The sequence below is a fragment of the Urocitellus parryii genome, chromosome X (assembly GCF_045843805.1).
Source record: "Urocitellus parryii isolate mUroPar1 chromosome X, mUroPar1.hap1, whole genome shotgun sequence".
NCBI lineage: Eukaryota > Metazoa > Chordata > Mammalia > Rodentia > Sciuridae > Urocitellus > Urocitellus parryii.
In genome coordinates this window covers 77,072,890-77,144,978 of record NC_135547.1, presented here as the reverse complement: position 1 = coordinate 77,144,978, position 72,089 = coordinate 77,072,890, and the positions used below count along the sequence as shown (strand labels likewise).

General features: G+C 41.9%; 2 protein-coding genes and 1 long non-coding RNA gene across 4 annotated transcripts in view; 2 read left to right on the top strand and 1 right to left on the bottom strand.

Annotated features, from left to right (window-relative positions):
• Positions 1–3,821, top strand: part of Cited1 (Cbp/p300 interacting transactivator with Glu/Asp rich carboxy-terminal domain 1) — a 5,449-nt gene extending 1,628 nt beyond the window's left edge. For both annotated transcript variants that reach the window (XM_026414024.2, XM_026414025.2), the window contains exons 2-3: positions 2,538–2,662; positions 3,217–3,821. In XM_026414024.2, coding sequence (XP_026269809.1) covers positions 2,603–2,662; positions 3,217–3,744 — 588 coding nt within the window. In that variant the 5' untranslated portion in view covers positions 2,538–2,602 and the 3' untranslated portion in view covers positions 3,745–3,821. The remainder of the gene's footprint in view (positions 1–2,537; positions 2,663–3,216) is intronic.
• A 20,232-nt stretch (positions 3,822–24,053) lies between these two features.
• Rps4x (ribosomal protein S4 X-linked) lies at positions 24,054–29,032 on the top strand. The gene is made up of 7 exons (XM_077793588.1): positions 24,054–24,091; positions 25,078–25,155; positions 25,520–25,700; positions 26,560–26,657; positions 27,522–27,693; positions 28,194–28,351; positions 28,855–29,032. Exons 1-7 carry the CDS (start codon positions 24,089–24,091, stop codon positions 28,954–28,956), a joined length of 792 nt encoding a protein of 263 aa, XP_077649714.1. The 5' UTR covers positions 24,054–24,088; the 3' UTR covers positions 28,957–29,032.
• A 15,389-nt stretch (positions 29,033–44,421) lies between these two features.
• LOC113200545 (uncharacterized) lies at positions 44,422–71,782 on the bottom strand. The gene is made up of 3 exons (XR_003303067.1): positions 71,566–71,782; positions 67,247–67,348; positions 44,422–44,508 (listed from the first exon to the last, which is right to left on the bottom strand). It is a non-coding gene; the product is annotated as an uncharacterized LOC113200545 (long non-coding RNA).
• Between the last annotated feature and the right edge of the window lie 307 nt (positions 71,783–72,089).

The following is a 72,089-nucleotide window of genomic DNA, read 5'->3' as shown; positions in this document are numbered from 1 at the left end:
TGAGGCTGAGACCCCGCTCCTCTCCCCGCCGGTCCATGCTGTCTCTAGGATCAATTCCTGATACAGCACTTTGGGGAGTAGACGCTCCAAGCCCTAGTGGTCTAGCTGCTCGCGCCCACCGGGGCAGGTACGCGCCTGGCCGCCCAGAGTTCGGGCGGCTCCATCTGGGATACGGTGAGCCGAGCAGCCGCGCTGTCCACAAACATCCGGCCTTTAGTTTTCAGGTGGCGAAACTGACCGGTCTTGTTAGAACGCGTCCAAGTCAAGCCGCAGTGCTCTTTGGATTTTTAAATTTCTCCTGAGTGAGAAAATAGCAATCGAGATGGAGCCATCCGGTTGGTGCCATTTTAACTTTTGGGCCCCCAACAGGTTAAAGGCGACGCCCCCCTACCTTCCTTTCCCTTCTCTCTTTCTCTGCTCCCTTTCCACCTCATCTAAGCGGGAGGGGATTGCTCTCTCAAGGGACTGTCTGAACCTGTGGGCGGACGGCGGGACCGGGAACGGTGGTCGGGGTCCGTGAGGCTCCAGCGGGCGAGGAGGCACTTGTTGCTCTGGGTTTCCCAGCCGCCTCTAGCAGCCGTTTCGCCGTGGTCTGCTCGCGGCTTTGGGAAGCGGAATGGAACATTTCCACGCTGCCAGGTTTTGCCTTCCAATGGGCTGAGGAGTGAAGGGGTAGGACAGAAAAGCGGGGAAGCAGGACCAGGTTGAAATGCAACTGCCTCTTGCTTGAGACGATTCAGAAAAGCTTGCTGAGCGTTTACGGAGTACAGACACAAGCCGGGGGGGCGCTGGAGCGGGTGGCCGGGTGAGCTGAAGCGACAGATCTGAATACAGACAGGGTCCCCGCCTAGGGGAGCTCCCAGCCTGAAGGGGGAGACATGGCAAAGTGGTCTTCCCGGAGAACTGATACCAGAACAGATTTACTTTTTTTCTTGTTTTCTTCCCCACCCCACCCCCCATCTCTCTCCCTCTTTTTGTGTTATTGTCGCTGCTGTTTTTTTCATCCAGGTATCGGGCGGGCGGCATAGGAGTGGGAAGGGGAAAATAGGGGCAGGGATCCCCAGAATTTTTTTTTTCGACATGAAAATTGCCTAATAATGAAGGAGTCTTGAAGACCGCACGCGTTAAAGTCTCGTTGTCTTGTGGTCACTGGTTTGAAATCTTCTAGGGCTGCCTCAGAGAAGGAGCAAAGCAGTGGTATGGGACCCAGCAACTGATTTTTTTTCCCTCGTATTTTGTTTTTATTTTTCCCCTTTCTCTATTTTCTTCTCACACCCCCCTCCTCGCACGCCTCACCCGGCGCTGTTAGTGCGAAGATGATACCGTGAGGCAGTAAACGCCACTTTAGTTTAAAGTGTCGGAACAGATTTCCTGATGATTATTCAGATCCAGGGTGGGAAGGGTTAGTGTGGGGGGAATTCTAGCCTCTTTAGAAAGATTAGAACTCTTTTCCAAAGGTCCTCAAGATTTTTTGGACTATTTTTTATACATATGAAATTCTATATCTCTGATTGATCATGAAGAGTAGAATACATGGGATTTTTTTTTCTTAAAACTAAGGGTCTAGGAAAACAACTTAAATTTTCCCAAGTTTTAAAATTTTCTGGTTTGATGATATTCTTTTGCCCTCATCCTCTTATCTTTTTGGCATTTGAGCCAGAGAGACAATTTTTCTGAAGCCATCTGAGTCATTCCAGGTATGAGGACTTAGCCAGTGGTCAAGTGAGCCATGTGGACATAGATAGGAGTGCTAGATCCTGATCCCAGAACCACTGCTTCCTGACTGCAAAGTCACTGGATCTCCGTGCCTCAGTTTCCCTTCAGGATGAATTATTCTCACATATAGATTGTATGGCTGAGTTCAGGGTTTGGGGACAGGCATCCTGGGAAAGCCCATTGCTGTCTTGGAAGGAACTTGAAACATGGAGAAAACAGAGATTTCTAGGCTTTCAGCTTTCTAAGCTCCAGCTGCCTCTGAGACTCCACAGACCACCCTCATGGGCTGGGTTTCTCACAGACATGCAGAGCTTTGGAGCCCTGTGACACTTGCTTTGGGAATTTGTTCTTACTTGTGCTGCAGCCTCCACAACTTTCAAGATTGTCCTTGCCCTGAATTCTTCCCACATTCTTCCAGACTCAGTGGAGACCTAAGCTCTCCAGCCTGGATGCTGTTGGTCTATTGTCACAACATGCTACTTACTCAGGGACATTCCTGCTCCTCAGAACCAGGGACAGTGACATTCCTAACCCATAGCCCCAACTTGGGACTCTGAAATTACTTGCATGAGAAAACGTGTTACATCTTGGTGATGCGGGTAGTTGGCCTCCTGGGCAGTACCTGGCTTAGTCAAGCACCTTTCCAGCCTCAGGCAAAAATTCTAGCGTGGTCTCCTCTCTGCCTAGGCAGTCTCTGGTCTTGGGTTTAAACCTGTCACCATAACCTTGTAGCTATGTAGAGTTACGCTGTTTAGGTTTTGCTAGTGCTTTCTTAGTCAGCAAAGCTTCTTGTACTTATCATTTTCTTCTCTCACTTACAGCACAACAGCTCCAGCTGGCATCACCGCCTCCCACCGATCAATCCCACTTCTGCCAAGACACTGAAATGCCAACTATGTCGAGGCCTGCACTTGATGTCAAGGGTGGCACCTCCCCTGCAAAGGAGGTAAGTTTTGCCATTTTACAGGTAGAGACACTGAGGCATGAAAAAAATGAATTGTTTCTGAGGTCATATGCCAGGCCTTCCTAGGTATAGTATCTAGTGTCCTTGAGCAGCAGGACTTCTCTGGGGAGAATGAGAATTGCTTTTGCCTAAATATCAACTTGAACCCATGGGGTGTGTTAAAAGATGGCAAGGAAGGAACAGAAAAGAAGAATTGGAACAAGACCACTGGTTTAAAGAGACTAAAGTGAAGCAGAGAAGAGGGACAAGGTAATGACTTAAATTGGGAGGTGGAGCATCCTGGGAAGGAGATGAAAACATTCAACCCACTTAGGATGGTGGGTGGGTGCTAGAACTGAGATCTGAGCTCAATGCTCCAGAGCCATGAAAACAAAAGGATACTTGAGCTCAGAGCCTAACTTACCAAAGAGTCCTCTTGATACCTCCTCATTTCTAGCCCCATATGAAGTGCATGTGGGAGCCTTCTGGGTCTGACGAATAATGAGGAACAAGCCAGGAGCATGGGGTACTATGGTGTGCCTTTCTCTGTCTTCTAGGATACCAACCAGGAGGTGAACTCTCTGGCCTACTCTAACCTGGGGGTGAAAGATCGCAAAGCAGTGGCCATTCTGCACTACCCTGGGGTAGCCTCAAATGGAACCAAGGCCAGTGGGGCTCCCACTAGCTCCTCTGGATCTACATCACCAATAGGGTCTCCTACTGCTAGCCCTCCCACTAAGCCCCCACCCTTCAACCTGCACCCTGCCCCTCACCTGCTGGCTAGTATGCAGCTGCAGAAACTTAATAGCCAGTATCATGGGATGGCTGCCGCCACTCCAGGCCAACCCGGGGAGGCAGGGTCTCTGCAAAACTGGGGCTTTGGGGCTCAGGGAGGAGGGACAGGATCAGTTTCTCCTTCTGCTGGTTCCCAGAGCCCTACTATCATTGATTCTGACCCAGTGGATGAGGAGGTGCTGATGTCACTGGTGGTGGAACTGGGACTGGACCGGGCCAATGAGCTTCCTGAGCTGTGGCTGGGGCAGAACGAGTTTGACTTCACTGCGGACTTTCCCTCCGGCTGCTGATGTCAATTATCTCAAATGATGGAGGAATAAAGCCACCAATTGTGATGTAAATAAAAATAAACTTACTTGCAAAGAGATAGGCTGACTGAATGTGTACTTCTTAGAGGTCTAAGGGTGTGCCACATATTCTGATGTGCTTTCAGCAATTCTGAGGGCCAAGGTGGGGTATACAACTGGGATGGAGCTGGATGAGATGGGAGGAGCAGGAAGGGCTGGAGGGGACAGTTAGCATTACCTATTGCTGCCACCACTATCACCCTTCTCTCCTTGGGATTAAGACCTCAGGAACTCTGTCCTATTCCAAATGGAATATTGGGACTGGTTAAGGGAATTCAAACATGACTGCAGACTCCTCACCTCCAGCACATCTGTGGCCACATGGCACTAATTTCAACTCTAAAAGCCACCAATCCAATCAGACCATTAAGACCATTCCTTTGCCCTTTTGCCTATGTGTAACAGATAGGTCCAAAGAAGAATTGTTTGACCTGGGGGCTCAGATTTATCTGGAAAATTGCGAAAGTTGCGTTAAGATGGGATTCCAGGTTATACTTCTCAGAGCACAGATAAACCCTTCCCTCTAAGCCTGGAATATTCTTGAGTGTCCTCTCTAGTCTACTGTGTATGGGACAGCCTGTTTGTTTAGGCTGGCCTCTCCATTTAAAAAATACAGATCAGGCCAAAGTGGTGCTCGCCTATAATCCCAGATACTGAGGCAGGACAATTGTAAGTTTGAGGTCAGCCTCAGAAACTTAGCAAGACTCCATTTAAAAAGTTAAAAACATAATAAAAGGGCTGAGGATGTAGATCAGGGGTAGATAACCCTTGGATTCAAACCCCAGTACTACAAAAAGAAAATAAAGAAATACAGGACTGGGGTTGTGGCTCAGTGGTAGACTGCTCACCTAGCATGTGCAAGGCCCTGGGTTCGATCCTCAGCACCACATATAAATAAATAAAGATATTGTGTCCAACTACAACTAAAAAATAAATTTTTTTTAAAAAAAGAAAGAAATACAGATCAGGACTGAACTTGACAGGTTCAATGTTTGGGGATATATCCCTTGCCCTTTGATTTACTGCTGAGAGCAGTACCTTCAGAAGCATGCCAAATGGCAAGTCTGGCACTGAACTGGATCCTTACTTGTAGGGCTCCAATGCAGCCCTGACCTCATTGGACACAACCAAAAAAGTCTAGAGACTCCACTGACCACATTTCAGATTCCCAAAGATATTTTTTATTGAACATTGTGAAAAGGAATCTAATCAGCCTTTGAGGACCAGCAACAGGGTTGCCCCATAGTGAGGTTTTTTGAAGGAGCCCACTAGCAAAGGCACTTCATTAGATTTGGCACTCCCTGAGCACCTGCTTCAGATCACACACTTTGCTAGACACTGGAACCATGCATTAGAAAAGTTTCTATCTTTGAGGGGTTCCCCCATCTCAGAAAGAGAGGCAGGCACAAACAAATTCATTAAATCAGTATTTCCCAAAATATAGCAAATGGTGCTATTCAATCTCAGAAAAGGAAATAGCTCCATCTGCCTGGGAACTCTAAGGAAGACTTTCTCGTACTCAACTAGTTTATTTGCTTTTATATTTCACAAGTAATAAATACATGATAAGATCTCCTTGTAAAAATCAAAGGGGCTGGGGGTGTTGCTCAGTGGTCGGTAGAGTACTTGCCTAGCATATGTGCAGCCCTGGGTTCCATCCACAACACCTCAAAAAAAAAAAAAAAAGGAAAAAAAAGTAGAAAATTTCACAGGTGAGTTTAAAGTACACTTTGACCAACTCTTTCTCAATCCTGATTGTCTTTGGTCCTTCACAGAGATAGCAACTGTTAATCTGTTCATGGTGCATCCTTCTTGGCCTTGCTCTGTGCCTTGATATGAAGATATATTTACCCAGAGAAAGAGCTGGGTTTTAAAGTAAGACTTGAGTCAGCCAAGGAGGGTATGTGGGGAGGGACAGCTGTTACACAGGTGCAGGTTTGTGAAAGGGGCATCAATGGCTAAAATCCACAAGTTTTACACAAAGGCTCATTGGCCTGCTGGAGGGCACTCAAGGGAATGAGACTGGTTGAAGCTTGTACAAGGCAGAACACACAGGGCCTTCTGGAGCAGGCCTTGATCTTTTTTTCCTTGTTTTTCTTTTTCTTTTTTTAATTGGATCTTTAAGGTAGTTGGGTTTATCCTGACAAACTCATACATGCATGGAAATTAATTTCACTTCAAGATTCCTCCCGCCCCACTCCCTTTTCCTTCCCGCCCCCACTTCCTCACTTTCTCTTTCTTCTACTCTACTAGAAGGCCTTGATCTTTTTTAAAATTTATTAAATTTAAATTTTTTATTTAATTTTTTTTTAGTTGTAGATGGACACAATGTCTTTATTTATTTATTTTTATGTGGTGCTGAGGATCGAACCCAGGGCCTCACACATGCTAGGCTCTACCACTGAGCCACAACCTCAGCCCGAGAAGAGCTTGATCTTTAATACCATCAGTCCTATGGGTCATGGAGAATTTCTGAAGTATGTAGGAAAAGCAATTATTTGACCAAGTTCCATTTTTAGGATGATCCCACTGAAGATGAATGATTAGATTAAACTAAGGCTGGGAAGAGAGACCTGAAGGAGCTGGTGAGGCAGGGGCAGGAAAATGGGGAGAGAAGAAAGGAAATCTGGGAGAAGATGGGAAGTGCAGGGCAGGCTCAAGGACCTAGAGTCTATGGGGAGAACAAAAGAACAGGAAGGTGAAGGAGGGATGCTGTGGTCAGCAGGTGAGACTCATAATTGGCACAATTTAACTAGGCATGGTGGTACAAGCCTATAATCCCAAGGCTGAGGCAGGACGATCACAAATTCTAGGCCAGCCTCAGCAATTTAATGAGACCCTGTCTCAAAGTTTAAAAAAAGGGGGGGGGATGAAGGATTGACACAGCTTGCACTGAAACAAGGATGGGATCTTAAGCAAAGTAGCAAGATATAAAAAGAACCAAGACCCTAAAAGACTGGAGGGTCCCAGGGTCCCTCCTCTGCTACAGCCTTCATAAAACATAATTCTGGCCAAACAACACAGGCCTCCAACTTGTTACCCCTGATTTCTGTGAGCTTTGGAACCCCCAGGATGGCAGCCACACACGGGGTGGAAAGAGGCCTGAGTCAGGGGACAGACTGTCTATGAAGGCAAGGGGGTGGCCGGGAATCATGGAATTGTAGAGGTGTCAGGGGTGCAACTGGAAGGCAGGTAGTCATGAGAAATAGCCTGGGCATCCCTAGTATATTAGTCAGGGATCTCCAGAGAAAAAGAACTAATAAGATATAGACAAAGATACGTGATGGCTCATGAGATTATGAAGACCAAGGAGCCCTACAACCTATCATCTGAAATCTGGAGACCCAGGAAAGCCAGTGGTGTAATTCAGTCTGCGTTTGAAGTCCCAAGGAGGGCAGAGAATAGTAATAGTACAAGTTCTAGTCTGAGTCTGGAGTCCCAAGATCCAGAAGCATCAAAGTTCAAGGGTAGGAGATGAAGGATGTACTAGCTCAGAAACAAATTCACCTTTTCACTTCCTTTTTGTTCTATTTCAGATTAGATAATGCCAATCATCCAACTGGATGATGGTGAGGGCTGGTCTTCTTTGCTTAGTCCATGGATTCAAATGACAATCTCTTCTAGACACACCCTCCAAGACACACCCAGAAATAGTATTCTACCAGCTGTTTGGGTATCCCTTAGCTCATCTAAAATTAACCATCACACCTAGAGAAGGTGTATCTGAATGAAGAGGAGAGCAACGCTGCCTCCTAGTGCTGGTGGCCAAAAATATAACCAGCTGAACAGCCTCCTCTCTAGAGGCTTTAAAGGGAGAGGGAAGCAGGGGCATCCCTCAGGGAGAGTTGGGTTCTGCTCAGGGGAGGACGGAGACAGCATGGAACAGTAATTGATTACTGCTGGGGAAGGAGAGGGAGCTGGGAACTCCCAGTGGGGGAAAGGCAAGCAAGTCTCAGCCGTTTCCCGTTCACGCCTCCAATAACACAACTGGACATTTACTCACTGAATTACCAGCAAATTCATTAAGGTAAGTCCAAGTGTCATCTTGGCATAGGACCTGGGAACTAGGAGGCAGGGTCCCAGGTACCTACTGGCAAGGAGCACTGCCTACTCTCTAGGAGGTTGCAGGTGACGATGGAACAGGTGACGATGTCTAACCAAGAGCGCCTCCTAGAGTCCAAAGGCTGTACTGCTCCCAGGGACAAATTGGAGAGTTTCTGCTCTCAAAGAGCCAGGAAGACAGGTATAGCCTTGAATTGGACTTTGATGAGGCAGAGGAAGCAACTGAAGCACAAATGAAAAGATAAAATCAGGACACGGTGTAAACCAGAACAAAATTATCAGAAAATCCATGGTTTTCTCAGGGAAGTGTGAAATGCCTAGCCCCTTGACTTCCTAGAAGGCAGAAGACTGAGAGAAGGTAAGCTGGAATCAGATCCTGCAGTTATTTCTACTTTATTCCAACAGGTGAGGGATAGCCCTATCATTCCATAAACACCTACTGTGCCAGGCACAACCCTAAGCACAAAGAATATGTAGGGAGTAATTGTCTTAGCTCTCATAGGCTTTTAGTTTATTTAGCAAGGAGCTAGACAATAGTCAAATAATCATGCAGATAATTTACATTGCAAATAATGAGCTGGACACAGGGGCACATGCCTGTAATCCCAGCAACTCGTGAGGCTGATGCTGGAGGATCACAAGTTTGAGGCTAGCTTCAGCAACTTAGCAAGACCCTCAGTAACTTAGGGAGATTGTCTCAAAATAAAATTTTTAAAAGAGCTGGGACATAGCTCAATGGTAGAGCACTTGCCTAGCATGTATAAGGTCCTGGGTTGGATCCCAAACACCACACACACACACACACACACACACACACACACACACAGTCTGACTGCTAGCATCATACCTAATAGAGAAAAATTAAATTAGTTCCCTCTAAGATTGAGAACAAGGCAGAGACATATAGTCTCCTCATCACTCTTATTCAACACAGCACTGAAGTTCTAGCCCCTGCAGTAACACAAGAAAAACAAGCAAGTTGATTAGAAAAATGAGACAAAAGAAAACTTATTTATACAGACAGCATGATGGTCTATGTAGTAAATCCCAATCAATCTATAAAAACACTTTTATAACTAATAAATGAGTTCAGCAAGGTCAAAGGATACAACATCAACACACAAAAAAGTAACCATATTTGTACATAACAGCAATGAACACACAGAAACCAAAATTAAAAACATGATACCACTCATCATCACTATATATGTATGTACCTATAAAACCTGATCAGAATCTGTATGCTGAAAATTATAAAATGCTAAGAAAAGAAATCAAAGTACACCAAAATTAATCCATAGGTTCTCAAATGTATATGGAAAGGCAAAGGAACTAGAGTGGCTATGATAGTTTTGTTAAAGAAGAAGAAAGTGGGAGGATTCACTTTAATCAATGTTAAGACTTAACTCTATAGCTGCAATAATCAAGACAGTGTAATAATGATGGAAAGGGAGTCATGTAGATCAATGGGCAGAACAGAGAAACCAGAAACAGACCCACACAAGTATAGCCAAATAACTTTTGGCAAGAGTGCAAAAGCAACTTAAAGGAAGATGATAGCCTTTTCAAAGAATGGTACTGGAGCAATTGGACATCCATAGGCAGAGGGTGTGGGGAGGCTAGACTTAAATCTCAAAACATACAAAAACTAACTCAAAATAATCACTGATTTACTTATAAATGCAAACTATAAAATTTTTAGGAAAAAAATGTAGAAAAGAATCCTCAAACCTAGAGTAGGGGCTGGGGATGTAGCTCAGTGGTAGAGCACATACTTAGCATGCAAGTCCTGTGTTCAATCCCCAGCACCAAAAGGGGGGAAAAAAGAAACCTAGGACTAGGTGAAGAATTCTTACACTCAACACCAAAAGTACAAACCTAAAAAGAAAAATTGAACTGATTAAAAGAAATAAAAATTTTTTTTTAAAAAATTGATAAATTAGACCTTGCCAAAGTTAAACACTTTTGCCCTACAGAAAGCTCATGTGAATGGGCTGGGGATGTGGCTCAAGCGGTAGCACCACATACAAACAAAGATGTTGTGTCCGCCGAAAACTAAAAAATAAATATTAAAAAAATTCTCTCTCTCTCTTTAAAAAAAAAAAAAAAGAAAACTCATGTGAAGAAAATGAAAAGACAAGCTATAGACAGGAAGAAAATGTTTTTGATTCACATATTTGACAAAAGAATAGAATCTAGCATATGTAAATGATTCTCCAAACTTGATTATAAAAAGAATCTGGACAATCCAACTAAGAAATGGGTAGAAGATAAGCATAGAAATCACACTACAGAAAATATGTAAACCAGGCAAGGCAGCATTCACCAGCAACTCAGGAGGCTGAAGCAAGAGGATTGCAAATTCAAGGCCAGCCTCAGCAACTTATCGAGGCCCTAAGCAACTTAGCAAGACAAAAATATTAAATAAAGAAATAAAAAGGGCTGGGGATGTGGTTCTGTGGTAAAGGCCCCTGAGTTCAATCCCTAGTACTGCCCTCCCTTAAAAAAAAAAAAAAAAACTAAAAAGAAGATATACAAATGAAAAATAAGAGCATGAGAAGATGTTCAACATTCTTTAGCCATTAGGGAAATGCTGATTAAAACCTCAATGAGATATCATTGTGCACTTACCAGAATGGTTTGAATAAAAACAGTGAAGGGCTGGGGATGTGGCTCAAGCGGTAGCGTGCTCGCCTGGCATGCGTGCGGCCCGGGTTCCATCCTCAGCACCACATACAAAGATGTTGTGTCCACCAAGAACTAAAATAAATAAATAAATATTAAAATTCTCTCTCTCCCTCTCTGTCTCTCTCTCACTCTCTCTTTAAAAAAAATAAAAATAAAAACATAGTGACAACGTCAGATGCAAACAAGGATGTGGAGAAACTGGATTAGTATATCGCTGGTGGAAATGTAAAATGGAACAGCCACTGTGGCATAAAACATGGCAGATGTTGATAAAATTAAGCATACATTTGCAACCCAGCAATTACAATCTTGGATATTGACCTCAGAGAAATGAAAGCTTATGTCCACACAAAAACCTGTACACAAATGTTCTTAGGATCTTAATTCCTAAAGTCCCCAAACTGGAAACCACCCAGAAAATCCTTCTATGGGTTTAACAAACAGTGGTACATCTATACTATAGAATAGTATTCAGCAATAAAAAGGAATGAACAACTTGGATGAGCATCAAGGAAACTATGCTAAATGAAAAACAGCCAAATCTCTAAAGGAGACATATTGTATGATTGCATTTATATAACATCCGTGAAATAGCATAATTATAGAAATGAAAAACAGATTACAGGAGTCTAAACTGTTAGCACAGACAAGCCCTAAAACTCAATAGGCTTCTAAACTAAGAGCCACCACACAATAGCATGAATGAGTTGTTAAATCTCTCTGAGCCTTGATTTTCTCACGTATAAAACAGTTTTTATTCATTTATTCAGCTGGCCAGGCAACAAACATTTAGTGGAGGATAGCAGTGATAGACAGACCAAACCTTTGCTTTCATAGAGCTGAGATTCTAGCAGGGAGGATGAACAATAAACAAACACACAAATTAAAATATATCAGCAGATTGTTCTATGAGGAAAAGCAAAGCAAAGTGAGGTGAAAAAGACAAAGCATACAGAGTGCTAGCACAGGGCTAGAATGTCACAAGTGCTCAAAACTTATTAGTGCTGTTGTTACAAAATGTTAGTGATTATCACCAAAAAAAAAAAAAGTGCTATTCTTAAAAGTTTAGGTGTTTGTAAGGATGAAGGGAAATGAGTGCCCACATATTGCTAGTAAGAGTGCAATTTATGTGGTCTCTTTGGAGGCCAATTTGAGAGGTCTTTTACTTATTTACTTAACTTATTATCCAAGACAGGTTGATCAGGTTAGCCTTGAATCTGTGGTCCTCCTGCCTCAGCCTTTTCAGTGCTGGGACTTACAGGTATGCATCACCACATCTGACTTGGCAGGTCTTTTAAAATCACAAATGCCTATAACCTATTCCTGAACTCTAGAGCTTGACTATATGGGTTCAAATACCAACCCTGCTATTGCCTAGCTTTGTGACCTTTGACAAGCTGCTTAACCTCACTGCGCCTTGGTTTCTTCATCTGTAAAGAAGGATAAAAATATGGGGCTATCATGAGGATTAAATGAATGAACATATGTTAAGTGTTTATCACAGCACTTAGCAATATGTGATATAATGTATTTATCTCATAAATTCTATTGCTCAGTATCTACCTAGAAAAACACTTACACATGTACACCAAGCACAGGTTCAGGGATGCTCAGAATTGTTCATAACAGTAGAAAAAAATAGAAACAATCTAAATATCCATCTTTAAGGAGATAACAAAACCAATAAGGTATAGTGGTGCTATGGAATACTATGAGACAGAATGAAAGCCGAGTGCAGTGGCACATTCCTATAATCCCAGTGACTCAGGAGGCTGAGGCAGGAGGATCATGAGTTCAAACCCAAACTCAGCTACTTAGTGAGGCCCTAAGCAACTCAGAAAGACCCTGTCTCTAAAACAAACATAAAAAAGGGCTGGGGATGTAGCTAAGTGGTTAAGCACCCCTGGGTTCAATCCCTGGTACAAAAAAGAAAAGGAAAGGAAAAAAAAGCAGAATGAAGTAGATCTCTACTTTCTGGTGTGGAAAGATCTCTAAGGAGTGCAGTTATGAAATAAAAACCTAGTTTCAGATTAAAATATATAGTATCATATATTACTATATATGTGGATATATGTGAATATATGCATGCCTACAAGAAAATCTGGAAGGGTTCATCTAAAAAAATGTTAAAGTTGTTAACTGATAGGAAGTGTAGGGGGAAGCACATTTGGCTATGACAGTAAAAAATGATTTTACATTTTATAAGAATATATTCATCTGTGATTAAAAGAAATTGTAGGGTTTCTTTTTTTGTGGTGGGTGGGGGCTGGGGATTGAACTCAGGGACACTCAACCCTGAGCCACATCCCCAGCCCTATTTTGTATTTTGTTTAGAGACAGAGTCTCACTGAGTTGCTCAGCACCTCACCATTGCTGAGGCTGGTTTTGAACTCATCCTCCTCCTATCCATCCATCCTCCTCCTTCAGAGCTGCTGGGATTACAGGCATTTGCCACCATACCCAGATTCTTTTCTTTTTTAAGACAGGATCTTGCTGTATTGCCCAGGCTAGTTTGGGACTCCTAGGTTCAAGTGATCCTCTTCCCCCAGTCTCCAAGTAGCTGGGACTACAGGCTTAGGCTGCCAAACCTGTCCTGTTTTTTTTTTTTAAATATTTTTTAGATGAACACAATATCTTTATTTTATTTATTTTTATGTGGTGCTGAGGATTGAACCCTGTGCCTCATGCTTATGAGACAAGCGCTCTACCACTGAACCACAGCCCCAGTCCCCTGATTTTTTTTTAAGAGAGAGTGAGAGAGAGAGAGAGAGAGAGAGAGAGAGAGAGAGAGAGAGAGAGAGAGAGAGAGAATTTTTAATATTTATTTATTTATTTTTTAGTTCTCGGCGGACACAACATCTTTGTTGGTATGTGGTGCTGAGGATCGAACCCGGGCCGCACGCATTCCAGGCAAGCGCGCTACCGCTTGAGCCACATCCCCAGCCCCTGATTTTTTAATTTAATTTGAAAGCATTAGACCCAGAGATGCAGCTCAAGAGTAGAGTGCTTGCCTAGTGAGACCATAACACATCCATTACGAGATCCACAACTGGAAAGAAAGAATGGAAGGAGGGAAAAGATGAAGGGGTGAGAGAGAGAGATATTAGCTAGAAGTGGTCAGAAGGAAACTGGGTTCAATCTCCACTACCATATTCAAAGATTTCTTAGAAACAATACAAAAATAACAATCCACACAAAAAAATAATTGATGACCACTGAGGCAAGAAGATTGCAATAAGTGATCTTTTCAATAAATGGTTCTGGAAAACTTGTTATCTATAAGCAATACCTTGCATTATATATAAAAAGTTAACACAAAAATGGATCATAGACCTACATGTAAAATCTAAAATTATTAAATTTCTAGAAGTAATTATGATAAAATCTTGGCATCCTCAGATTACACAAAGATTTCTTAGAAACAATACAAAAATAACAATCCACACAAGAAAATAATTGATGAATTGGACTTCATCATAATTTTTTCTGCTTTATGAAAGGCACTGTTAAAATAAATGAAAAGACAGATCACAGACTTGGAAAAACTTTTTGCAAATGACATATGTGATAAAGGATTTATATCCAGAATATATATATAAAGAACTCTCAAATGAAATAATAAGAAAATAAATAGCTCAATTTTGAAAAATGGGCAAAACATTTGAACAGCTATTTCACCAAAGAAAACACATAGGGATTTTAAAAAAAAAAAAAGCACATGGAAAAAATGTTGAGTGTTGGGTATGGTGGCACAGGCTGGGAGGCTGATGCAAGAAAATCACAAGTTCAAGGCCAGCCTCAGCAATTTAGAGAGAATCTGACTCAAAATGTTTTCAAAGGGCTGGGAATGTGGCCTAGTGCTAAAGCGCCCCTGGGTTCAATCTCCAGTACCAGAAAGAAGAAAAAAAAAAAAAAAACACTAAATTCCCAAGGAGTATACACTGTCAAATCTGACAATTGCTTGATAATTATAGGCCAGCACAAATGGCACTTGCCTATAATCCCAGCTACTCAGGAGGCTGAGACAGAAGATCACAAGATCAAGTCCAGATCAGCAACCTAGCAAGATCCTGTCTCAAAATAAAAAGTAAAAGAGGTGAGGATATAGCTCAGTGGTAGAGCACCCTTGGGTTTAATCTCAACTACTACACACAGACAGACAGATAGACACACACACACACACACACACACACACACACACACATACATAAAAGGGCTGTGTAATAGTTCAACAGTAGAGTGTTTGTCTAACACTCGCGAGGCCCTGGATTCAATCCCTAGGACTGAACTGTCAAATCATATGTACCATTTATTGTACAACAAGTATTCTTCAGTAAAGGTTTTTTAAAAATAAGTTTAAGGGCTGGGATTGTGGCTCAGCGCTCGCCTAGCATGGGTGGGACCCGGGTTCAATCCTCAGCACCACATAAAATAAAGGCATTGTGTCCATCAACACCAAGAAATGAATATTTTTTTTAAATAATAAGTTTAAGAAAGGAGTAACCAGAGCCATGCATGGTGGTGCAAATCTGTAATCCCAGAACCTATCGAGACTGAGGCAAGAAGATTGCAAGTTCGAGGCCAACCTCAGCAATTTAGCAAGGTCCTAAGCAACTTAGCAAGATCCTGTCTCAAAATAATTAATAATAATAATTATAATAATAAAAAGGTTTGGGGCCAGGCACAGTGGTACAAGCCTGTAATCTCAGCAGTTCCAGAGGCTGAAGCAGGAAGATAGTGAGTTCAAAGCCAGCCTCAGCAATGGCAAGGCGCTAAGCAACTCAGTGAGACCCTGTCTCTAAACAAAATAGGGCTGGGGATGTGGCTCAGTGGTTGAGTGACCCTGAGTTCAATCTCCAGTAACAACAACAACAACAACAACAACAACAACAAAAATGGTCTGGGGATGTAGCTCAATGATAAAGCCCCCCTGGGTTCAATCCCCAGTACTAAAAAGAAAAAAAAAAGTCAGATGCAGTGGTGCACGCCTGTAATCCCAGCGACTCAGAAAGCTTAGGCAGGAGGATCTCAAGTTCAAACCTAGCCTCAGCAATTTAGTGAGGCCCTAAGAAACTCAGCAAGACCCTGTCTCTAATAAAATATTTAAAAAGGGCTTGAGGGGGCCAGGATTGTGGCTCAGTGGTAGAGCACTTGCCTAGCATGCATGAGGCACTGGGTTCAATCCCTGGCACCACATAAATAAAAGGTATTGTATCCATTTACAACTTAAAAAATATTTTTAAAAAGGGGGGAATCTGGGGATGTGGCTCAGTGGTTAAGCTCCCCTGGTACAAAAAATAAGAAGAAAAAAGAAAGAAGTAACCAGAAGTAGTTGAGAGGAAATTGCAGCACTAATTCATTTATTGAGCCACTACTATATACTCTGCATTTGATAAATCATCTCTTATCCTCACAAAAATAGTAGTAAGTATAGTGATCCCTGGTATCTGTGGGGGATACCAAAATCTGACAATGTGAAAAGTCCCTTATATAAAATGGCATATTTGTATATAGCATATGTACACCCTTCCATATACTTTAAGTCATCTCTACATTATTTCTAATACCTAATATGATGCAAATAGTTGTTATACTACATTGTTTAAGGAATAATTAAAAAGAAAAGGTCCATACACATTTAGTTCAGATGCTATTTTTTTCTCAGATATTTTCAACTCATGGTTAGTTGAATCCATGGAGGTGGAAACTGCTGATATAATGGGCTAACTTGCTCAAGGTCACACAAAACCAAATTCAAACTACATTTTGCATTCTGCCTCACTGTCTCCCAGCAATGTGAGATATGGAAGAATAAACTGTTGGTTCATTGATTGCTGACAGTAAATTGATCAGGAAATATCAAATGAGGACTGGGATGGAGGTGCAGCTCAGTGGTGGAGCACATGGTTAGATGCACAAGACCCTGGGTTCCATCCCCAGTTTCAAAAAAGAATGAGGTAATGAGGCATGAGGGCTTTGGACTGCTCACCCATGGTATGTCTCATTACCATGTATTATTCAGAGGCATTCCTCACCCATGGTAATGAGGCACAGGATCCTGGGGACATATGTCTCCTCAACATAAAGTCATCTCCCATACCCACACTTACAGAATAGAACTATGTACTATACGATTACATATTTGGGGGAGGGTACTGGGGATTGAACCAAGGGGCACTTAACTAGTGAGCCACATTCCCAGCCCTTTTGATATTTAGAGACAGGGTCTCACTAAGTTGCTTAGGACTTCATTAAGTTGCTGAGGCAGGCTTTGAACTCATGATCCTCCTGTCTCAGCCTTCTGAGTTGCTAGGATTACAGGTGTGTGCCATAACACTCAGCATATGATTACATTTATTATATTCTAAAGCAGTCTTTACAAAAGAACAGAGGAGAGAAAGATCATTCAATACATTCTACTGAGAAAATTGATGAGCTAACTTTTCTGGAAAAAACAGAATTTTTTTCTACTTATCTACTTATTCTATTTAATGTTATCACCTCCAAGTTGATAAAGAAATAAATATATGTTATTAAACACAATTGAGTATCTAGTAGATCTTCTAACTGATAGTAGCTTCCTAAGCTTAGAAGCGACAAGAAGAAATTACAAGAGAAAAGATCAACAGATTTGGCTATATGAAATCTTGAAACACTGAAAAATATAACCAAAAAGATAATAACCAATTGGTGAGAATATCTGCCTCAAATGTGGCAAAGGATTAACTTCTGTATTTTATAAAGTGCTGTTGCAAATCAGTTCAAAAAACATATCCCCCAAAGATTAAAACCCGAGAGAAAATGAAATGAATAAACAAGCATATGGAAAAATGTTCAATCTCACTGGAAGGTTTTTTAAGTGAAAATTAAAACAAATTACGTTAACAAAAGTTAAAATAAGCAATGACCAGACCAGCAGGAGTATACACGAATGTTGAAAAGTTGCAAAGATCTTCTAATAAACTGAGTGCAGTGGCGCTCACATGTAATCCCAGGGACTCAGGAGGATGAGGCAGGAGGATGACATGGCCAGCCTCAGCAACATAGTGAGACCTGGTCTCAAAAGAAAAACTAAAAACAGGTTGGGGATGTAGCTCAGGGGTGGAGGGCCCCTGAGTTCAATTCTCAGTATCCACGCTCCTCACCAAAAAAAAAAAAAAAAAAAAAAAAAAAAAACCCTCTAAGAAAGGTGCTTGGCAATACACATATGCAACTAGAAAAGTCTTCATAGTGCTTCTTTTTTCTTTTTTCAGTGCTGGGGATGGAACACAGGGTCTTGCATGTGCTAGGCAAGCACTCTACCACTGAGTTATACTCCCAGCCTCACAGAGCTCCCTTATTAATGGTTATTGCTAGTCACTCCCATAAACTGACCATAGAAGCTCCAATTCTCCTGAATCCAAACCTCCAGCCCAAATGACACACCTAAATTCAGGAGTATGTCTATAAGATATCTCCAGGATGACATTCCCCCTTCCTCAGCCCCACACAGGCTCCTCTGTCTTCTCCTGGTTCCAGTGAATGCACCAAGGAGTCTCCAAACCAAAAACCTGGCAGTCACCCTAGTTAACTCCTTGCCCCTCACCCCTGCTCATTCATCATTTCCCAATCAGATCCTGCCAATACTCCATCTGCAATGTCTTTTGAATCTGCCCCCTCCTCCCAACTCCCACAGTCACAGATGTGGCTGTCACACTCCAGTTTCTTACTTTATATTGTTGAAATAGCACTGGCCCATCTCCTCCAAGCCAATTACTTCCTTCAAACAATCCTACAGGGTCGGGTCAGCTATCTTCCTAAAGTATAAAGCTAATTCTGTCCCCCTTAAAGTATTTTAATGACTCCTCAATGTATAAGGGCTGAAATTCAAGATTCTTAAGATTTAGCAGCCCATTTTTTTTTTGGGGGGGGGTACCAGGGACTGAACTCAGGGGCACTCGACCACTGAACCACATCCCCAGCCCTATTTTGTATTTTATTTAGAGACAGGGTCTCACTGAGTTGCTTAGTGCTTCGCTAAATTGCTGAGATTGGCTTTGAACTCAGGATCCTCCTGCCTCAGCCTCCAGAGCTGCTGGGATTAAGATTCAGCAGCTCAACCTGCTTCTTGTCTCTGATGAGTTTTTCCTAGTTTCCCCTCCCATCTCCTGGCCTGCTTCTCCCATTGTAATGTGAGTTCCTTGAAAGCCAGAACTAGATCTTAGTCATCTCTGCCTTCCCAGTTCATAATACAGAGCTTGACACAGAGTAAGCACTCAATAAATGTTGGTTGAAGGAGTGGATTTACTCTTAAAAAAATCACCCAACCTAAGGAAAAAGCTACAGAAAGGAAGTTGTTCAATGTAGCAACACTCCTAATAAAGAAAAAGCACAGGAAACTTAAAAGTCCAACAATAGAGAACTTTTTTTTTAATTATGGGACATCCACTTAGGGGAATACAATGCAGCTGTTAAAATAATAATTATGAAGATTATGTAGTGACTCGGAAAGTGCTTCTAATATAATAAAAGCAGAATACAAAATGGTCTGTATGCTAGAACTAAAATTATGTAAAAGTATGCATACACACAAACCGGTCAGAATGAGAACAGGAGCAAGAACAAATGAATACAGATGATGTATTTAGGGTGTTTGGGGAGGTACGGTTTGCAATTTACTTAGTGCTTTCCCAATTCCCTTTATTGTTGCTATGTCATTTATGCATAAATACAAATTGAGAGAGAAAAACTACAGAAAAATATGCTTTGATTCCCTCAAGTCCTTTGCCAAGTTGTAGAGTAAAAACAAACAAACCAATGACCTGGGCAGTAAGATCCCAGCCCCTATCTGCACACACAGACCTCCCCTAAAGAACCGTGTGATCTGGATTGAGATGTGCAGCTTTAACCACTCATTTTTCCTGTCCTCCCTAGATGGCAATCCCATGGTCATCTCTCATTCCCTAATCAATTCCTCTCTCATTTCTGTTACCTGCACCACCATCTATTATCTTCCCAGTGCCTCCAGACTGAAAACCATAGAACCAACCCTCCATTGTCTCATCCCCTTCACCCTTTCTCTAATCTCCACCTCCAATTTATAACATGCTTTATTATGGATCATGAATATTGAGAGACAGGTCTCACTGAGTTTCTTAGGGCCTCGCTAAATTGCTGAAACTGGCTTTGAACCTGTGATCCTCCTGCCTCAGCCTCCTGAGCTCCGGGATTACAGGCGTGCACCGTGTGCCCCTATGCCCAGCATGATCTAGGTTTAAACAGGATTTCCTGCCATCCTAGTTAATACTGTCTAACAATTCCTCCTCCTCCCCCTCTTTCTCCCCCCCCCGCCCCCGCAGACTGCTGAAGGGATAAATAGGAAGGTCTAGACAGGGACCTGTAAAATGGAACCTCTTGAATAAGGACCTTGATCCCATGGTGTGAGGAATTCAGGCACAACTGCATGCTCTCAAGGATAGTATAGTAGGACTTGGCATGATGAATGGGATGTTTACTCAATTTATTCATTCAACAAATATTTAAGGGGCTGGGGTAGTGGCTCAAGCGGTAGCGCGCTCACCTGGCATGCGTGCGGCCCGGGTTCGATCCTCAGCACCACATACCAACAAAGATGTTGTGACCGCCGAGAACTAAGAAAAAATAAATATTAAAATTCTCTCTCTCTCTCTCTCTCTCTCTCTCTCTCTCTCTCTCTCTTTAAAAAAATATTTAATAAGTGCTAGACATAGTGCCAACTTCTCTGTTAAGTAGCAAAGGGTCTGCTCAGATGACTTAGGACAGGCTCTAGTGGAGGACAGACAAGTCAATCAGTCATTGCTACCCAAAGCACTAAGTGCTGCCACACTTTGAACAGTTTGATCAGAGAGCTCTGGGGAAGGGAGTTGAGGGATTTACTCTCCCTAAAGGGACTAGAAGCTCACAAAATCTGAAAGATTTGAGCTGCGTGCATCTCTAAGCCTGAGAGATTAGAGCTGCATGTATCTCTAAGCCTGAGGAATAGGATTGGGTGGTGACAGGAAGGGGATTGGGCTGTTCATGGTGGTGCAAAAGTTGAGGAATTATGGGGTTCACAGTGTTTTTTAAATATATATATATATATATATATATATATATATATATATATATATATATATATAGTTGTAGTTGAACAAAATAACTTTATTTTATTTTTATGTGGTGCTGAGGATTGAACCCAGGGCCTTGCACATGCTAGGCGAGTGCTCTACTGCTGAGCTAGTCCCAGGGTTCACATTTTTGAAAGACCTAGTTTCTAAAAAAGGTGATCTCAAAGAAGTAAAGAACAGAATAGTAGTTATCAGAACCTGGGAAGGGTGTCAGGGAGGGAGGGATGAAGAGAGGAAGACTTATAGGTTCAGGGGTGCAGTTGGGTAGTTGGAATAGTTTCTAATGTTCCATAGCACAGTTGAATAACTATGATTAAAACCAATTAATTGAATATATCAAAATAGCTAGTAGAAAGGATTTCTGTATGTTCTAAACACAAAGAAATGAAATAGGTCTGAGGTAATAGATATGTCAATTACTCTGATCTGATCATTACACATTATATATATGCATTGAAATGCCATGCTGCACCCCATGCTGCACCCTATATGTCAATTAAAAATAAATGTATAGCTGGGTGTAGTGGCACATACCTGTAATCCCAGTGGCTTGGGAGGCTGAGGCAGGAGGATCAAAAGTTGAGTCAGTCTCAGCAAAAGCCAGGTGTTAAGCAATTCATTGAGACCCTGTCTCTAAATAAAATACAAAATAGGGTTGGGGATGTGGTTCATTGGTCAAGTGCCTCTGAGTTCAATCCCCAGTATCAAATAATAATGACAATAATAATAAATGTATAAGCCAGACTTGGTGTTAAGTGCCTATAGTTCCAGCTACTCTGGAGACTGAGGCAGGAGGATCATTTGGGTCCAGGAGTTTGAGACCAGACTGAGCAACATAGCCAGGGCATCAAAAGAAAAGTGTGTGTGTGTGTGTGTGTGTGTGTGTGTGTGTGTGTGTGTGTCTGTGTGTTTTCACAAGCACACGCCTGCTGGCTGGAGTGGGGTGGGGCGGCATGTCTTTTTTTTTTCTTCCTCAGAATAATAATAGCTTGGAGTGGATGGAGTTTGAGGTTTGGTATGAGCAGAGGGTGCCCACTCCAAGAAGGCCACAAGTGATTGGCTAAGAGGGCCTTGGGGTCCAAGTACAGCTTTGGACCTACTCACTCAGAGCAGAAAATGGAAGATCAAAGGCAGCTTAAAAATAGAGAAATAGCATGACCAGATCTATACTTTATTTATTTTTTTTAATTTTATTTACTTTTTAAATTTATTTTTTAAAAAATAAATAAATGACAGTAGAATACATTACAATTCTTATTACACATATACAGCACAATTTTTCATATCTCTGCTTGTATACAAAGTATGACAGCACCAATTTGCATCTTCATACATATACTTTGGATGATGATGTCTATCACATTCCACCATCCTTGCTAACCCCCTACTCCGTCCCTTTCCCTCCCACCCCTCTGCCCTATCTAAAATTCATCTATTCCTCCCATGCTCCCCCTCCCTACCCCACTATGAATCAGCCTCCTTATATCAGAGAAAACATTTGGCATTTATTTTTTGGGGATTGGCTAACTTCACTTAGCATTATCTTCTCCAACACCATCCATTTACCTGCAAATGCCATAATTTTATTCTCTTTTATTGCTGAGTAAAAAAAATCCATTTTTAATCCATTCATCCACTGAAGGGCATCTAGATTGGCTCCACAGTTTAGCTATTGTGAATCATGCTGCTATAAACATTAATGTGGCTGTGTTTTTAATGTAGTATGTTGTTTTTAGTCCTTTGGGTACAGACTGAGGAGAGGGATAGCTGGGTCAAATGGTGTTTCCATTCCCAGAATTCCAAGGAATCTCCATACTGCTTTCCAAATTGGCTACACCAATTGGCTACACCAGCAATGTATGAGTGTACCTTTTTCCCCATATCCTCGCCAATACTTATTGTTGTTGTCTTCATAATAGCTGCCATTAAGACTGGAGTGAGATGATATCTTAAAGTAATTTTGATTTGCATTTGTCTTTATTTATTTTTATGTGGTGCTGAGGATCAAACCCAGTGCCTCACTTGTGTGAGGCAAATGCTCTGCTATTGAGCCACAACCCCAGCCTGAGACTTTAGAATTTCTGATGTGTCAACTGTTTCCAATTTTTTTTATTTTTTTTAATTGTTATTGTTGGTTGTTCAAAACATTACATAGTTCTTGACAAATCATATTTCACACTTTGATTCAAGTGGGTGATGAACTCCCATTTTTACACCGTATACAGATTGCAGCATCACATCGGTTACACATCCACTGTTTTACATAATGCCCTATTAGTGACTGTTGTATTCTGCTACCTTTCCTATCCTCTACTATCCCCCATCCCCTCCCCTCCCATCGTCTCTCTCTACCCCATCTACTGTAATTCATTTCTCCCCCTTGTTTTTCCCCCCTTTCCCCTCACTTCCTCTTGTATTTAACAGATCTATACTTTATTTACGTAACCAGATGATCTCTAACCTCCCCTCTCTTCCCTGACACTCTATGACAAGGGTCCCTCATTTCTTAAAAAAAAAAAAAGTGATCTCAAAGAAGTAAAGACCTTTCTTATCAGAACCTGGAATGGTGTCAGGGAGAGAGGGATGGAGAGAGGAAGACTAATAGGTTCAGGGGTGCAGCCCATCCCCTCTGCAGTCTGCAAAGAAGAGGGGGAAAAATGTTGTTGGTTCTTCCAGACTCTTAGTATGGACTGGCTGGAGGGAATTTGGAAGATGACACAAAATATGTTTAAGAAATAGCATTAGCTGTGCACAGTGGTGCACGCTGTTCATCCCAGCCCCTCGGGAAACTGAGGGAGGATTGCCATTTCAAAGTCAGCCTCACTAATTTAGCGAGGTCCTGAACAACTTAGCGAGACCCTGCCTCAAATTTAAATAAATAAATAAACAAACAAATAAATAAATAAAAACGGGCTGGGGATGTGGCTCGGTGGTTATGCGCCCCTGGGTTTAATCCACAGAACCAAAAAGAAATACTATTAAATATTTATTAAAATATTCTATTTATTAAAATGTATTCTATTGATTATATAATCATCTGTAAGTGGGATTTACACCAGTCACACTTTGCACTCTTCTTGAAGGCAAGGATCTTGCCCCATTCATGTCTAAATTCCCACGACTCAGCGCAGAACCACGCCCACCTGAGAAGCTCGGCACGCGTGGGAAGAGGAAGGGCAGGACCCGGCGGTGGGGGGGAGGGTCAAAATTGCTCTCAGGCAGGACGCTCCTTCGGCGGTCGTTCCCATGCTTGGAACCTCTGACCTCCCACCACCAGGTGGCAAAAGAGTTCTGGCACGCCAGGAAAGTTTTGCGTTGGGCGGAGCGTTCGAGGCTCCGGCGCGCGCAGCCTCCGACCCCAATTTCTTCGCGCACCGGAAGAAGGCGGGCCTCTTTCCGTGCCTAGAGCAGCCATGGTAAGGCAGGGGTTTTGCGAGCTCTTGGGACGAATCGGCCTCCATCCTCCCGAGGCCAGGGTTGCCCGGGTCTTTGGGACTCCTGCAGAGGATGGCCCAGCTGAGGCGAAGGGAGCACAGCCTCTTGGGTTGGCTGGGGATGGATCCAGGGCGAGGGCGAACGCGAACGGCAGCCCAAGGCGGGGTTGGGGGGGGGGGCATCTGGTGCTGCCGGCGGGAAGGCCTGGGCCTCTTTCCCAGACACGATCTTCTGACCCCGGGAGAAGCAGCTTTCCTCCTGGGCCTGACATGGGGGTGGACTGGGAGCACCGACGGCGAGCCCGGGGCTAGTGGGCCCCGTGTCTGCCTGGTGGAGAAGGGTTTCTTTCGTCATTGTCCTTTCGGCACGGCCTGACGTTACGTCGTGTGGCCGGTAAGCATCAGTATAGAGCATCAAAAAGGCTTCCTTCTCTTTTTTAAAGTGAAAGTTAGTATCAGCTCTTGGCTTTAGTTTGCAAAGGACTAGCACACGTGGTCATGCAGAGGTCAAGTTACTCTTGCACCGGACACTTAAACAGATGATTATACGTAAAAACTTTACTGTTTGACAGAAGCACACAGATGGCATTCTGGGCCATTTTTGTTGTGTCTGGCAGTGTGCCTTGAAGTTCAAATCTGGCCATTTCACCCAGTAGAACCTAATCTTCGTAAGCAGGCATGCTTTTTAAGTAGCAACATGAAAGTAACGGGTACCATTCTGAAAAATAGTAATCAATAAATGTTTTCTGTACAGTGAGAAAGCTGGTTGCAGCTTATGGTATTTTGTTGTGCATGCCATGTGTGCCTTTCTTCATTGTTAATCATCCCTGTGTTTTTAATATTGTCCACATTCTGCTGAAGAGGGACTTGAAAGTCAGTTCTTTGAAAGAAGTTACACATTAGGTTTTGTAATCTGTTGAAAAACCTGAAATCAGTTAACGGCATTGCAATTTAAAACTTTCCTTCAGGCTCGTGGTCCCAAGAAGCATCTGAAGCGGGTAGCAGCTCCAAAGCATTGGATGCTGGATAAATTGACTGGTGTGTTTGTAAGTATCCTCACATTGTATCTTAAGGGGCATACTAGTTATACCTCTCTCTTTGTGTTGGGCTATGCTGTTGAAGGCCCTAAGCTTGCACCCCTTCACTCAACACATTCGTGCCTCGTTTATTCCATGTGCCACGCAATACACTTAAATGGACTCAGGTCTTAAATGTTAATTATTGGTGGCCCTGGTCCTTTAAGGAGAAAATGCTGCAAAATAGTTTTGTAAGCTTTAAGTACCTCCTGTGTAAGTAACAAAGTTGGGAAACAATGACAATTTCGTGTTTCCTTAATGGATTTCAGGACCAGAGGTAGATTTGAGTGAATCCTAAGTGACTTTTCTAAAATTACTGTTTTCAATTTTACAGGCTCCTCGTCCATCCACTGGTCCCCACAAGCTGAGAGAATGTCTTCCTCTCATCATTTTTCTAAGGAACAGACTTAAGTATGCCCTGACAGGAGATGAAGTAAAAAAGATTTGCATGCAGCGCTTCATCAAGATTGATGGGAAAGTCCGAACCGATATAACCTACCCTGCCGGTTTTATGGGTAAGCAGGAGGCCTTTGGTAGCAGACCCTTTTGATTAATCTCTCTCTTCTACATGGCAGTTGGTAGGAATACCAGTTGGCTTTTCTGGTTTCCTGTGATGATATGCCTGGGAATTGGGAGAAGTTTGGCTGGCCTAGGTTCTCACAGTTATACCAGAGAAAGTAGAAAATGGGCTACACCCTGGAAATTCTTTTTTTGGGGGGGGGGATTTAATCTTTATTTTGAAAGGAATTTATATTCACACCAATTAGTATATTTTAGTCACAGGTTATTTTTTCATAAGAAGTAGCTTCCTTGTATAGGAACATGATTTTTGACAGTGCTGGAGTTTAAACTGTGAGCATAGCACACACTAGACAAGCATACACTACTGAGTTCCACCCCCTCATCTTTTGTTTTTAAAAATGTTTTCTTTTTTAGTTGTAGTTGGACACAATAGCTTTATTTTATTTATTTATTTTTTATGTGGTGCGGAGGATCAAATCCAGTGCCTAGCATATGCAATATGAGTTTTCTACTCTTGAGCCACAACTGCAGCCCATTGATTATACTTTTAATAGGCATTTTGGAAATTCTTATATAAAATAAATACTCTGGGGCAGCAAATGATGAATTGCTTCTCAAAACCAAATTTTATTTTGCTTTGAATTTTACCTAGGATTGTTTAAAAAAAACTTTTTTTTTTTTTTTTTTGTTTTTCTGGTATGAAGAACAAAACCAGGGTCTCATGCATGCTAGTCAAGCACTCTATCAAAGCTATGTCCTCAGCCTGGTTTTGTCTTTTCTGGAATTGTGGTTGCTCTGTGTGGGGCTGGGGGGGGGGTCACAATAGTAACTTTTGTCACTCTTTGGTATCAGATGTCATCAGCATTGATAAGACTGGAGAGAATTTCCGTCTGATCTATGACACCAAGGGTCGTTTTGCTGTTCATCGCATTACACCTGAGGAGGCCAAGGTAATTATTGGCAGCAGACTGGGTCTTCATTCTAGCTTTACTTTGGGGGAGAGGAAGGTGGTGGAGGAGACTGATAGTCCTTGATTATTTAATTCAGTTCGTTATGATAATTTTTTTCCAGTAGTCAGGGCTTCTTAGATTATTGGCCATGAATGAAAGTTAATTGAATGATGCCTTGTTATCTGCAGGATGTCAGAGTGAAAAAAATTGAAATGCTTTGTGGAATATTTGTTGATTAGATGAATTGGTAATGCAGTTGCTGTTTGTGAAGCAAAACTCAGTTGTGGTGTAGAGGGAGCCATTAAGAAAGACATGAGTTTAGGAGAGATCAGGGTGAGTTGGAAAGAATTATTCCCAGGACCCAGAAGACTTGAAGAACTTGAGGAAAAGAGTAGGGTTTATATCAGAGGAGATCAATGGTGTTAGACATTGGACCAACTCTTTTAATTTTTTCTTTTTTAGAATATATGTTTCTATCTTTATTTTATGTGGTGCTAAGGATCAAACCCAGTGCCTCACATGTGTGTGGGGGGGCAGATGCTCTACCGCTGAGCCATAGCCCACTCTTTAATTAATGTCCTTGTTTGGAAAGATGCAGGGCCCTTCAGTGTCTTGGGCTTTTACATGGAGGTGATGGCATTGATAAGAGGAAGATAAATGTTAGGAGCAGTGTGCATCATACTTTCATGAAAGGAAGATAGTAAAGTCAGACCCACAGTTATTCTGCTGTAGGCCCTGTGTAGGATTGGTGGCTTTTGGCTACTAATTGCATTTCCATGACAGTGACTTGGAAAGAACTATTTCATCCCCCCTGGAACATAGTATATGTGAGCTGAACTAAATATGGCTCTTTTGCATTTCTAGTACAAGTTGTGCAAAGTGAGAAAGATATTTGTGGGCACAAAAGGAATCCCTCATCTGGTGACTCATGATGCTCGAACCATTAGATACCCTGATCCCCTAATCAAGGTGAATGATACCATTCAGATTGATTTGGAGACTGGCAAGATTACTGACTTCATCAAGTTTGACACTGGTAAGCATCCTCTGGGCATCTTTGAAGGCTAGGTATAAGAGGTTTTTTTTTTTTTTTTTTTTCCCCTATTCTAAGTTCAATTGAGCATTTGATTGCTGGGGTTTTTAGCCATCTGCCCCAGGCCCACTTTGAGACAGGTTCTTGTGGTGCTGACAATTCAAGCCCAGTGCCTTACACATGCTAGATGAGCACTGTACTACTGAGCTACAGCCCCAGCCCCTGGCCCCAACAATCCTTCTATCTTGGCCTCCCAGGCTGCTGGGATTACAGCTTATACTACCATGACTCCCATTTTTATAGTATCAGAATATTTGGAGTGGCTGAGGCAAGATCTTTTATAAAAGACCTTCTCAGGCCTGTGCTGGGTGCTTCAAAAAGTCCCCTGTGGGAGGGTTGGGCAGGAAATCTTGACAATAAAGTGAACCACCCTGGTTATGATATAGTCCTGAATTATTAGTAAGAGAACGAGTTTACACAGTGTCTTGCTTGTCCCTAACTAGGTAACCTGTGTATGGTGACCGGAGGTGCTAACTTGGGAAGAATTGGTGTGATTACCAACAGAGAGAGACATCCTGGCTCTTTTGACGTGGTTCATGTGAAAGATGCCAATGGCAACAGCTTTGCCACCCGGCTCTCCAACATTTTTGTTATTGGCAAAGTAAGTCTAGGTTATCCTTCTCTTCCAGCCTCCATGGAAATGTAAATGTAGATATTGCTGGACTAGCAATGCCTGGCTGGGCTCCTTCCTGGCAGGCCTTGGTCAAACCTAGGCTTTTCAGAACCATGAAGGGGAAACTGATCACTTTGAGTAGTGACCTGGTGCCATAATGAAATGAATATAACTTATGTCTTTAAATTTATTTGTAGCTGTTGTCTCCTTGGAAATTAGTGATGAGTTTTAGGTACTGCTTTGACTTAAATATTGTCTACTGTGTGTAATAAGTTTTGAGATATTAATTGTGAAGGGGGGTTATCCATATCTGTATGTGTGGGCAGCATGTTGAACAGATGACTTACCGACCCAAGAAAGCAGTGGGAATTTCTGATAAATTAGCATCTCTGAGTCTTAAGACTGCCTAGCTGATGGCCAGTGCCTTCACCAACAGACTTCAGTTCTAATAAGATGGATGTTTTGATTTTTTTCTCTCTCTCCCAAACCAGGGCAACAAACCATGGATTTCTCTTCCCCGAGGAAAAGGAATCCGACTCACCATTGCTGAAGAGAGAGACAAGAGACTGGCTGCCAAACAGAGCAGTGGGTGAAATAAATGGTCTATAGGTGATATGCCTAGAGAGTAGAGGTCTTTGTACTTAATTAAAGAAAATATAACAGGATGAATTGATTTTTGGCTTTTGTGTTATTTTTTTCATTTGTATGTATGTGTTTTTACAACTAGCTATTTTACTTTATAACATTAAAAATGACTGAATTTTCAGTTTAGGCAGTCTCTGATCTGAAACTTCTTGTGCCTTAAAGACCACCAAATTTAAGGGGGCAGCAAGTAGGTGTGCCAAGAAAGTCGAGAACCTTATGTAACTAATGGGCTCTATAAAGTCCATCAACAACAAAATTTTTTTAAAAGGCTGATGGGACTGGGGCAGGGTATAGTTCAGTTAGTAGATGGTAGAATGCTTGCCTTGCATGCACAAGACCCTGGGTTCTAATCCCCAGCACCACAAAAAAGGGATTGGGGTGGCTTAGGAGTGCTTTATCTTTGGACTATATCCCTAGTGCTAAGGTTGGCCTCAAACTTTTTTGAGTGTGTACTGGAGATTGAACCCAGTGTTGCTTAACCACTGAAGAGCCACTTCCCCTATAGATGTATCTTGCCATCTCAACACCTTGAGCGTTTGCAGACTAAAGCTTACTAAATCCCACCATGGCTGATTTAAGGGAAGGGATTTCTCTGTGTGTTGGTTCTGGGGCTCAAACCCAGGGTTTCATGTATACCATGGATGCACATCCCAGCCCTGGAATACTATCTTAGACATTGTTGTCATCTGAGGCATAAGATATAAACTAACTTTGCATCTTTAACAATTACACAGAACAATGAGTTTCAATGTGATATATTCATGCATGCACATAATTTGACTTAGCTGTGTTTTGGTTCCCAGGCCTATGGTCCAGCAACAGATGGGAGGCCTGAAGCACTGTAGCTTGAAACAGTGTACCCCCTGAACACCTCTGGGCTATGAGCTGGCTTTAAGAGTCAGGATCCCCATCATACATTTTGTGGGGGGAATCCACTGGGAATGGAACCTAGGACCTTGCACTTGTAGCTAGGCAAGCACTCTATCACCCAGCCAAATACTTAGTTTTGCCAGAAAACAGCAATAAAAGCAGCTAAAGGAGGTGCCACCAGTCTCAAAAGTCCAGATTTGGCCCCCCTAAGACTTCTCTGCCTTCCCCATTGCAGATTTCAAAGCAGAGTTGGCTGGAGCCCCAGGACCTCTGCATAAAGAAGGAGGAATTTGCAGGAACAGTACAGCCAAATGGTGGATAATAGGGCCCCAAAGGAAGGCTTGTCACATAGGTGTTGCTTAAGCTTGGTTCTCTTGCTTATAGAGCTCATCACTTATAATCTTTGCCCTTGAGAAACCAATCAGGTTGAGAACTAGAAAGCCAGAGGGTAACACTCCATCCAGTAACTGGGTACTTGGTCCCCAAATGCTGGTGGGCTTTTGCTGCTACCCTCTCAACCAACCTTGGCAGCACTTTGCTTCTTGCTAGTTTACCATCAGCTCAGCAGATGATAGAATTTTGGCTAAGAAGCCAAAGTGCATGATAGCACACACCTGTAATCCCAGCAACTCAGGAGGCTGAGAGAGAGAGATGGGGATTGCAAGTTCAAGGCTCTAAGCAACTTAGATTCTGTCTCAAAAAGGCTGAGGATGTAGCTTGAGGGGAAAAAAAAAGCAAATGTAGAAAAATGAGAAGCCACAAAATTGATTCTTGATAACCAGGTATGGTGGTACTCATCTGTAATCCCAGCAATTTGGGAGGCTGAGACAGGAGGATGGCAACTCTGAGGCCAGCCTTTTCTTCAATTTAGCAAGACCCTGACTCAAAAAAAATTGAAAAAAGGTCAGTGGTAAAGCTCTCTGAGTTCAATTTTTTTTTTTAAAAGTAATGAAAAAAATTTGATTCTAGGCACAAATGCAGTAATTTTCTGAATGTTAATTAGTGGACATCTCACACAAAATGGAGAATTGGTGTTTGACTGCAATCCACATCACCAGGAGACTTCTTTTAAATGACATTTTAAATGTTTGGGGTTTTTTTTATTTGTTAAACCAGGACAAGAATTTTTTATTAATTAGCAACTAGCCCCAATGTGGGAATGATTTCCATTCTAATACTAGGTTGTATTAATGGATTTAGGTAATGGGTCTGTATCATTAGAATAAACTACAGGCTTCCAAACAAAATGGCTTGTTTCTGTCTTTCGATTCAATTCATAAAATCTGAGACCTGGAGGGAACCTTGAAGATCATCTCAGCAGGGAGGCAAACAAATGGTTCTGAGATGAAACAGACTGAAGCAAGCAGAACTTTATGAGGTTTGGTTTATGTCCTGTACCTCCAGTAGGCTGGGCCTCACACTCACACCCCAGTGAGAGAGCAGTATGGCAGCACAGCATTGAGTAAGAATAAGAACAATACAAACATTTGGACTTATGTAGTATTTTACAGTTTACAGAACTATTTTGATTTTTTTTTACTTTTTTTCTTTTGTTGCTGCAAATTGAACCCAGGGCCTTGCGCATGCTAGGAACATATTATATCATTGGGCTAGTCCCCCATTTTGACTTTTTGAGGCCTGATATCCTGTTTGCTAGATCAACTACAGAAAGCTATATTCACTCCTGTCCCCTGTCCCATGTTGATCAGTCTACCCATAGTCTTCCCTGACAAATCCACTTTACCAGTCGTTTCTCAGGTCAAAAGCTTTGGATACAACCTTGATTCATTTTCTTTTCTTAGACTCCACATATAATTTTATGAGAAAATTCTGGCAGCTCTGCCTGCAAAATATATCCAGAGTCCATATTTGTTTATTTAAAAATAATTATTCATTTTAGTGAGAAAAATCATATTATGGCTATATATTTTTAAAGAATCCTTTAAGAGGTACATTCTGAAGGATTTGCAGAAGAAATAGCAAGCTATCATTTGTTTTCAAGTAATCTCTTGAGGGGCTGAGGATATAGCTCAGTGGTAGAATATTTTCCTAGCATGTGTAAGGCCCTAGCCTGCCAAAAAAAATAATAAATATATATATATATAAAATCTAGTAGATGAGGAAGTGGGTGTGGGTATAGATAAAATAAGACTAGCCATGTACTGATAATATCAAAAGTGGGTGAAGGGTGCAGGGGGATTATAGTACTCTGTACCTCTGCATGTTTGAAGTTTTTCATAATAAATTTACAAAATAACATCTAAATAGCATGGTGTCTGCCATTCTTCCAAATAGTATTGTACAACGTCTTACTTTCTTTGATACCATCCTGGCCTTACCAACAATTCTTTTTCTTCTTAATTGACAAATTAAAATTGCATGTACTTATGGCATACAACATGTTTTCATATAGGTATGCATTGTGGAATGGCTAAGAACCAACAACAACTCTTGCCTACATTCTAGACTACACATGGCACAAGCCTATAACTGTCTCCTGGCTTCCATTTCATAACCCCCTTTGGTTTCAACCCAGCAGCCAGAGATCCTGCTTAAAGTGTGTAAGTCAGGTTAGATCACAATCTCTCAGCCCACAAATGGCTCCCATCTTTTTCACTCAGATCAAAAGTCATGAGGACCCATGAGACCTTCACAATCTAGTCTCTGGCCTCAACTCCTTCCACACGTCCTGGCTCAATCTGTTCCAGCCACACTGGCCTCCTTGCTGTTTCTTTTTTGAGACAGAAGTATTGCTATGTTGCCCAAGCTGGTCTAGAATTCCTTGGGTCAAATGACCCTTCTGACTCAGGTTCCAGAATAACTGGGAATACAGACACATTTTACTGCACCTTGCTAGGGATTTTTTTTTTTTTTTAGAGCAAATAGCTCTAATGTAGGGAAGATTTCTATTCTAATAACAGGTTGTATTAATGGACTTAGGCAATGAGGCCTGTATCATTAGAATAAACTACACATTTCCAACAAAATGGCTTGTATACCCCCTATCAAAAAAGAAACATCAAGAAGGCTAGTATGGCTGGAATCCATTGTAAATTGAAAAGATCACAAATTGAATATGCATTTTAATATGCCTAACCTACTGAACATCATAGCTTAGCAATGCAGCACACTGTAAAGTCTCAGGTGTTTTCCCCTTGTGAACATGTACACGGCTGACTGAGAGCTGTGGCTCACTGCCACTGTCCAGCATCCTACCACATATTGCCAGCCTAGGAAAAGAGCACAACTCAAAATTCAAAGTACAGTTGGGTTTTTATTTTTTTTTTGGTTTTGGCTTTGGGGTTTTTTGTTGTTGTTGTTGTTTGGTTGGTTGGTTGGTTGGTTTTTGGTGTTGGGCATAGAACTCAAAAGTCTCTTGCAATGTTAAACAGGCAGTCTGCCACTGAGCTACACCCAGTCCCAAACTATGGCTTCTACTGAATGCATACTGCTTTCGCAGCATCATAAAGTTGAAAAATCATAAACCAAACCATTATAAGTTGAAACTGTCTATACTTACACACACACACACACACACACACCCCACACACATACTTATTTCTAAACCTTTTAAAAGTAAATTACATCTGGGTGAATGACAAACTCTGGTAATCCCAGCTCCTCAGAAGGCTGAGGCAGGAGGATCACAAGTTCAAGACAAGCCTGGAAAATTTAGCACAACCCTCTCTCAAAGTGAAAAATAGAAAGTGTTGCAAATGTGGCTCCGTGGTAGAGTACAAATGGATTCAATGTACTAAAAAACAAAGTTGCAGACATCATGACATTGAGTTGGGTTCCTGGTGCCAGGAGACAAATGCTGGGGCTCAAGAACTCTACTCTACCCAAGGAGTCAATTTCCATGTTACCTTGGGTATAAACTAGATATCCAAGAGAGATGCTACCTTCTCAGGTAGGAATTTCCCATCCTGAATCAGAAATCCCTTCATCTGCCTCAGGTTGTTAAGCCTTGAAAACTCCCCAAACATGAAGATTAATCCTAAAACCTAAAAGGAGTAACAAAAAATGAAAAGATTTGGTTTGCACAGGAAGGAGTTTGTGGGTAAAGTTTCTCTACCATTTTGACTTCTGAGAATGTTGTAGTCCTCACAATAAACAAAAATAATAAAGAATATTCCCAAGAGCCAGGCACAGAGGAACCTGCCTATAATCCCAGCAACTGGGGAGGTTGAGGCCAAAGGGTCATAAATTCAAGGCCAGTCTAAGCAATTTAGCAAGACCCTGTCTCAAAATTTTAAAATGAAAAGGACTGGGGCTGGGGATGTGGCTCAAGCGGTAGCGCGCTTGCCTGGCATGCGTGCGACCTGGGTTCGATCCTCAGCACCACATACCAACAAAGATGTTGTGTCCGCCGAGAACTAAAAAATAAATAAATAAATCATTTTTAAAAATAAAAAAATAAAAAATAAATAAAATGAAAAGGACTGGGATGTGGCTCAGTGGTAAAGCAGCCCTGGGTTCACTCCCCAGTACCAAATAAAAATATTCCTAAGAGGCAACAGCTTTTATTAACAATAATAAAAATAATCAAAAGGAGAGGGCTGGGGCTGGGCATGGTAGGTGCATACCTGTAATCCCAGTGACTCCAAGGGCTGAGGCAGGAGGACTGCAAGTTCAAGGCCAGCCCCAGCAATTTAGTAAGGCCCTAAATAACTTAGCAAGACCCTGTCTCAAAATAAAAAATAAGAAAGGGGGACTGGAGATGTAGCTCAGTAGTAGAGCACTTGCCTAGCATGTATGAGGCACTGGGTTCCATCCTCAGCACCACATAAAAATAAATAAATAACATCGATAACTACAACTAAAAATATTTTTAAATAAATAGATAAATAAGGGCTGGGGATGTAGCTCAGTGGCAAAGCACTCCAGAACCAAAAAGAAAAAGAAAAAAAAAAAAGAGAGCTAGGAGTGTGTGGTTAAGTGGTACAGCATTTTCCTGACATATGCAAGGGCCTGGGTTCCTTCCCCAGCACCATCATGAAAGAAAGAGAGAGAGAGAGAGAGAGAGAGAGAGAGAGAGAGAGAGAGAGAGAGAGAGAGAGAGAGGAAGGAAGGAAGGAAGGAAGGAAGGAAGGAAGGAAGGAAGGAAGGAAGGAAGGAAGGAAGGAAGAAGAAAGAAAGAAAGAAAGAAAGAAAGAAAGAAAGAAAGAAAGAAAGAAAGAAAGAAAGAAAATGTCCCAAGAGTCAATGGCCTTTTATTTTATTTCCAGGGCTTTCCTATGGACATGCTCATGCATTTTTCCTAAGATTTTCTAACAATGGTCAGCATGTGGAATCAGTGATGTGGTGATAAATGTTTAACTGACTGACTCATAAAAAAGTGTGTGTGTATATATATACATAAACTTATTGTAAATTTTACCGATATAAAAGATGTATGACAATTTACAAATAATAAAAAAGTATAAAATACTCTTTATTGAGATTTTGCACATAGCCAGTTGATTCTCACCAAATGCTTTCTTTGGTTTTTGCCAAACTCTTGTATCAGCCAATCTATGGTTATGTCTGCAATTAACAAAGGCATGTTAGTCCCAAGGGTGTTGAATAATATTTTTGTTCACATTAGCAAATTAAAAAAGATACGTATGTTGAAACATCATTTGTTTGTCAATGACATGAGTAACTTCTATGCTGAATCAGATAATATGTTTTGAATGATGAAAGAAAATTTTCTTAATTTTTTGTACAGTGTATATTGTAATAGTTAAATTCACAGCACTTTTTTGGGGGGAGGGGGGTAATTGGGAACCCAGGGGCACTTTGCCAGTGAGATAGATCCCCAGCAGCGTGTCATTGTTGTTGTTGTTTGTTTGTTTTTTGAGACAGGATCTCACTTAATCACCAAAGTTAGCCTCAAATTTGCCATCCTTCTGATTCAGCCTCCTGGGTTGCTGGGCATGTGCCACTCACTGCCTCATCCACTTCCAAATTTAATCTGCATTTTTTCTTTTTCTTTTCTTTCTTTCTTTTTTTTTTTTTTTTTTTTTTTTTTAGGTGCTGGGGATCTAACCCAGATCCTTGGGCATGCAAGCCCTCTATCACTGAGCTATATACCCTCAATTTCTTAATCTGCATCTTTTTTTGTGTATGGTACTGGGAATGGAACCCAAGGCATACCACTGAGCTATACCCTCAGCTCTTTTTCTTTTTTGTTTTGAGACAAGATCTCACTTGTGAGAGACCTTTTTTTTGCACATGACTGAGTCACACTCCCGGGCTGAGTGCTGAGGCGCTCAGTCACAGAAATGTGGCAGAGCTTTCCCCACCCTTCTTAGGTTTGAGGGACGGTGTCTCGTGCATGGGTGTGTCTTGCTACAGCCCCACGGGTGGAGCTACACTAGTTATGCCAGATTCGTGGGACCCCAATAGACCTCCAGGAGCTGAATCCAATGCAATCACATAAGAGTCTTTATTGCAAGCTCAAGCCTAGACTCACAATCATTCCTGATGCAGTGGTCCCAGGGAGTGAGTCCGGGTCCTTTGTTCAGTGAGACTTTATAGGTTTTGGGGGGATACTCTATGCGTCACTACATCACACAGCAAATCATTCCATACCGCTGGAAAATCAAAAAACAACTCTTAGCATTGATTAGCACATTCAATTGCGGGAACAAGATGGGTAGTACAAGAAGGGGATTCTTTTGAACTGATTGGTTTAGGCCATGAGGGGTGTACGTGCTAAACTACATGGTTTCCCAACTTTTATCAACCACCATAAACTACTTGGGGGTCATCTGGCATTCCAAATATTCTCCCTGACTCATGTTGATTGGAGGTTGCTAGAGGGGTTGCTATGGGACCTCACCTAGTCTGAGTCAGGGATACCTGGTGCCACAGACCTCTCCTGTTATTTACAGACAAACAACTCAGCAGGGTGGGTATGTGCTTAGGAGTGCTCTGTGGGCTTTTCCAAGGACAAGGGTCATGCCCCCTTCCTTGGACAGGCTTTGCTCTGAGGTAGAGGCTGGTTTCTCAAAAATGGAGTCACATTAGTTTCTCACATTCACCTGTTCCTTTGTAATATAACCCCTTGCCCTGTTTAGGATAGAATCTTCCATGGAAGTGCCTTGTGTGTGTCCCCTCCTCTTACTGTGCCCTTGGGTGTGGTCTACCCAGGTGTCAGTCAACCTGCTGACAGTGGACATCATGAAGATAGACTCAGCCCCCTGAAACCTGACCCCTTGCCTCATTTGAATAGCTTCTCCTCAATAAAAGGGGTCAGCACGTGCTCTCTCTCTTCCTGTGCTCTCTCTCTTCCTCCTTAAGGTCAGAGGAGCCATCACAGCAACCCCAATGAAAAAGTTATTTGTGTCTCTTGTGTGGTTATTTCGTGTAGCCCAGTTAGCCCAGTTCAACTGGAGTAACCCCTGAGCCTTTTAGTCGCGAGAACAGAAACCTGGCAATTGGATCCAATGTGGGGGCGAAAGGTCTTAGTCTTTAAGCCACCGGGACAAAAGTGACAAGTGCTGGCTCTTAAGGGGACTCCAATTTAAATATTAAAAGTTTAGTGAAGTTGAAAGTTCTCTCCAGAAGTTAAGCATGCTTAGGATTGCAGAGTATTGTGGGCAGAATTGTAGAAAGTAAGTAAATTAGACAGAAGGAAAATCTGTAACGTTAAAATTTTTAATATTGAGGTATAATTCTAGAGACTCTAAATAAATGTAAAGAGTTATTAAGGTGATTACTGGGCTGTGTTGTTGAGTCCTCTCCATGGAAAGAACGCTTTTATGGACTTTTTTGAATTGTTTTTGTAAATCTTTATAAAAAATTTGTTGGGCTTTATGTTCTATAAGTTTGTGCTAGGAGAGTCAGAAAAAAGGAGAGAAAATGTTGTGATGTTTTCCTGGAGAGAAGTAAGTTTCAATTTTCAATTGTTTTTGTCATTACTCAGAAAGTTTGTACTGACCTCTTTGCTACGTGATTGTCCTATGAATCAGAATGGCTGTAACTCAGCCACTGGGGACAAAAAGCTTTAGCTGCTACTTGCTGCTCACTATGGGGTCCTAGCCCCTGTGGCCAGCAGTGCTTTTAACCCTTAAATGACTTGACCTGAATGCCAAACGCAGACTAACTTAATATCTGATGGTAACGCTGGCGTCTGCCACTAAAAAACTTTTGGAGCACCCACGTGCCACAGAAAAAAGTGCAGGGTGCGCGAGTACACGAACTGCAACTGCAGGTCGCAGAGACAGAGCAAGCTGCTACCTCTGGAGGATCTTGGCCATGCTGGGGGAATGCAGAGAAAACCAAACTAAATGGAATCTTCCAGAAAAACTCGGCAAACTTTTGCCGCAGATAATGGACTGCAGATTCCATATTGTTTGGATAATGGACTGCAGATTCCATATTGTTTGCGTTACCATGGTAACCAAGGGATGCCTGTCTGGAGGAGCGAGCTTCCTGGTCCCACCTCCCGCACTTTCGAGGGCTTTCTTTTTTTTTTTTTTTTTTTTTAGAAAAAAAATATGTATATATTTATTTTTTAGTTTTCGGGGGACACAACATCTTTGTTTGTATGTGGTGCTGAGGATCCAACCGGGGCCGCACGCATGCCAGGCGAGCGTGCTACCGCCTGAGCCACACCCCCACCCCTTTCAAGGGGCTTTCGATTGGTTCTTCCACAGTCACTCAGACAGGACTTCTGGTCCCACCTTCTAGCTGCTAACCTGTACTTCCTGCTTCAGATTGTTACCAGAGCTACTCAGAGCCTGCAATTTTAAGAATGCCCACCTGTAAATGCTAATGAAAGATTTCTTTTTCAGACAAAATTTAATTCCACAGGTTTCTACGTTGCAGCCCTAAATTTAAGTTAGTTTTTGAGTTGAATAACCTGACTTTTCTCTATAGTTGTGTTACTAAATAATGTTCTATTGATGAGAGATATCATACATGCTTGTTTGTATTTAACTTTTAATTTTGGAGGTTATGGGGATGCATTTGCTCGCCACAGGACAAAAGCCGGCAATGTTCCTGTGATGAACAAAAAATCCTTATTCTCATTCCTGACTGTATAATTATAAGAAATAAATATGTATGCACAAGGATATTATTTCAGTTACATCAAGTGACATCACATAGAAGAGTGAACTCCTAATTTAAAATAAATTGAAATGGATCCAAGTATAAGTTATGTCTTTATTCTTTTTTTTAATGTTTATTTTTTAGTTTTCAGCAGACACAACATTTTTGTTTGTATGTGGTGCTGAGGATCGAACCTGGGCCACACACATGCCAGGCGAGCACGCTACTGCTTGAGCCACATCCCCAGCCCATGTCTTTATTCTTAATATATACTTTTCTACATATTTAGATAACCTATAGTTGTTAATCTATAAAATAATTAGCACATGTCTAATTGTTTTTCTTCAACAGAAAACCAATAATTTATGTTTTATATGTACATTTATCAGATACTCTGTCTTTTAGTTACAGACATTTGAGATAAATGCATTTACTATAAATTTGTATTTAACAGAAAATACAATCTTCAAGTAGTTTCTAATTCTCAAGTTATTGTACAAACTTATAAGATAATAAAAATAATTCTGTCTGCATAAATATCTAAGGATTTTAACTATATTTTCATTTATATTTCTTATCAAAGTATAATAATTTGTTTATAGATTCTAAGGTTTTCAAAATTGTTCCAAGGTATAACTAGAAAAAATTCTAGAAGAAAAAGATACTTCAACAGAGAGGAAGCACACATTGGATATCCTAAAAAAAAAAAAAAAAAAAAGAACATCTTTGGGTAAAATAAGGTCTTTATATTCTAGATTTTAATGATAAAAGTATTTTCCTAAATAAAAAGATTTTTATATCATTATCTAACCAGATGATATAAAGAAAGTTAAAACAATTAAAAAAGAGATTTATTTGTAGTGGACTGACTATAAAAATGTTAAATGATTAATTTAAGGATATTTCAGGCTATTTTCCTAATTCGACTATACTGATGTAAGCTAAGATTTTTGTCCATATTTTGACATGATAAAAACCTATTAAAATGTTAAGTTTATTTCCTTAAAGGAAGGTCTTTATTGCCTAACGATTCTTATTGTTTAAGACAAAGATTAATTTTGGTAAATAAATTCACATCCTTGATTAAGCACTAAATATATTGAACTACTGACTTAGATCCCGATTTTGATAATTGTCCTTGGAGACTAAATTTGATTGATTCAAAGACACTTTGATTCTTACATTTTGTTTATTAGAACTGAGGTTCTCCAAATTAAAGTTGTATGTTACTTTTGAGCAATAAAGGTTACATAAGTTCTCTGACTGTCCTATTGACCATAAAAAATACAGTACGATTTATATAGTGCTCCCTACACTGGGAAATAACCTTAATCATATTTTTTAAAAGACAATTGAAAGATATCTATTTAAAGGATAGTATTCTAAAATATTTTGAGACCTTCTCTCAAAAAGAGATTGAGGGTTCTTTCTAAATTGTTAGGCTGAATCTATTAGTCTATATTGGAAAATTATAATAATAAAAGATAAATCTATTCTTATCATTTAAATACTTGTACTATTATCTATAACTTAAACTAATGATACTACGGCTTATGCCAAGCTTTTTTTTTTAAACTTTATTATTTATTATTTGTATGTGGTGCTGAGGATCGAACCTAGGACCTTGTGCATGTGAGGCAAGCGCTCTACCGCTGAACCACAACCCCAGCCCCATGCCAAGCCTTTACTCAATTTTATTAAATAAAGAAAAGGGGGAATACAGGACCCCAGAGAGACACTAGATTTCACAAAATATTTTTAAATTTTTTCTTAAATTGTAATATTGACAGTCTTAATGTTACTGAACATGATTCAGTAAATTAAATCAGATATCAAAGGAGAGTTTAAACCAGTCATCATGGTCATGACTGAGAAACCTGCCACAGAAAAGTAAATTTCCAGCTACAGAATTTATAGCCATGCAGCTTCACAAGCTTGTCAGGTAAGTAAAAATTGTGAAAAGACTTGTATGGACCCATTTCCCAGGTCCACCTTTAATGTGCCTTACAGTGTGGACTGGAAAGTCCACTCATATAACTAGATTAATTGTACTGTCTATAATGGTCAATTATATATTGATTATATAGTAAACAGGCTGTCTGGAAGTATCTTTTGAGAAAAAGACAGTGTTGGAATAAACCACATGTTAAGTAACACCAACTAAGGGCTAGTTCTCTGTGAGGGATCATGCCCTGTGGCTCAGTGGTCGAGTGCCCCTGAGTTCAACCCTGGTACCAAAAAAAAAAAAAAAAAATTAAAACTACTTAAAATTTTTAATCTATAAACTTACAATGAAGCAAATTATTAGCACTGCTCTCCTCTTCAACTATCTGTGTCTCTCGGCTTTGTCACAATGTTACTTTTGTCTATCTATGGCCTTTCTCCTTCCTTCCTGAACGCAGCCTCACCAGCCCAGTGCTGTGAGCTGGGCCCTCCATGGAGAAGAACCCTGAGTTTGCTGATCCTAAGGTAAATTCTGGTATGGAGACCACGGGGGCATTATCTATCAAGGAGACAAAGCCTTGCACACTCCATATCACCCTGTTTGGCCCCGGAGGATGGCTGGTTAGTCAATGACGGGTAAGATTCCTCAAGGGAGGGACAACCTAAGACAGGCACAGTTGCAGAGGGGCCATCAGGAGAAAACTTAGGGGCCAACAGAGGTGAGGCACAGAATCTTACTCCCCCACCTGTACAAAGGCATAATTCTTCACCCCTTCTGAGAGTGGTCTCCTGCCCCCATGACTGCTTTGCTCCCCGAGTCCAGCTTAGATCTGAACCCAAGTGACAGACAGAGACCTAGTTAACAGCGACTGCCCTCTCACCACAGCAGGAAACAACTGCAGCTACAGGAAAGGGCCATGTCTCTCTCTTCCTTAAGGTCAGAGGAGCCATCACAGCGACCCCAATGAAAAAGGTATTTGTGTCTCTTGTGTGGTTATTTCGGGCAGCCCAGTTAGCCCAGTTCAACTGGAGTAACCCCTGAGCCTTTTAGTCTTGAGAACAGAAACCCGGCACTCACTAAATTGTTATGCTCCTGCCTCAGCCTCCCAAATAGCTGGGATTACAGGCATGCACCATCATCCCTGGCAATAATCTGCCATTTTAAGCATTTCTCCATCACTTCCATCAGCAAAACAGTTAATCAAACTCTGATTTGTAGTGTTTGCCAATTTGTGGCTGATTTCAAGTGACTGACATGATGTCATTGAATAGGGAGATGGCAAGAGATGTACCATAGCATACCATTATATAGCATTTCCCCCATACAGATGCAACAGGTATGAATAATCTCAAGGACATAGATAATAGTAAGATGTAGTAAGATAATTAGGAAGTAGTGAAGTATCTTTTTCTTTAAATAATTTTTTGTGCTGGGAATTGAGCCCAGGGTCTTGTGCATGTTTAGCATGCACTCTACCACTGAGGCATAACCTCAGCCCCAGGAAATAATGAACTTTTAGTATTTATTACATTTATATTTATATAATTTGCTTCATTGTAAGTTTATAGATTAAAAATTTTAAATAGTTTTAATTAATTTTTTTAATATTTATTTATTTATTTTTTAGTTTTCAGCGGACACAACATCTTTGTTTGTATGTGGTGCTGAGGATCGAACCTGGGCCACACACATGCCAGGTGAGCGCGCTACCCTTGAGCCACATCCCCAGCCCCTTAATTTTTTTTTTTTTTTGATACCAGGGTTGAACTCAGTTGCACTCGACCACTGAGCCACATCCTGAGCCCTATTTTAAATTTTATTCAGAGACAGGTAGGGTCTCATTGAGTTGCTTAGCACCTCACCATTGCTAAGGCTGGCTTTGAACTCAAGATCCTCCTGCCTCATCCTCCCAAGCCACTGGAGTTACAGGTATGCACCATTGCACCTGGCTGCTTTTAGTTTAGTTTGGGTTTTTTTAATATTTATTTTTTAGTTATAGGTTGACACAATAACTTTATTTTATTTTTATGTGGTGCTGAGGATCGAACCCAGTGCCTCATGCATGCTAGGTGAGTGCTTTACCTCTGAGCCCCAGCCCCTGTTTTTAGTTTTTAATAATGGCTATTTTTAACAAGTGGCTCAGAAAATTCCTGAAAATTCAACAACTGGCTCTGACAAACTGGTATAAGTCAGTTACAGCACACCACTGTATGTCATGCTTCTTGGCCCAGAAAGCTGTCCTGGTCCTACAGAGTATGCTGCCTCAGTACCCCTCATGTGGGCCCTCCTTCTCCACCTGCTTCAGCTGCTGAAGCAGCTGGGGAGCTGTTAACTCTGCTTCCACCCCAATCTCTCTTTCACACACTACTGAGCAATTCCCAGAACTCAGGTTGAATTGTGTCAGTTTCTCTTCAAAACCTTTTGTTCAAATGCACTGCCTGTGGAATCAAGCCCAAATTCTTTGGGCTCCTTGCAAGCCTTCCTCATGGTGATCCTAAGATAAAAGGACAACACGATAGTTCCCATCCCCCAATTAATTGTTGCCCATCCTATCTTCTTTCTTGGATGTGAGACACATGGTCAACTGCCACCTGGACATCTCCTCTTGGATGGTCCCCAGATGTCTCAAACTCAGCATATCCCAAACAGAATTCATTATTTTCTTCCCTCATCCTGTTGCATGATGCTTCTATTTCTGATTTTCTTTTCTTTTTTATTATTTCTGATTTTCTTTTAGGATCTCAAATTCACCCGTTCCCTTCTATCTTCAGATTCTTTGGACACTACTATTTCCTCCTAGAACATTTTCCTTCCATTCTGATCCCTGCTTGTTCTCTTTCCAATTTTTTTTTCTGATTGACTAATTCTTAAGATCTCAGCTGAGATGTTGCTTCCAATGGAAAATCTCTGGGAAGGTAGAAGCCCATGCACAGTTTTCCTATTCTTCCCATCATAGACTTTGCACACCATATTAAAATTGATTATTTATGCAGGGCACAAGTGGCACATAACTATAATTCCAACTACTCAAAAGGCTGAGGTGGAAGGATCCCAAATTTGAGGCCAGCCTCAATAATTTAGTAAGACCATGTCTAGAAATAAAAAGGGCTGGAGATACAGCTCACAGGTAGAGTGCTTCCTAACATGTGTGAGATCCTGGTTCAATCCCCAGTACCACAAATAACTACATAAATAAATAAAATCATCTATTTAATTGTCTGTCTCAAGGAGAGTGTGAGGTCCAAAAGGCTAAGCTTGTTCATGGCTCTAGCCCCTGCACTTGACCCACCCACTGGCACATGTGTGTACTGCCAAACAGATGAATGAATAAGAGGTACATCCTGTAGTTCCCCTACAACCTTCCCTTTCTTCTACCTGGTTTTCTTACTCTTCTGCCAGCATACCAAGTATTTTTTTTACTTCTGAAAACAAAAAAAATCCATACTTTTTATTTGTGCTTAAGGGGACAAAGTCAGAAAATGCCACATTCTGAAATTGGAACTAATAGAATCAGCATTGAATAGATGAGATCAGCCATCTGCAAAATAATCCACTTTAAGGGTTCATTTGTAAATATGATACCAATGAGATGGGGGCTCCTCAGGTCTCTATGGTGAACAGCATGATACTGCAGGCTGGGAATCTGCCAGATATAAAGAAAGTGATAATGTCAATCAATTGTAACCTGATTGCAAGAGGTAATACTGTATAAACAGGAGGGTCCTTGTCTGCATGGGGTCTTGAAAAGAGTTAAGACAAAGAGCAACACATTTCCTGTGTTCATCATTAAGTGCTACATGTAGCCCTTTGCAGTTTACAAAAAAACCTCCATATATCTCCATAAAGACCTCCAGGGGATTGAGGCTTATTTGCCATTTTATAGAGAACAACAACAGCAATAATCCCTCACACACTCTCTGTAAGCCCACAGTGGATGAGCCAGTTGTGAACTGGACAGAAATATCTCTAGGGCACACAGAAAGTTCTCACAGAGATCAGGTAGCCAGTCCATCCACTTTAGTTCAGTCTCATTCTGTGCTCAGCAGCTTTTGGATTTTAAGAAGTTTACCTCCTTGGAATGTGGGGGTTAGGACACGCTGAAGGGAAGTAGGTTGGGGGTAGTGCTGATTGCTGCCAGGTAGATCTCTTGTTCATTCAACACAATTATTTATTTGTTCATTTTTAAAATTTATGATACTAGAGATTGAACCCGGGGGGTACTTTACCACCGAGCTACAACCTTAACCCTTTTTAGTTTTTATTTTGAGCAGAGTCTTGCTAAATTGTCAAAGCTGGCCACAAATTTGCAATCCTCCTGCCTCAATCTCCTGAGTAGCTAGGATTACTGGCAGGTCAACACTGATTGAACTATTATTCAATATGGGCCCAGCAGGGTGCTAAGAACTTTGGAAACAGTGACAAAGACATAGGGCTGGCTCCTAGCTGGGTGTGCCTGTAGTCCCAGCTACTCATGAAGCTAAGGCAAGAGCATTGCTTAAGCCTGGGAGTTTGAGGCCAGTCTGGGCAACATAATGTGATTCTGTCTAGAAAAAAAAAAAAAGGTATGTAGCTCCTTATCAAACAGTTGATCAAATTTCAGGAGTCCAATAAGTAAATGATTACAATGTGGTGTGACAGAGGCTCTGAGAAGGGAAGCACAGCGTGCTGTGGGGGCTCATAGAAGGGCCATCTATACTAGTCTGAGGGAGGATTTAGGAAGGATCTCAGAAAGACAAAAAAGGGATAGAGAGGGATTAGAAGAGAGGGAGAAAAAGACTTTCCAGGAAGAGAGCAGAAAGTGAGAAAACCTGGGGTGGGTGTGTATACATCTCAAGTAATGGCAAGGGAACATGGGAGAGAGAATTGTGAAAGGTGAGGCTGGAGGGAGAATAACTTACACAATACAGTAGAACAAGATCCATTACATTATTAATCATAATTATGAGCCATCAGTTGATTAAATTAATATTAATTTACATTACTGGTCCTGATAACTTTATAATAACCAGATCTAACTGGGAGTTTTATGGTTTAGAAATGAGGTATCTCCCAAAAGCTCACGTGATTACACATGAGCAAGAAAATTCAGAGGTGAAGTGATTGGGTTGTGAAAGCCTTAACCTAATCAGTGTGTTAATCCCCTGATAGAGATTAACTGGATGGTAGCTGTAGGCAGGTAGAGTGTGGCTGAAGGAGGTGGGTCATTGAGGGTTTGCTATTAGGGTATATATTTTGTCCTTGTTGAGAGGAGCCCTCTCTCTAAGGTGCCAAGTCCAAAGCCGCTTTCCTCCTCCATGATGTTCTCCCACACCTCAGGGCCCAGAACAATGGAGTTGCCATCTATGAACTGAGACCTCTGGAACTGTGAACCTCCAAATAAACTTTTCCACCTCTAATTGTTTTTGTCAAGTCTCTTAGTCACAACAGCAAAAAGGCTGACTAAAATAGGCAGCAAAAGAATAATACATAGGTGCAGAAGCCAGGCATGGTGGTGTGCACCTGTAATCTCAACTACTTGGGAGGCTGAGGCAGGAGGATCACTTGAGCTAAGGAGTTTGAGGCTGGCCTGGGCATCATAGCAAGACTCTGTCTCTAAGCAGGATAAAGAAGGCAACTCCAGGGCTGGGGGTGTGGCTTGGTGGTAGAGTTTATGAAAGCACAAAGCCCTAGGTTGGATCCTCACTACAAAAAATAAAAGCACCTTTGGAAGTGAATTCAAACCTCTTAAAGATGCCTCACCAAAGAGCGACATGATGCATACTCATGTTGCTAACTTGAGTATTCATGTATTTTGGGTTTTTTTTAAATGTTTTTATTAGTGCATTTAAAATTATACATAATAGTGAGGTTCATTTTGACACAATCATATATGCATGGAATATAATTTGCTTCATTTCAGTTTCCAGTGCTTTCTCTTTCCCTCCCCTTCTCCCTCCCCCTGTTCCCCTTGTTCTATTATACTGATCTTCCTTCTACTTATTTATTGTTTTTTTAAAAATACTAAACAGTGGAATTCACTGTGTATATTCATATGCCCCCTCTTTCCATCATTTTGCTGTAGCATCCACATTTGACCCTTGACTTTCTGAGTCTAGCTTGATATTCTCCAGTTCCATCCATTTACCAGCAAATGCCCAAAATTTCACTCATATTATGGCTAAGTAGAACTCTATTATGTATACATACAAAATTTTCTTTCTTTTTTTTTTTTTTGGTACCAGGAATTGACCCAGGGGCACCTAACCACTGATCCATATCCCCAGCCTATATATATATATATTTTAGGACCTTTTCAAAATTAATTTATTTTTATGTGGTGCTGAAGATCGAACCCAGGGCCTCACATGGGATAGGTGAGCACTCTACTGCTAAGCCACAACCCCAGCACCCCCCCGCCTTTTTATATTTTATTTAGAGACAGGGTCTCACCGAGTTGCTTAGAGCGTTGCTAAATTGCTGAAACTGGCTTTAAACTCCTGCTTTCGCTTTCCAAGCTGCTGGGATTACAAGCGTGTGCCACCAAGCACAGCTCACATTTTCTTTATTCATTTATCTGTTTTTTTTTTTTAAATATTTATTTACTTATTTAGTTAGTTAGTTTTTAGCGGACACAACATCTTTATTTGTATGTGGTGCTGAGGATCGAACCCAGGCTGCACACATGCCAGGCGAGCGCGCTACCGCTTGAGCCACATCCCCAGCCCCTCATTTATCTGTTAACAAACACCTGGGCTGGTTCCATATTTGGCTATTGTGGATTGCTTGCTATAAACATTGATGTGGCTGTATCACGAGAGTATGATGATTTTAGTGGGGGTGGTCCCACAAAAATAGAGGGGAGATCAGTGGAGTAGAGGAAGGAGATTGAAGGGGAGGGAGGTGGGACAGAGAAAGGAAGAAAATGCAAAATGAAATTGACCTAATTAAGCACCCATGAGGTTTGCAGTGCAGGATGTAAGTTTGGGGCTGGGTTTCAGCAAACAATCTCTGTCTGTCTGTCTGTCTCAGTACTAGGGATTGAATGCTGAGTAGTAGTACAGAACACTCTCTACCACTGAGCTATATCCTCAGCGCTTTTTTTTTCCTTTTTTAAAATTTGAATCAGGGTCTCCCTAAATTGCTGAGGCTGACATTAAACTTGTGATCCTCCTGCCTCAGCCTCCTGAGAAACAGGGATTACAGGTGTCAACCACCATGCCCTACTCAATTCCACTTTCTTAATCCATTCTAGCCCCTTTGAATGCAAGGTTCTCACATGTGTGACAAAGATTTGATTCAACCATTTGAAGAGACAGTTAAAATTGTCCTTTCACACTCACAGGTTTTGTGTTTGTGGATTTAATAAACTATGAATTGGGGACTGGGGTTGTGGCTCCGTGGTGGAGCACTTGCCTGGCATGTGTGAGGCCCTGGGTTCGATTATTAGCACCACATATAAATAAAGAAATAAAGTAAAAAATCCACTGGCAACTAAAAAATATTTTTAAAAAATAAAATAAAATATGAATTAAAAATATTTGGGGAAAATTGCATCTGTACTAAACGTGCAGACTTTTTCTTGCCATTATTTCCTAAACAATATAGGATAACTATTTACATAGCATTTACATTGTATTAGGTTTGAGTAATCTAGAGATGATTTAAAGTATAGGGGAGGAGGCACACAGTGGCACATGCCTGTAATACAAGGAACTCAGGAGGTAAGGCGGGAGTATTGCAAATTCAAGGCCAGCCTGGGCAACTTGGTGAGACTCTTACTAGAAAAAAAAAAATTAAAAGGCTGGGGATATAGCTCAGTGGTAGTGTGCCTCTGGGAACACAAATTGGAGGCCAGACTCAGCAATTTAGTGAGACCCCCAGCAACTTACTAAGACCCTGTCTCCAAATAAAACAAACTCAGTGGTAAAATGTTCCTGGAGCCAGGCACAGTGGCACACGCCTGTAATCCCAGTGGCTCGAGAGGCTGAGGCAGGAGGATTGTGAGTTCAAAGCAAGCCTCAGCAATTTAGCGAGGCCTTAAGCAACTCAGTGAGACCCTGTATCTAAATAAACAAAATGAAAAGGGATGGGAAAGTGGTTAAGTGCCCCTGGGTTCAAGTACTGGTACTAAAAAAAAAAAAAAAAAAAGTGCCGCTGGATTCAATCCCCAGTATCAAAAAGGGTCTTGAGTGTCCTCAGATTTGGGTACCAGTGTGTGGGGATGGTTCTGGACCAATTCCCCGTAGACAGGGAGAGATAACTAGCAGAGCAGTTAAGCATATGGCTTCTGCCATAAGACTGCTTATGTTCAAAACTTCCACCTTCCCACCGATTCTCAGCTTTCCCACCCATAAAAGGGGATAATAATTACATTAACTTCATAGGGTATGTCATAAGGATAAAATGAAATAGAACATTCCCTGGCAGATGGTAATTCTATTGAGCATTAGCTGATCCTGGCCAACAAGAATGTGACTAGCCCATGATGGTTTCCAAATCCATATTCTCTAAGTCCCATTGCTTAACAGAAGTACTTAGGACATTCATAAAGCAGGGACAACAACCAAACTGTTTTGGAAAATAATGTGATAATTAATATTTCAAAGAACTCCGGCAAAGTTAGTCATCACAGGAAAAATCAGAACTTGGTTAGACTTCCTTACCCTTTTTACAGTTTGGTATAATTTTTCCTGTGAGTCACATAATGGTAGTGGTAGTATTGAGAGGGGGAGGGGGGCTATAGAGTCAAGGTAAAATCCACGTTCTTTTCAGTACTTTAGAGCCCCTAAACCTTGGTCTCAGACAATTCCATTTGAGCCTTACATCAAACCTGTGAAGGAGATATAATTTACATCCTTCTTTGGAGAAGTGGAAAATAAGGCTCACAGAGGTCAAGAGATTGGTCCAAGTTCACAAAACTAATAAGAATGAGGCCAGATAGGAACCCAGACAGTCTGATGTCAGAGCTTTCCATGAGGTGAGGAGTTGGTATTTGTGGTTCTGGAAGAGGGTTTCCTTAGAGCAGGCCTAATGGCCCCAGGTAAGGGGGGATACATGCTTTCATGTTTCCTGCAGTGAGTAAGGGGCCCCTGGCAGCAGGCTCCAGGCTAGAGTGATTCAGGCCAGAATGCAAAGATGGCTCTCAGAGTCTCTCTGCCTTGGGGGCCATAAGTTTGCAATTAGAGTGTGTATGGCTAGAGGAGGGAGGTCTGTCCTGGCCAGTAGCCAAGCCAGATGTTTGCTGTGTGATTCCACACAGCACAAACCTCAGTAACTCCTCGGAGTGCTAGGAGTTCTGTGTACTATAGTTACAACCAGCTTCATCCTGTAACTCAAAAGGTTTCAAAGGTCCTCTGGGCCAGGGTTGGTTCAAGGCAGAGACAGGGACCACCCCTCCATAGTGGGGTCCCTTTCCTTTCACATGACTTTCTTTCCATCTCATGCTGTCCACACCCAGATGCTCCCTGTCCTCCCCTAGCCTTCCCCAACCCCAGGACTTCCACTAGGCCTGCCTAGCCACTGGCTTCATTTCTTCCTGCCTGTTGTGAAGGATGATCCCCTTTGTACCTCTTCTCAGCCTAAGGAAGCCCTGCCCATCCATCATAGCCCCCTTAGATCTTAGTTCTGTTGTGATGCTTCTCCAGCTTTCCCCAAAAAGGAAGTTTAAGGAAGCAGCAAGTGCTCAGGGAGCACTATTGTGTGCTAGCTGTGGAGCTGGGAGTTCTACATAATCACCTTATTAACTTTACACAAGCCAGGAACGGTGGTACACTTTTGTAGTCTCTGAAACTCTGGAGGCTGAGGCAGGAGGACTGCAAATTCAAGGCCAGCCTCAGCAACTTAGTGAGACCCTGACTCAGAGGAAAAAAAGTCATAACAGCTGTGTAAGCTCCTACAGATGAGGAAACTCAGGTTGAGAAATGGGAAGTAACTTGCCTGAGGTCACACAGCAAGAGGCAGGGATGCAGCACAACTTAACAATGAGTCCCTATGAACTTGAACTCTATTTCATACCACACAGCTTCCTTCAAGACACTTTCCTCCTTGATCGTCTCCCACACTTCTCCTTTCATCTCACTCCACCCCTATCAAATCCTTCAGTAAATACTGAGAGTTCCACCTTTAAAAAATATCCAGAACCCAACACTTTCACCATCTCCATAGCTGCCACCCCAGTCTAAGCTCCCCTCACCTGGATTAGTGCAATAGCACCCTAAGTGCTCCTTAATCCCTAGGGTGTTTTTTGTTTTTTTTTTTTTTTTTTTGAGTTTTTTTGTGGTGCTGGGGATTGAACCTTGTGCAAGCAAGGTAAGCACTCTACCAACCGAGCTATATCCCAGCCCTGCCCCTAGTGTTCTTAACTGCTTTCCCTGCCTTTCACTACTACCCCTACAATATATTCACCATGAAGAAGCCAAAAGGATCCCCCTGCACTGGGGATGGAACCCAGGGCCTTATGCATGCTAGGCAAGTGCTCTGCCATAGAGTTATGTCTTCAGAACATTGAAGATTTTTCTTTTTTTAGACAGGATCTTTTTTTTTTTCAAACAGAGAGAGAGAGAGAGAGAGAGAGAGAGAGAGAGAATTTTTTAATATTTATTTATTTATTTATTTATTTTTTTTTTTTTTTTTTTTTTTTTAATATTTATTTTTTAGTTATCGGCAGACATCAAAGATGGTATGTGGTGCTGAGGATCGAACCCAGGCCGCACGCACGCCAGGCGAGTGCGCTACTGCTTGAGCCACATCCCCAGCCCTAGACAGGATCTTGCTAACTTTCCCAGGCTGACCTTGAACTTGTGATCTTCCTATCTTACCCTCTTGAGTAACTGACATTACAAGTGTGTACAACTGTGCCTGGATTGATTTGGGATGATCCTTCTGAAGCCAGGCATGGTGGTACATATTGTAATCTCAGCTACTCTGGAGGCTGAGGCAGAAGGACCACAAATTCCAGGAGAGCTTCAAAAATTTATCAAGACACTGTCTCAAAATAAAATAGGGCTAGGGCTGGGGATGTGGCTCAAGCGGTAGCGTGCTCGCCTGGCATGCGTGTGGCCCGGGTTCAATCCTCAGCACTACATACAAGCAAAGATGTTGTGTCTGCTGAAAACTAAAAAATAAATATTAAAAATATTCTCTCTCTCTCTCTCTCTCTTTAAAAAAAAAAATAGGGCTAGAGGTGTAGCTCAGTGGTAGAGCACTCGTCTAGCATATCTAAGGCCTTTGTTTCCATCACAACACAGAGTGGTTGGGGAGACATACAAACCTAAGCATGTCATTTCTCCATCTTAAAATCTGGCAATGGCTCTTGTTTCATTTGTAGTATAAACCCCTATGGTGGCCCATATGACCTGCACGATCTGTTTCTACTACCTTCCAATTGTCTCTTGCTTACTCCGCTCCAGCTACCATGGACTGTTGCTGTTCATCCAACACACCAGAGATGTTTGCCTCAAGGCCTTTTTACTTACTGTCTTTTGCCTGGAACTTTCTTGGAAATCTGTCTGTTTTGCTCATTCATTTCTTTCAAGTTTTTGTTAGGTCGGTGGTGGTGACTTAGTGGCAACTTAGAACAAAGCAGCCCGCGTTGGAAAAGAACATCAATCAGATGCCGGCGGAAATGCCTGTCAATCAGCCAGATCTCCTGACTAATGCCTGTCAATCAACAGGACCCCCCTGGCCAATCCTGGAGTTCAGCCAACTCCCCTGACCAACTCCAAGTGGGCAAGGGACCCTAGAAACACCTTTTCCTGTCCCAAGTCCTTCCCTTCCTGCTGTAAGCCCCATAAAAGTCCAGTCCAGTGGAGCTTCCCGGTTTCTCCTCAGACCCTTCCCCTCTCCCCTCTGTGTGTCTGATCGAGTTCCGCCAGGGAGTGATATCTCAATAAAGCCTGTTCAGCGGCCCTTTTAAATCTGCCTCCTTTGGCCATTGCCTGCCCCGACTGATCTGACAGTTTTCATTCCAATGATATCTTCCCTATGAAACTTCTCCCATCATCTTGTTTAAATTTACAACCCACTTTCTATTTTCTTCTTTTTTAATATTTATTTTTTAGTTGTAGTTTAACACAATACCTTTATTTTATTTATTTACTTTTAAAGATTGTTTTTTAGTTGTAGATAAACACACAGTATCTTTATTTTTATGTGGTGCTGAAGATTGAACCCAGTTCCTCACACATGCAAGGCAAACCCTTTACCACTGAGCTGCAGCCCCAGCCCTTAAATTATTTATTTATTTTTAATATTTATTTTTTAGTTTTTGGCGGACACAACATCTTTGTTTGTATGTGGTGCTGAGGATCGAACCCGGGCTGCACGCATGCCAGGCAAGTGCGCTACCGCTTGAGCCCCATCCCCAGCCCCTAAATTATTTATTTATTTATTTATTTATTTATTTATTTATTTATTTATTTTATTTATTTATTTTTTTAACATTTATTTATTTATTTTTTTTAGTTCTCGGCGGACACAACATCTTTGTTTGTATGTGGTGCTGAGGATCGAACCCGGGCCGCACGCATGCCAGGCAAGCGCGCTACCGCTTGAGCCATATCCCCAGCCCCTAAATTATTTATTTTTATGTGGTGCTGAGGATCAAACCAGAACCTTGCATGCACTAGGCAAGCACTCTACCGCTGAGCCACAACCACAGCCCCTTATTTTCTTCTTTTTGAAGTACTAGGAATTGAACCCAGAGTTCATGCATGCTAGGCAAGCACTCAACCACAGAGCTACATTCCCAACCCAGAAATATGGTTAAACATTATTTCTTTTTTTTTAAAGAGAGAGAGAGAGAGAGAGAGAGAGAGAGAGAGAGAGAGAGAGAGAGAATTTTAATATTTATTTTTTAGTTTTTGGTGGACACAACATGTTTGTTGGTATGTGGTGCTGAGGATCGAACCCGGGTCGCACGCATGCCAGGCGAGCGTGCTACCACTTGAGCCACATCCCCAGCCCTAAACATTATTTCTAGTTGTGTCTGTGAGAATGTTCTGAGTGATATTACTGTTTGAATTGATAGGACTCAGTGGTGTGTCTCGGTGGTAGACTTGCTTGCCTGAGAAGTTCAAGGCCCTGGGTTCCATCACCAGCACTGAAACAAACAAAAACATCACATTTAAATTGGTAGACTAGGGCTGGGGATGTGGCTCAAGCGGTAGTGCGCTCGCCTGGCATGCGTGCGGCCAGGGTTCGATCCTCAGCACCACATACAAACAAAGATGTTGTGTCTGCCGATAACTAAAAAATAAATATTAAAATTCTCTCTCTTGGGGCTGGGGATGTGGCTCAAGCGGTAGCGTGCTCGCCTGGCATGCGTGCGGCCCGGGTTCGATCCTCAGCACCACATACAAACAAAGATGTTGTGTCAGCCGAAAACTAAAAAATAAATATTAAAAATATTCTCTCTCTCTCTCTCTCTCTCTCTCTCTCTCTCTCTCTCTCTCTCTCTCTCTCTCTCTATCTTTAAAAAAAAATAAAAAATAAAATTCTCTCTCTCTCTCCCTCTCTCTAAATAAATAAATAAATTGGTAGACTAAGTAAAGCAAACCACCCTACCCAATGAGAGTGGGCCTCATTCAATTCCTTGAAGGCCTGAATACAACAAAAGGCTAAGTAAAAAAAAGAATTCTTTTTGTCTGCCTGACTTTAAACTGTGACAACCATCCATCTTTCCCTATCTTTGAAGTTGGACTCACAACGGAACTATACCATGGATTCTCCTGGGTTTACAGCCTGCCAAGTGCAGATCTTGTTCTCAGCCTCTCAATTACTTACAGTGTGTGTGTGTGTGTGTGTGTGTGTGTGTGTGTGTGTGTGTCTACTTCTTGTTGGTTCTGTTTCTCTGGAGAATCCACATGAACATACCAACTAACACTATTTTTTTTTAAATTTGTTGGCTCTTCCACTTTTAGGTAAATTTCACGAGGGCAGGGATTCTTATTTGCTTTCTTCATTGTTGTATCCTTTACAGAACCTCGGGCATATATTAGATGCTTAATAAACAGTGGTTGAATGAATAAAGGCCCTTATGTTTATACCTGTCTCTGTGTCTGACTCTCTCAGGAGTCTGTGAGCCACTCCTGTACTGGAGCTGTGATTCCCTAGATTTGCATTCTCAGTGCTGAGAAAAGTGTTCACTACCAAAGGTGCCCAGTAAATATTGAATGAAATGCTCTGATATAATTCCTCCAGAAGAACATTCCAGTTTCCAGAACTAAACAGGACAGAATCCTCTTCAGTCCTGATCCAGAAAGACCACTTCTCTGCTTTCTCCCACCCCTAGCCCAGGCAAGGCCACTTGTGCAGGCGTGTCCACCTCCTTCCCTTCCTGATTCCTTTCTTCCTCCTCACTCCACCCCCTACTCACCTGCCTGTGTACAGGCTATTATCTGGGGGTGGTAATTATTGCGAGTAAATTGGAAGTTGTTTTGCACAGGGCTATGTCTCATGCAGATCGATTTGTACGCTTCCTGGGCACTTGTGACACTCCAGAAATACCATAGCAACGGCCTAGGGGCTGGCGGGCTAAGTGACTGCAGGAGATCTGGCAGGGAGGTGCGGCTCTGCCAGGACCCAGGTGCGGGCACGGCCAAGGGCACTGTGTCGCAGGGAGGCCACAAGCCTCCTTGACCTCCACCTCTCTGAGCTGTGATTTCCCCAGAGGTGACACAGGAATAATAACCTGTACGCAAGTTGTTGAAAAGTTTGTAAACTGTAAAACCGGGGCCAGCTAATATTAAAACAGACTGTTATTACAATAACTATTCTTTTTCATAATATTGCCTTCACTTCCACTACTCCCAGCCTGTCTCCCTCTGCCAGCCTCGCCCTCACCCTGAACCAGAGCCTGCCAGATTCCCGCAGCTGGAGCTGAGTTCCTGCTGGCCCTCCTTTATTCGGTGCAAAAATCACTGCCCCTGGGACACCTTTTAGGGACGAGACCCACAGAGACACAGCAAGCTCATCCTGCGGGGGCGAGCCACTGATTCAATTATATTCATTCTGCCTTTCCGTCATTCAGATTGGCTGGGCCAGCTGGAATTAGTGACAAATTTGAAGCAGAGAATATTGACAAAGAAAGGTTGTTTTATTGCCTGCAATGACTCACTATAATTCAAAGGCAGCTTCCTGAGTCAAAGAGAGCATTAGTTAGTGAATAGGTAAGACTTTTTGCTAATTGTTTGAATACACTCAAGTCCTTAAAAACAGTTTTGTTCCCTTCAGTGAGTTGAAAAATAACCCTTCCTTCTCCAGCCCCTTCCTCCTTACCAGAAGGCTTTGAAAACAAGAAAGCACCATTGAACTATTCATTCATTTCAGCACCTACTATGTGACAGAGCTACTGTGGGCATTGGAGATACAGACTTGGAGCTGACAGGGTAGGGGAGAAATAGGTGACAATGACAGTTTGACTCAGGAATTCCATCCCCACCCCCACCCCCCACCTGCAATTGAGCAACATTCCCAGCCCAGAGGTATTAATTTGTTTGTTTGGTACTGCTGATTGATCCCAGGGGTGCTTTACCACTGAGCCACATCCCACCCCTTTTTTGAGACAGGGTCTCACTAAATTGGGGAGGCTGGTCTCAAAGTTGCAATCCTCCTATTTCAACCTCCAGAGTCGCTGGGATTACAGGTGTGTGACATCACACCACTTTTTACTTTAATAATCTAAGGAACAAAAATCAAAAGGTCGAAAAATATTTTTTTTTTTTGAGAGAGAGAGAGAGAGAGAGGGTGAGAGAGTTTTAATATTTTTTTTTAGCTTTCAGCGGACACAACATCTTTGTTTGTATGTGGTGCTGAGGATCGAACCTGGGCCTCACGCATGCCAGGTGAGTGCACTACCGCTTGAGCCACATCCCCAGCCCATCAAAAAATACTTTTAACAAAGGTAGGGGGAAACAGGAATCCTCATATATTGCTGATTTTGGGAATGTAAATTTATTCATTCCCTTATGGAAAGTAATTTGGCAGTTTCTATCAAAATAAAATGTTGGGTACAGTGGTGCTCACCTATAATCCCAGCGACTCAGGAGGCTGAGGCATGAGGATTACAAGTTCATAAGCCAGCTTCAGCAATTTAGGGAGGCCCTAAGCAACTTAGCAAGATCCTGTCTTTTTTTTTTAATTTTTAATATTTATTTATTATTTCTTAGTTTTCGGCGGACACAACATCTTTGTATGTGGTGCTGAGGATCGAACCCGGGCCGCACGCATGCTAGGCGAGCGCGCTACCGCTTGAGCCACATCCCCAGCCCAAGATCCTGTCTTTAAATTAAAAAAATAAAAATAAAAGGCTAGCGATGTGGCTCAGTGGTTAAGTGCCCCTGAGTTCAATCCCCAGTACGGTGGGGGGGAGGGGGAGGAACACACTTTAAGCCAACAATTCTACTTTTAGGAAATTATCCTACAGATATACATATTCACAAAATGCATGTACCAAGATATTTATTGTCACTGTGTTTATAATATCAAAAGACTTTAATAGGGGACTGATTAAATAAAGTACATTCTTACATTGGGATACATGCAGCCATGGAGCTTTGTTCTTTTTTTTTTTTTTAAGAGTGAAAGGAGTAGAACTTATTTAAGTGAAATAAAAGAAGCAGAGCTCTCACTGGGCAAGAGGGAACATTAGCAAATTTCCCTTAAGGGAACTCTTGATTTTTTTTCTTTTAATTTTAAAACTCAAGATGAAATTTATGTAACCTAAAATTTACCATTTTACCATTTTAAGATATAAAATTCAATATTTTGATATAACGTTTTAGATAGATAGTTAGCATCTACCCTCATTCACCTTCTGTCCCCACCTGTCTACCTCTACTTGTGATGGTGGAGAGGACTTTTTTCTTTTTTTGTACTGGGGATTAAAGCCAGGGACATTTAACCTCTGAGCCATATCCCCAGCCCTTTATATATTTTATTTAGAGACAAGGTCTCACTGAGTTGCTTAGGGCCTTGCTAAGTTTCTGAGACTGACATTGAACTCACAACATCCTACCTCAGTCTCTCTAGCCCTTGGATTACAGGCTTATGCTACTTTGCCTGGCTATGGAAGGACCTTTTTCTGATGGGCACTTTTGAAAAGTCTCCATGTCACAGGAGGCTAAGAGGGTTCCTTGCCAGGGAAAAGTATTCGTAATGGTCTCAGTGGTTCTGGCTGCACATTAGCATCAATTGGGGACAGATTTTATTGCCATTCTGGGGATCAAGCCCAGGGCCTTGCACAGAGCTGGGGAGACTTTTTAAATGCCCTTACTCAGACCCTACTTCTAGGCATTTGGATTTAATTAGTCAGAGTTTGTGACCTGAGTGTAATTTTTAAAAACAAGGTATGATCTACAACACAGTAAAATACATAGGTCTTAAGCACATGGTTCAGTGAATTGTGACCTCTAGGTAACTACTGCCTCAATAACAACAGAACATTTCCATTGCTCCAGTCAACTTCCCCCACCCTTGCCTGAGGCAACCCTCATTCTGATTTCTATTATAGATTCATATTGATTGTTTTTGAGCTTAACATAAATGGAATCAAGCATCTGTAACATTTGAAGATCAGCTTCTTTCACTTAGTGTAATGCCTTTAAGATTCATCCAAAGGCATATTTTTTTCTGAGTGGCATTTCTTTGTATGGTATCTTAGTCTGTTTTCTGTTGCTATAACAGAATATATGAGATTTCATAAATTATAAAGAAAAGAGGAATCTGGAAAGTCTAAAAGCAGGCTGCCAGCATCTGCTCAGCTTCTGGTGAGGAACTTGTGCTGCTTCAATCTCATGGTGAAAAGTGGAAGGGCAACTGGTCAATATGGAAGAGACAAAAGCTGAGGGATAGCCTTGCTTTATGTCAAATCAATTTTGTGGTAACTAATCCAGTCCCATGAGAGTAAGTCTCACTCCCTCAGCACTGATCCCTTCATGAGGGCAGAACCCCATGGCCGAAATGCTTCTTAAAGGCCCCACCACCTCTCAACACCATTATATTGAGAACCAAACCCCAACATGAATCTCAGTTGGGACAAACCATTGTATATGGGTATACCAGTTTATCCATTCACACATTTAGGGACATTTGGGTTGTTTCAAGATTTGGGCTTTTAGGGATCAAGCAGCTACAAATATTATTGTATCAATCCCCTTCCTACATTTCTTTTTTTTTTTTTTTTGTACCATGGATTGAACCCAACCAAGGGTACTTTACCACTGAGTTGTATCACCAACCCTTTTAATTTTTTATTTTGAAAAAGGGTCTCACTTAAGTTGATAAGGGTCTTGCTAAATTGCTGAGGCTGACCTTGAACTTGTGATTCTCCTGTCTCAGCCTCCAGAGTAGCTGAATATATGGGGCACTACTAGCTGAGACTCTCTGCTTCTATGGATCCCCAGAACTTCCTCCCAGAAACTATGTCTAGGGTTGGTGTTTAAATCTATGTGCATGCCCTTGGTTGCTGGGGATTTTAGGAGTGAGGGATGCCTTCTCAGTCTTCCTCCTGTGTCTGGTTTGTCAGATAGCTTCATTCATCTGAACTGTTCTCTTATTCTCTGTGAGATCTTAAGAAAGTTTTCTCCTGTTTTCACCTGAAAAACTGAACTCTATTGCTTGACCCATTCCTAACACCTGGAGATGGTGTGTGTTCAAGGGACAATTATATTTTGTCTGGGATGGAAAAAGCTATGTCCTAGACATAAATGTATGCTTGTATTCCTTCCCAGCTTTATCCTCAGGTTGCCTACCTGTTCAATGAAAAGGAGAATCATCTTCTAGCAGTTGGGCAACCAATTACCTGGAGACTGGTCCTGATCTCATTAAATCTGTGTGGGGGCACACACCTGTAATCCCAACAACTCGGGAGGCTGAGACAGGAGGATCACAAGTTCAAGACCAGCCTGGGCAACTTAGCAAGACCTTGTCTCAAAATTAAAAAATAATTTAAAATGTATGTGGGATATAGCTCAGTGATGGAGTGCCCCCAGGTTCAATCTCCATAATACAACAAACAAATAAACAAAAACAAATTGCTTGTTTTAGGGAAAATGTCTGGCATAAAATTCACACAGCATCAGTTGCATCTAAAGGGGTGCTGGAAGGCATGGTTCTGGGAACAAAGGGGTTGTGCTGTGAGAGAAGCTCTCTACTCTGGGACTTGCCATGCCCTCACTATGCCCTGGTGTCATAAATCAGCCCTTTCTCTCTACACCTTCAGAGGCCTAGACTGGCTAAGATCCCCCAGCTGTGTTGTCCTCACCCTGCCCTTCTTGATGAATTTGAACAAAACATCCCAGAGGGCCCCTAGGCTCTTTAAGCTCAGAGCAGATGGCTGGTAAGCAAGTTCTGGGACATACAGTTCCTGACTCAGATCTGGGCAGGGGGCCAAGGCCTTCAAATGGCTGTAGAAAAACTTAACCCTCATCCCACTCTCTCCTGTGATTGCCCCAACAGCTTGTAGTTTTTACTGCCTGTCTCTTTTAGTGCCAGTGAAGAAGGGAAAAGGACCACAAACATCAAGATTAGGTGCCCACTTGGAGTCCCTTCTTGGGCTAGCACCAGGGAGAAGTCTTGATTTCAGCTTTTGGGAGAGATACCATGCTGTGTAGGGAGGCTTTCTGCTGCTACAGGATGAGGATGAGGAAGCTAAGGAAAAGCTTATGAAAGGTTCCATAAATATGTGTGTGTATTTATTTTTTAATTTTAAAAAAATATGTATTTTTAAAATATTTTTTAGTTGTTGATGGACCTTTATTTTATTTATTTGTATGTGGTGCTGAGAATCAAACCCAGTGCCTCATGCATGCTAGGCAAGCGCGCTACCACTGAGTCACAACCCCAGCCTAAAAATATGTACTTTTTTTAGTTGTAGGTGGACACAATACCTTTACTTTATTTTTATGTGATGCTGAGGATCGAACCAGTGCCTCATGCATGCCAGGCAAGCACTCTACCAATGAGTCACAGCCCCAGCCCATATTTATTTATTTGTTTTTGTGATACCAGGGATTGAACTCAGAACCACATCCCCAGCCCTACAGGATCTCAATGAGTGCTCAGCACCTCACTTTTGCTGAGGCTAGCTTTGAACTCATGATCCTCCTGCCTTAGCCTCCTGGGCTGCTGGGATTATAGGCATGTGCCACTGCACCCAGCTATTTATTTATTCATTTTTTTGTAGTGCTGGGGATTGAACTCAGGGCCTCATGCATACTAGGCAAGTGCTTTACCACTGAGCTACATCCTCAGCCCCAGAAATGTCTTTGACCTGGGGAAGAAAGGATTACAGGGCTTCTGGAGAGTTCACACTAGGCACTGACAGGAGTTTGTCCATTTCATAGCCACGCATGGGTGGCTTTATCCCAGAACAAGATTTGGGAAGGGAATATAAGAGAGGTGTCCAGTTCCTGGGTGTGCATCAGATTCTTCTGTGCTACTTCTAGGTTCACCTTAAGGCAGGTATAAAAGGGAGACAGGTAATATTGCCAAGAAGAGTAGTTGGGATGGGCATGCTTGTCCCTCCCCCTTTCTGGTCCCTACTACAGTTTTGGATGCATTAATCCTGCCCAAGGTCTTATTCTCGCTCTAACATGGTGCTCATTGCTCCCCTTTTCGGTTAGTAAATTGATAAATCATCCACACAATTGTCTATCCATCCATCCAAGAAATATTTAGTAATTAGCTACAATGTATAGGTTCTGTGCTAAAGCTGTGAGGCTATAAGTGTGAAAAAGACAGATCTGTCCTTCACAGAGCCCACATCATCATGGTGGATCCAGACAGGCTACCAGGCAGCTACATTCCATGATTTAGCCTGCTTTTGTGCTGCTGTGACTAAAAGATCTGACCAGAACAATTTTAAAGGAGGAAGAGTTTATTTGAGGGCTCACAGTTTCAGAGGTCTTAGTCCACAGAAGGCAGGCTCCATTCCTTGGGGCTCTAGAGTAAGGCAGAACATCTTGGCAGAAGGGTGTGGCAAAGGGAAGCACCTCACTTAGTGATCAAAAAGCAGAGAGAGACTCCACTGGCCAGATAGAAAATATATACCCCCAAGCCAGTCTCCAATTCCCACCTCCTCCAGCCACACCCTACCACTTCAGTTACCACTCAGTTAATCCCTATCAGGGGATTAATTCACTGATTGGGTTAAGACTCTAACAACCCAATTGTTTCTCTTCTGAACTTTCTTGCATTGTCTTCACATAGGATTGGGGGGACACCACATCTAAACCATAACATTCCATGGAATAAATCCAATGATAGAGACAGGCTATGGGGTTACAGAATATGACTGTTGGGAAGGATCAATGGAAGGTTTCTGGAAGAAGGGATTCCTGAGCTGAGACAAGAGGACTGAATAGGAGATGGTGAGGAGAAAAGGAAGGAAAGAGAGTCCAAGTAGAGGAAGCAGCATGTGAAAAGGTCTAGAGGCAAGAGCCTATTTAGCTGGAAATGGTTCAGTTTGAGAAGAAAGAGAGTGTGTGTAAGTGTTGTGAAGACGTGAGACATGAGAAGGCAGAGGTAGTCAGAGGCCAGATCAGGAAGGCCTTATAAGCTACGGTGAGGAGGCAGGACTTTATTGTAAAGGCAATGAATCAGCTTTGAGTGGTTTAGATAGTTTGGTTTTTTGAAAAAAATCACTCTTGTTTCTGGGTGGAGATAAGACAGTGTTTGGTGAGGTACAGACATATATAGAAACAGGAGCACAATTCAGGATGCTATGGTTCAGGCAAGAGATGATAGTGGTTTAGACCAGAATGAGCTTACTGAAGGATTAGATGTGAGAGGCAAACGAGAGAGAGACCTCAAAGATGATTCTGTGTTCCACTGAGCCATACCCCCAGCCCTGCTTCCCAGTTGGACAACTGAGGTATTGGTAAGTACTGTTAATGGAGATAGGGAAGATGGAGGGAGTACATCTAGGGGAGGGTGGGAGATGAGTTCAGTGCCATGTTGGGCTTGAGGTTCCAGGGTGACATGTCCTACGATCATCTAGGTCCAAAACTTGGGAGAGAGGATGAGGTTATAGACAAATGGCAAGATCTTAAGAGTGGGTGAGGAGTGGGCTAGGGATATAGCTCAGTTAGTAGAATGCTTGCCTCGCATGCACAAGGCCCTGGGTTCAATCCTCAGCACCACAAAAAAAAAAAGAGTGGGTGAGAAGTGGGTGAGGTTGCCCAAGGGAGTGGAGGATGCCATGCTTTGTTCAGTGGTACTAACCTGTCAAAGGATTCCTTACTTTTTAGTGCTTGTTTCACTCCAAATCATGGAAGGCAGATTTATTTATTTTTTTAATTTTTTTAAGAGAGAGAGAGAGAGAGAGAGATAATTTTTTTAATATTTATTTTTTAGTTTTCGGCGGATACGACATCTTTGTTTGTATGTGGTGCTGAGGATCGAATCCAGGCCGCACGCATGCCAGGCGAGCACGCTTGAGCCACATCCCCAGCCCCATGGAAGGCAGATTTAGAATGTACTTATCAAAGACTTTAAAATTTAAGGCAAAGACTCTGAAGATAATCGCTTAGCTCCCTCCTTTATTCCTTCTTTCGTCATTCCCACAGCATCCTGGGCTGAGTTGAGCTTCCAATAAAATAATTTAGCTAGCCCCAGGGACCAGGCCAGTTGCCACTCTTAAGAAATTCAGTTTATAGCTCCCTCTGCTGGCAAAGCCAGAGATGACTCTCAGCTGGGGTACTCTTCATCCCAGCCCTTTCTTTTCCCCTCCTCCTTTCCTGGGACAGAACCCTGTCACTCCAAGACACAATTAAAGCCTCAGTCCCAAACCAGGTGTGGTGATATACGTCTCTAATTCCAGCTACTTGGGAAGCTGAGGAAGGAGGATTGCAAGTTTGAGGCCAGCTTCAGCAATTTAGGGAGACCCTGTCTCAAAATTAAAAACAAAATAGGCTGGAGATGGAGCTCAGTGGTAAAGTGCCCCTGGGTTTGATCCCCAGTATCAAACAAACAAACAAACAAACGAACAAACCTGGGAATGCGACTCAGTGGTAAGAGTGCTCCTAGGTTCAATCCCTAGTACCACATTAAAAATCACCTCAGTCCCAGTCCACTTCATTCCCCCTCCAGATCTCCTACTTTAAAATAATGCTAGCTAGAAATGGGGGGAGAACTAATTAGGTGTCTAGAAACACAAATTGAATCCCTGGCCCAAAACCTCCCCCTCTCTCTCTCTCTCTCTCTCTCTCTCTCTCTCTCTCTCTTGGTACCAGGGAGTGATCCTAGTGTGCTTAACGACTGAGCCACACCCCCAGCTCTTTAATTTTTTTTTTTTTTAATTTGAAACTGGGTTTCACTAAGTTACTTAGGGCCTTGCTAAGTTGCTGAGGTTGGCTTTGGATTTTTGATTCTCCTGCCTCAGCCTCCTGAACTGCTAGGATTACAGGCATGCACCACGGTGGCCAGACCAAACCCATTCTTGATATACTTGCAGTATACTTGCAGAGGAAGACTTCATTTGGTTATTTACATCTATCTCCAGAAGCACTCTCTTTCTTTCTCAGTCCCTAAAAGATTTGCCTCTTTCTTCTTCAAAGCAGGGAAGCCACAGTCTATGCTAGAAAGAGCACTGGGTTGGGAGTCAAGGAACCTAGGTTTGCTATTGATTCAGGGTGTGACCCTGGACTAGTCACTTCTGACTTGGTGGCAGTTCCCTTACCTGTGGCACTGGACTAGACTCCACAACTCCAGTTGGGGTATTTGAGGCTTTGCTTCAACTACCTTAGCTTTTTCAGTTCTTCCTCTCTTCTGCCTCAGGGCCTTTGGTCATGTTATTCCTTATTCAGTAATGAGGCTCGAACCCAGGGGAATTCTATTACTGAATATAGCCCAAGACCTTTTAATTTTTATTCCGAGACAGGGTCTTGCTAAGTTACCCAGTCTGGCCTCAAATTTGTGTTTCTCCTACCTTAGCCTCCAGAGTAGCTGGCATTACAGCTGTGCATCAATATACTGGCTTCATTTTGTTTTGTTAACTCCTCCTTACCCTTCAGTTTTCAGCTCAAATGCTGCTGAGGGAAATCTTCTCCAGCTCCTCTGGGATGGATCAGGTACTTCATGGTATACTGTTATAATTGCATGTAACTTTGTTTCTGAGCCTTCATTGTGTTTATAAATTTCCACATATTTGTATGATTATTATTTCAAGTCCATCTCCCCCCCTCAAACTTTTAATTAATTAATTTATTTTATTGGTATGAGGAATTGGATCCAGGGGTGCTTAACCTCCAAACTACATCCCCAACCCTTTTTATATTTTATTTAGAGACAGGGTCTCACTCTTAGAGTCTCGCCAAGTGGCTGCACCTGGCAAACTTTATTTTCTAGAGTAAGGATTTAACCCAGGGGTGCTTTACCACTGTGTTACATCCCCAGTCCTTTTTTATTTTTTCATTTTTTTTTTCGAGATTTTTTTTTGGTGGTGCTGGGGCTTGAACCCAGGGCTTACCAACTGAACTATATCCCCATCCCACAAGCACCTATCTTGCTTGCCATTCTAACCAAGCTGCCACATCCTTGCCTGCCCATTTTGTAAAGGCTTAACATATTCATTAAATGAATGAATAAATGAAAGGATGAATGAATCCTTTTCTTCTCTTATCTCCTGTTTTTTTTTTTTTTTTTTTATCTAATTAGTATAGTGTTTAAGAGCAGAAAGCCAACTGAGGGTGTGGCTCAGTGGTAGAGCACTTAACCAGTATGTGCAAGGCCTTATGTTCAGGCTGGAGATGGAACACCAATACCAAAAACAAAACAAAGCAAAACAAAAATTAGGGGTGCAGAAATAGAGCAAAAAGTCAAACTCAGATTTCCTGGGTTTGGAAACCAGCTTTTCCAATCAAAAACTATGCTATTCAACATTTCTGTGCCCAAGTTTCCTCATCTGTAAAGGGAAAATGATAATAGTATATACTATCTAATAATGTTGGTAAGTAGTATACAAGACTTAGCATATATAAAGTATGTAGAACAAAGCCTAGCACCTAAGTACTATGTAGGTAATAGCTATTGTCCTTATTCTGTCTCATCCTTCTCTCCACTTACGCATTCTAAACTCTCTCACTAAGCCTCATTATCTTATTTCCGGTCTGTGAGGATGGGTGACTCAGTGTAATTTGCAGGTTGGGTCAAAAAGTGTTTTTTTTTTTAATTTCATTTTGGAAATTTTCCAATACCCAGAAGCAGAGAGAAGAGGATAATGAACCTCTGTAACAACCTTCAACAGTTATCAACATTTGGCCAATCTTTGTTCATCTACACCCCCTCTTTTTTCTCCCTACTGGAGTATTTTAATTTAAGCCCCAGATGTCATATAATTTTGTCTGAAAATACTCCAATATGTACCTCTAACAGATGAGGACTAAAAAAAAAACCCACAATACCATTATCACACTTAAAAATTAACAATAATTAGGGAGGCCTTTTTAAACCTTGTTCCCTTGAGAGATGCTGGGGAAATGGGAGCCCTCAATTCACAGGATAATGAGAAACAGCCAAGAGAATTAATATATGTAAAGTGCTTTGGACAGGGTCTGCCACATAATAAGTGGGATGTACTAGTAAGTATTATTTTGATTCTTTTTCATTCTGTCCATTTAGCCACTCTAACCACCATCTCACCTCCTTATTTTCAGGCTGGCAATGTGGATGACCTTTTATAAAGGAGTAAGCACAGCCCAGGCTGAAGAATTTCTTGGGTCATTGGAGGCCTGGGGTGAGAGGTGGGACTCTAGAAGTCACTAAGAAGAGTTCAAAGGAAGCGGTGGGGCTGAGCGTATAGTTCAGTGGTAAAAGCACTGACCATGCATGCACAAGGTCTTGGGTTCCAATTCCAGCATCATAAACACAAACAAAAACCAGAGAGGAGCTACTGCAGGGCCTAGTATATGGGGAGCCTAAAGAAGGAACTGTGTGATAATTGAGCTGAAAAAACCCAGTAACCTATAAAAACAGGCAAATAGAGCTTTAGTCCTTCCTTCTCATTTGTTAGGGCCTTTGGAGATCACTGCCTACTGGAAAGCAGAGGGGGTTAGGGTAGTCAGGCTTGAAGGAATTCTCTTTATCATCTCTTTATAATTCACAGATGGGCAGCTGCCTACAGCCACCAGGAGCTTGCTTTTCTTCATTTTGAGTTATCCAGAGATATGGATAAAGATGGCAGACCCTGATCCAAAGCACAACTACAGATGGCCTTTCCTAGATGCTGGATAACGAGTTTTTGTGCTCCTACTTCTTTTCTATAGAATTCGCCCCTCTCCTCTTCTCCCACACTCATCCTTTGGGAACCCAGGGTACCTGAACACCTGGCCTACCTGTCTTACTCTGTGCTGCTATAAAAGAATAAAAGACTGTTCATTCATAAAAAATAAACATTTATTTCTTACAGTTCTGGAAGAGGGGAAGTCCAAGATCAAGGGGCTGGTAGGATTCATGTCTGCTGAGAGCTGATATTTCCTTTCAAGGTGGTGCCTTGTTGCTGCATCCTCCTAAAGGGAAGGAATGCTGTGTCTTTATGTGCAGAAGAGCAAATAGGACCTAAACTAATTACTAAGATTTTTTTTTTTTACTTTCTAAAAACTTTAAACTTTTATTATAAAATCATGCAAATGTAGACATTTTATTTTTTTATTTATTTTATTTTTATTTTATTTTTTTATTGTTGGTCGTTCAAAACATTACATAGTTCTTAATATATCATATTTCGAAGTTTGATTCAAGTGGGTTATGAACTCCCAATTTTGCCCCATATACAGATTACTGTATCACATCAGTTACACTTCCATTAAAATGTAGACATTTTAGAAAATTATTTTTCTCTGGATGCATATATGTTTTATGTGGTACCATCAACTATAATCCCACAGCCCAAAGGGATTGGGCCTGAAGTAAAACCTTTCAGACCTTTTTCCTTCCATGTTGAAAGGATGAACACATTTCATGCAAATTTACACAAACACATTCTGTATAGATAATCCTTTTAAAAACTGTTTATGTATTGGTAAATGCTCATGCCAATATATTTATGATTACCTTTAAAATGTTTTATAGCCATTATTTCTAAACAGTTTCAGCTTCTTGCTATACTATTTTTATATAATAGAAAAAGCACTGGTTGAGAAAGGAATGCAGCTTGTAGTTTTGGAGTTGTGCCAAGATATTTTATAAACACCCATCCATTCAAGAAGGTGTAGCTGGGTGTGGTGGCACAGATCTGTAATCCCAGAAGCTCTGGAGGCTGAGGCAGGCATTTCAACTGGATTGAAAATGCCAGTTCAATCTTTTAACTCTGGGAGTTCAAACCAGCTGCAACAATTTAGCCACCCTAGCAATTTAGCAAGACTGTGTCTCAAAAAAAAAAAAAAAAAAAAAAAAAAAAAAAAAAAAAACCAGAATGGGAATGTGGCTAAGTGGTTCAACACCCCTGGGCTCAATCCCTGGTACCAAAAAAAGAAGGGTTGGGTTTGTGGCTCAGTGGTAGAGTACTCGCCTGGCACATTCGAGGCCCTCAGTTCGATCCTCAGCACCACATAAAAATGAATAAAATAAAGGTATTGTGTCCAACTGCAACTAAAAAATGACTTTAAAAAAAGAGGGTGGAGCCTATAAGGTCCTTGCTTAGCATCTGGAAAGCCATCTTAAGTGACAGCTGTCATTTTAAGGAAAAAGTTTCGCTTTCCCACCCAAAGGGCATTTCTGAGAAAGACTCACTACTCCCTCATACCAACCCAGCCCCTAACCACCAGCCAGCATTAGGACCTGCCTGGCTCTGCCTCCTGAGTCTACCCGTAAAAGTCCTGGAACCCAAGCCTGTTTTCCCTCTCTCTGCTGGAGAAAGATGGCCTTTATTTGTCAGCTCTGACAAAGTCTCGTGTGCATCTCGTCTTTCATTTCTGGCCCTCATTCCTCGTTTTCCTTCAGAACCCTCATAACAATCACTTCCTCAAAGGTCCCATGTCTTCTTACCACCACAGAGATGGCATCAGCAAATTTGGGGGGTCGTTCAGACTATAGTATACCTCAATCCAAACTTGCCTCCAGGAAAAGTAAGTCAAACATTTTTGGCGGGAGCAAAAAGAACAAAATATTTTGTCCAGGCAGACAAGTGTTCCTTAACAACCTGGACTCCAAGAACTTCATCCCTCTCAGTTCCTACCTCCTCCCCTTCTTCCCAGCAATAGACAGTGACACAGTGAAGGAGCAAGGATTCGTGTCCATATTGGCTTGACATTGAATTCTTGCTCTGCATTTCCCATTTCAGGAGTCTTAGGTAAAATCACTGTTTCTGTTTCTGTGAGCCTGTGGGAAAGGAAAGCGAGGAACTGGGAGATGGGCGAGCAAGAAGTGAAAGACAGAGAGCAGGTAGAGATGCACATGAGACTCTATTTGTCAGAGCTGACAAATAAATAAAGGCCATCTCTCCATAGATGGAAAGAGGCAATATAGGCTCGGCTTCCACGACTTTTATGGGGCAGGTCCTCATGCAGGAGGTTAAGGGTGGGGTTGGTGTGAGAGAAGGGTGATAGCCCAAGGGTGGGAAAGGTATGAGGGAGTGGTGAGCTTTTCTCAGAAAGGCCTTTGGGAAAGGCGACTATCAATTAAGATGCCTTTCCAGATGCTAAGCAAGGACCTTACACTGTGAGCCTTTTTCCATGACCAAAAAAATGGAACTAGTAGTACACTGAAAGCCTTTTTTTTTTTTTTTTTTGAGTACCAAGGACTGAACTCAGAGGCATTCAACCACAAAAGCCTTAAAGCCATATAAACACATGACATAAAGTGGTACAAATCAGGAAAATAGCTCATCTTAAAATCCTTTTAACTCTTGTTTATGAATTTTATAAAAATATACAATCCTCTGGACGCGGTGGTGTAGGCCTGTATTCCCAGCCACTTGGGAGGCTGAGGATAGAGGATAGTGAGTTCAAAGCCAGTCAATTTAATGAGACCCTGTCTCAAAATAAAAATAAAAAGGCTAGGGATGTCCCTCAGTGATACAGCATTTCTGGATTCAATCCCAGTAGAAAACAAAACAAAAAACCCAAAAGCAAATAAAGAAGCAAACAAACAAAACCCTTAAAGTCTTCTGGACATATGGAATAGGCCTGGGGCAACAGGTGAATTTTCAAATATTAAATACTAGGTTAGAGTCCTGCGGAATTAATGTTCATGCTGTCACCAGTAAATGAACTGAACAAGAATAGTTTATTAGTTCACAACCTCCTATTTAGCAGCACCCAATAAGCCACTTCAACTTGCTCCCACTTCCCTGAGATTTGCTACAATGGTGCACTTTATGCTTTGAAATGTAGCCCTTGCTGCTCTGCCACTGCAACTGATTTTTAAAATGGACATGTTTCTTTCTCTTCTTCTCTCCTAGCTCCTCCCTATAGAAAGATAATCCTGTTTCTCAGGAAACATCTTTCTTCCCCATCATAGGTAGAGTTATCTGTCCTTGAGCATTCACTCACCCACTGTATGAATGAAGTAATACAAATTTTGGAGATGGTACCAGAAGATCTCAGAAATGACTATCTCCCAAATAAACAAGTGAATTGCAACTCCAACAGAGAACTCATGGAATGTAGCCTTTCAATCGCCTCTTTAAAAAAAGCTCCCTTGGGCTGGGGTTGTGGCTCAGTGGTAGAGTACTTGCCTAGCATGTTTTGAGGCACTGGGTTCGATTCTCAGCACCACATATAAATAAATAAAATAAAGGTCCCTCAACAACTAATAAAAATGTTAAAAAAAAAAACAAACCCAAACTCCCCAGGTTGGGGATATAGCTCAATTGGTAGAGTGCTTGCCTGACACGCACAAGGCCCTGGGTTCAGTCCCCAGCACCACAACCCCCCCAAAATTAAAAAGCCCCCTGTTCTTGCTGATGGGCAGAATCACAGCCGTTGGGACAGGAGTCTCCTGTGTTTCTCTTTTGCTAGCAAAGAAATAAAACATTCTTTTTTCTTTTCTCAAAACCACGTTCCCGTTATTGGATTGGCATCAGGGACTCGGACCAAGCTTTCAGCAACAATCTGCCTGCATCTCAGCAGGTGCTCCTAAACAAATGGTAATCACTGCACTTATTTCTAAAATGAGAACTTTGGCTTTTTAAAATTAATTATTTGGGGGACTGAGGATTGAACCCAGGGGCGCTTTACTACTGAGCCACATGCTACATACCTTGATCCTTTTAATTTTTTGTTAAATTGCTGGGACTGGCTTAGAACTTGCCATTCTCCTAGCTAGGATTACAGAAGGGGACCAACACAGCCTGCTCCTTTTATTTTTTGTGACAGGGTCTTGCTAAGTTGTTGAGGCTGGCCTGGAATTTATGATGTTCCTGCCTCAGCCTCCCTAGCGGCTGAGATTATAGACTGCCTTGACTTTGTTCCTTTTTTTAAAAATATTTATTTCTTAGTTGTAGGTGGGCATAATATCTTTATTTCATTTTTTTTTTTAATGTGGTGCTGAGGTTTGAACCCAGTGCCTTATGTGGGCTCGGAAAGGACTCTACCATTGAGCCACAACCCCAGCCCAAAGGTTTTTTTTTTTTTAATCTTATTTATTTATTTATTTTGGTGGGGTTCTTTTTTTTTTTTTTTTGTCTTTTTTGGAACTGGGGGTCGAACCCACTGAGCTACATCCCAGCCCGGCTTTGTTCCTTAAGACCTTTCTTCAATGTGACTTTAAGTCATCAGTACTCCACCTTCCAGGGCGTTTGAATTCAAAGTGTACTGGGCCAGGAACTGGCGAGCAGGAAAAGATACGGCGGAGGTCTCTAGAGGCCACTATCACGACTGAGAGCACATCAGGCCACCTCTACTCACAAGGATAGCACAAGCAAACCCGCAAGCGCGCACGTGCCCACTGTAATTCCCCAGTACCGGTATGCACTGAATTGAAAATGCGAGGAGGGTCACAGGATGACGTAATCCTCCCGCGCAGCGCAACCATGACGTCCCAGGTACCGCGCGCCTAGGCGCAGGCGCACGACCTTCGTGAGCGGGACTCCGGAGGGGGGAGCTAGAGTACGGAGCCACGGATTGGTGAGTCTGGAGGCCGACGGTTGGCTCCTCTCGCCACACGTACACGCACAGAGCCTGCGCGGGGCGGGAGAGAGCGAAATTCAAGCTCCAGCGGAGATACTTGGAATCTTATCTGAGGGTCATGGAGCTCTCCCAAGGCTTGGCAAAAGGCGAGACTTTGAGCCCAGAGCAGACTGCCCAGTAC

Coding starts and splice junctions, on each gene's coding strand:
- Rps4x (XM_077793588.1), top strand. Junction 25,701..26,559: donor CTACCCTGCCGGTTTTATGG/GTAAGCAGGAGG, acceptor CTTTGGTATCAG/ATGTCATCAGCATTGATAAG. Junction 28,352..28,854: donor ACATTTTTGTTATTGGCAAA/GTAAGTCTAGGT, acceptor CTCCCAAACCAG/GGCAACAAACCATGGATTTC.